General features: G+C 46.1%; 1 protein-coding gene and 1 long non-coding RNA gene across 3 annotated transcripts in view; both read left to right on the top strand.

The window, feature by feature from the left end:
- Positions 1-39,530: 39,530 nt before the first annotated feature.
- SOX14 (SRY-box transcription factor 14) lies at positions 39,531-41,298 on the top strand. The gene has a single exon (XM_045030728.1). It carries the CDS (start codon positions 39,909-39,911, stop codon positions 40,629-40,631), a length of 723 nt encoding a protein of 240 aa, XP_044886663.1. The 5' UTR covers positions 39,531-39,908; the 3' UTR covers positions 40,632-41,298.
- A 26,267-nt stretch (positions 41,299-67,565) lies between these two features.
- LOC123377852 overlaps positions 67,566-72,089 on the top strand; it is a 10,731-nt gene continuing 6,207 nt past the window's right edge. Inside the window, exons 1-3 of one of the 2 annotated variants that reach the window (XR_006582360.1) lie at positions 67,566-67,608; positions 68,210-68,388; positions 70,441-70,594. This is a non-coding gene — a long non-coding RNA (uncharacterized LOC123377852). Of the gene's footprint in view, positions 67,609-68,060; positions 68,389-70,440; positions 70,595-72,089 lie in introns of those variants that run through there. The other variant, XR_006582359.1, reaches the window with a different exon arrangement.

Raw genomic sequence — 72,089 nt, 5'->3', positions numbered from 1 at the left:
TCTACTTCCTGTGTGTCATCATAGTCCATCTTAAAGAAGAGACATTTATTAAATGCAACAATCACAAAGGTTAGACAGAAACAAACAAGCTTCCACGCAGCTTCCTGCCTTGAATGCTATACAGCACACAGATAAAGTTAGTGACTCAATAATGCTAGTCAACTTATCATTACAGTGTATATTCATTCATATATAATGATGACTTTAGTGACAAATAACTTTTTTTGCTCTTTGCTCTGGTTATCTCTGCAGAGCCAACACGGTGGAGTTTGAGTGAGCTCCATCTCTTGCATCATCAAGAGAATTGTTTAACAAAATCCCAGTTCCTGTACAAGGAAAGCAAGGGACTTGCATTTGAGTCATTGAGGCAATGCGACCATTCAGGTATAATGGCAGAACCTTTCATTGATGATGATGAATGTGCTGGAAAGAATCCAGCTGTGACTCGCAGGCCTTGCCTACGCCAACAGTTTCCAGGAAATCTCCACCACCGCACAACCACTGTGCAGCTCTGCAGGTAGGAGTCCTGGCAGGTGTGCTCAGACAGACAAGGCTCAGACATGTCTAGCCCTGCTCAGAGCAGGGTGAAAAAGCCTGAGTCCTACTGTAATAACTGGGCCTACAGATTTACCCTCATTGTGAGCTCGCCCGTAAGGAGTGAGTGAAAATTCATAAACCATCCCAAGGGCCTACAGCGATAAACGTTGATGGGCAAAGGGTCAAAAGGGAGAGACAAAGTCCACACAGTGCAGCCTCCTGCTATAACTCAAGGACTATGGTACAATCATGCCTGGCAAATAAGAAATGTTTGGGATCAGAATTTGATGGAGCCAAACTCAGGTGTTGAAAATTAGGCCTAATTGATGGGAAACTGATAGGGGCCTGGGCTATTGCCTCATCACTCTCTCTTGGGGGCCTTACAAGAAAAGACTTTGGGGGAAAATAAGGAGGGGGAAGGGAAGGAACAATGGCTGACAGATAGAAGGGGAAGGAGCCAGCTTCTCCCTCATGGCTGCCACCCCCGTCATCTCCTCGGACCCCAGGATCTACTGAAATGCTATTGGCCTCCATCATCCTGATCCTGAGAGATGTCTTGACCAGGCTGGGCTAGAGAGAGGTACTTGGATGCCACCACCCCCTTCACAGGCGTCGGCAAAATCCTGAAAATCCTCTGGGATATGAGACTTTGTCTACCCTCCCCACCCCGTATATCCTTTCCTTCCGCACCTTATTCCAAACTCTGTCCTCTCTTGCTCCCTTTTCCTTCTGCCTAATAACAGTCTAGCTTAGCCAGACAAGGCTGCCTACTTTGCAACACTGCTGTGAGCCTGGGACCAGGACGAGACAGCTAAACACAATGCCCTAAAGAGCCTGATGCTGTTATGAGTTTTTCAGGTCTCGGAGTGGCTAATAAAACCAAGCACCGTGCCTGTTTTTCCAGCAGTGAGGTTGCAAGTGACCATCAACCCCAGAGGCACAGATTGCATTGTCTGGCTTTGCCATTCTTTTCTCTCCCTTCTTGTGTTTCTTTTCTTCGGTCACCTAGGAAACAGGACTGGACTTTACCAACAACACCTTAACTAACTTTTCCTCCTTTCCCCACAATGGACAGTTACCACAATTGAAGAGACTGTCAAAGAAGAGGGTTTTCCTTTTAAAGGGACATGCTGGCCACTGCTTCCCACAGCACCCATTGGCCAGGAATGGCAAACTGCAGCCACTGGGAGCTGCGGACGTCCATGCAAATGTAAACAAACTGTCTGGCTGCCCGTCAGTGGATTACCCTGATGGGCCATGTGCGGCCCGTGGGCCTTGGGATGCCAACCACTGTTCTAAAGACTCTCTACATATAAATCATAGAATCATAGAAGATTAGGGTTGGAAGAAACCTCAGGAAGTCATCTAGCCGAACAGTCCTCAAAGCAGGACCAACACCAACTAAATCATCCCAGCCAAGGCCTTCTCAATCCGGGCCTTAAAAACCTCTAAGGATGGAGATTCCACTAGCTCCCTAGGTAACCCATGCCAGTGCTTCACCACCCTCCTAGTGAAATAGTTTTTCCTAATATCCAACCTAAACCTCCTCCACTGCAACTTGAGACCATTGCTCCTTGTTCTGTCATCTGCCACCACTGAGAACAGACACACTCCATCCTCTTTGGAACCCCCCTTCAGGTAGTTGAAGGCTGCTATCCCCCCGACTCTTCTCTTCAGCAGACTAAATAACCCCAGTTCCCTCGGCCTCTCCTTGTAAGTTATGTGCCCCAGCTCCCTAAACATTTTTGTCGCCCTCCACTGGATTCTCTCTAATTTGCCCACATCCTTTGTGTAGTGAACAGTAAACTGGATGCAATACTCAAGATGTGGCCTTATCAGTACCGAATAGAGGGGAATAATCACTTCCCTCGATCTGCTGGCAATTCTCCTACTAATTCAGCCCAATATACCATTAGCCTTCTTGGCAACAAGTGCACACTGCTGACTCATATCCAGCTTCTTGTCCACTGTAATCCCCAGGTCTTTTTCTGCAGAACTGCCTCTTAGCCAGTTGGTCCCCCAGCCTGTAGCAGTGCATGGGATTCTTCCATCCTAAGTGCAGGACTCTGCACTTGTCCTTGTTGAACCTCATCAGATTTCTTTTGGCCCAATCCTCTAATTTTTCTAGGTCATTCTGGACACTATCCCTACGCTCCAGTGTATCTACCTCTCCCCCCAGCTTAGTGTCATCTGCAAACTTGCTAAGGGTGCAATTCATCCCATTATCCAGATCATTAATGAAGATGTTGAACAAAACCAGCCTCAGGACTGACCCCTGTGGCACTCCGCTTGATACCAGCTGCCAGCTAGACATCAAGCCGTTGATCACTACCCATTGAGCCCGATGATCTAACCAGCTTTCTATCCACCTTATAGTCCATTGATCCAATCCATACTTTTTTTTACTTGCTGGCAAGAATACTGTGGGAGACCATATCTAAAGCTTTGCTAAAGTCAAGATATATCATGTCCACCGCTTTCCTCACCAACAAAGAACCAGTTATCTCATCATAGAAGGCAATCAGGTTGGTCAGGCATGACTTGCCCTTGGTGAATCCATGTTGACTGTTCCTGATCACCTTCTTCTCCTCCAAGTGCTTCAGAATGGATTCCTTGAGGACCTGCTGTAAGGAGAAAGAGAACCTGGGAGGTTGTTAAAACGACAGCCTTATTTAATACTTTACATTTCCAATGCTTTAACTGTTTTTCCACTTTTTATGTACCTTTAATAAAAGGATGTTTAATTGTGTGTTTGCCAAGGGACTAAGCAGGCTGGGGTCTCTGTGTATTAGGGTGACCAGATGCCCCAATTTTATAGGGGGAGTCCTGATATTTGTGTTTTTTTTCTTATATAGGTGCCTATTACCCTCCACCGCGTCCCCATTTTTCACACTTGCTGTCCAGTCACCCTACTGTCTACTAAACCCTGAACCTTGTTTAAAACTGTAATATTGGATGGTTTCAGGGTCATGGTAACACCTTTGATTTTTTGGGACTCTATTCAATATAAATTAATACAACAGTGCTAGGATATATACAAGGCTTAGGCATTATTACCATTGTGTTGTCTAAGCCTGCTTGGAGCAGGATGAACCTGCCCCCAAGTCCAGTCTACACTAGCTCCCCCATGGTTGCTGTCTCTGGTGGGCTGAGGCAGTGAGAGAATAGCAGGGAGTGTTAAGGAAAAGCCAAGTGTAGACACAGTTGCACGTTATTGACTGTGAGGTTAATTAACCATTGGAACAGCTATCTAGAGATGTGGTGCCTTCTTAAATCAAGAGATGCTGTAGCTCAGCCAGAAGTGATGGGCTTGAGGCACGGATCACTGGATGATGTCCTCTGGCCTGTTGTAACGCGGGTCGGCCGCGGTTTCTCCCTCAGCGGGGCGGTGGGGTGTCCCACGGCCTCGTTACGAATAGCCTGAAGCTCAGTCCTCGGTCAGGGCGGGGCGACAGGCCCGGAGTCAATATGCTCAGGGCCTCAGGTATGGCTGAGCAGCAACAGTTTTAAGCCCAGCCCTTAGGTCAGGGCGGGGCAGCAAACACAGAGTCAATAGGCTCAGGCCCTCAGGCAGGGGCTGAGCAGCAACAGTTTTAGTAAGCCCAAGAAGCCCAGGCTCCTGGTCCTGAGCATCGGGGCGAGGGGGAGACTGCCACCCATGAGTGGGGTGGCAGGGGGGACGCCGGCCCACCCACTCCTCTGCGTCCCAGCCCGGGGCCCTAACAGCGGCAGACAGCCTGCTGCTATGTCAGTGGGGATCCTGGCCACAACACACTGACATTGGCTCTGGCAGTGCTGCAGCCAGACTGGGGTTGGCTACCCTCGGGCTACTTCCACTCTACCCCTTGTCGAGAACCTGCGTCGTTGTGGTGTCACCAGCGGTCTCAACCACCATCGGCTCCTCGGGGTAAGTGTTCGAGGGTAGGCCTAGCGGGTCCTCGGGGTAGCTGGCGAGAGGCAGGCTCGGCTCCTCCTCAGGGTAGCCGGCACGGGGTGGTCCCGGCCAGTCCTCCTCCAGGTAGCGAGCGCGGGGCAGGCTCGGCCAGTCCTCCTCCAGGTAGCGAGCGCGGGGCAGGCTCGGCTGAGCAGGTGTGCGCCCCGGCGGGCCGCGGCCACAGATGTCTGGTCCCTGCTGTGGCTGGGCCCCTACTGAGTTCTGCAGGCCAGCTTTTATACTTCCGGGTCTGCACCTTGACCTCTGAGGGGCGGGCGCAGGACCCAGTGGCTCCGCCCACAGCGGAATTGGGGGAGGTTTGTCCCTCAGCAGGGCGGTGGGGTGTCCCACGGCCTTGCTACACCTGTGCTATGCAGAAGGTCTGATGAGATGGTCACAGTGGTCCCTGCTGGCCTTAGCATTAATGGATCCATGAATCCCAGGCTGAGTTTGCAGAGCTGGCACCTTAAAAAGCCGTTGGCTTACCTGTGAACTGAGCACGTTTGAGCTGGAATCACCAAGACAACAAACAGGGGAGAGCAGAATGAGAACATTTCTCTGTCACATTTCAGAGCATACCTGCGCTTTAAATGCAGCCTGGGTGATGCTGACAACATGCATGGCAGCCGTTCAGCAGGTTCACAATTATTCTGTGGTCACCCAGAAGCAGCGTCTTACTGGCGGGGGCTTAATCGTTGCACTGGGGCCTGCCTGTACACTCATTAAAGACACACACAAACTATCCACTGTTGGTGAGGGGAGCAGGCTCAGACCCTTAGAAGAAATGGGAAGCAGGGGCAGCCACTGGCAGGCATGGGTGTGCATGTTCTAAGAACACAGTGTCCTTCTCAGCAGGCAGCTAAGTGGCTCAGGGTGTAGGGTGGGCACAGTGTCTGAGATGCCATGGAGGAACAGCAGCCCAAGTCCTGGAGGTAAAGGTGGCTTCCAGTGGTCCTTATGGCCCTGAGATCCTGAGGGTTGCCTCTCGGCAGGGATCACCCCTTCCTGCCACTTGGCACACGCTGTGCTGGTTGCTGGGGAACTTCTCCCTGGGCCCCTTGTGGGCTGTTTATGGATCCTGCATGCTGCTGCAGCAGTGCATAGGGGTGGGAACTGGGGCCAGAATCCTCACCCTTGAGTTCAGTCTGCAGAGCCTGTTCTCCTCTGTTCACTTCATTACAAGGCACTACAAGTGTCACACACCGTGCTCGCCAGGCGCCTTTATCTGCACCACTGCAGGATCAGACCCACAGAGAGGAACCCTGAGACTGAAGGAGACAGAAGGAAGAGATTTAGGAAGAAGCTGGGGAAAGATGTTTTAAATAAGATGAAGACATTTATCCATAGGGAGGAGGAGAAAAACAAAGCCAAGTAACAGATGTATATAATTATTATTACATATACTACTTTCAAGAATTGACTCCTGTGTACCACTGCCTTCTGCTGGATGGAATAAGAACTGCTCACCTGTGTGTCACAGGCTCTAAGAGCTAACAGCGATTCTCTCTTAACTGAAATGATAGAGGCCTGAGGTTTAGGAGCTGAGGTCTCTCCATGCTGTCACTGTGAAGTTCCCCACAGTCATGGTGTGCGGCAGAGTGACAACCATGAAGTCCTACACTGATTTGTTACAATACCAAATAAGCAAAAGAATACTTAAAGGGAAAAATAAGAAGCTAAAGAGAGACTCAGAATCAGGAGAGGGAAAAAAAAGTCTTAGGGAGATGAAAGAAGGTTGGCGTTAGAGGAAAATAAATAAGAAGATAAAATAAAACATGAACAATACAAAGTATTAAAGAGTCTCTAAAAATATGAGGAAAACAGACTTAAATGCTGCAAGAAATAAACAGAGGCCCAAAGATGAAAGTATAGTAGAGAGGACCCAAGAGACATGATAAGTTTTTCTTTAATATTATCGAAAGTTTACTGTTTAAAGGCCAGATTTGGCAGCCCACACTCATGGTGAGTCGCACTTACTCAGGTGAGGAGTCAGCATGAGTAAGGGTTGCAGAATCTGGTGCTAAATTTGTACATGATAAAAGACTCTGTAGGATTGTAGCAAGAGTCTCAGCTCTAAGGTTATGTCAGGACTTGCCTATGTAGAACTGAATGATTTATAATCCTTAGTTCTTTCACTCTAGCTGCCCAGCAAGTGCCCTCTGGGTCCTTCCAACAGGCGCCCAGTGCAGATTGTGAATGGTACAGAGCTGTCCTGCCCAGAAGACAGAGAAATTGCTACAGTGTTTCCCTCTTTGTCAAGACGCTAACACCTCCTTCCATTCAGATACAGCCCTTGGAAAGGAATCGATGCTGACAGGGCAGTGATACTGGGGATGGAGAATCAGTCCCCATTGTTGCAGTCAGAGCTAGAGTAGAAGCTGGGCTCAGATAAAAGACAGAGCCATCCTATTTTCCAATGAGTTAAACATTTATTTTGAGACATGGAAATGATCCCAAAATTACGCTGATTTTTTTTGGTTACAGCTAGTAGCTCCTACAGAGATCAGGGCCCTGTTGTGCTAGGCACTGTCTGTGCACAGAACGACGACAGTCCTTGAAGAGCATACAGACTAAAGAGGAAAGGCAGGAACAGGGCTGGAGGAAGGACACATTATGATCCCCACTTTCCAAGGGGGGAATTGAGGCCCAGAGATTAAATTACTTTAATCAGATCACATGGGGAGTCCTAGGCAGAGTTCCAGCCCAGTGCCTCAACCACAGCATCATTCTTCCTCTCACTCCAGCGTTCTCTCTATGGGCATCTCTCTTGGGCAATTCTGTAGCTCACCTTTCCTCCTGACCCCTCTACCGTAGATGTCCTGTGCCCTCGATTAGCAGTGTCCCTGCTAAGCCCAGCCTCCTACCTGCTATACTGTCACCTGAGGGTGTATGTGGCCCTCTGACCCCAGGTATGGCAAAGGGTAAAACACAACACAGCATGGACTGCTGGATGCCAGCTTGTTAGGCCTCTGGGGTACTGCTCTGGGTATGGGAGGCTGTGTATTCCTGGTCATGCGGCAAGATCTGCATGAGCCTGTGTTAGTCCCTGCCCTAGTCAGGACCATCAGACTGACATTTGGGCTAGCTTCTGGCCTTTATCCTGAGTGTTTCCTGTTGAAAATCCCAACCACTAGATGCTCTCTTATGGTGTCTTATGTCCTGAGGCCACAGTCCCCATGCTGTGCTTGTTCATGTAAGGCCCTTCTAGGGTCTTCTTTCCAATGCCTTCTCCAACCTTCCACTCCGTTACAGCTCTGCCGGGGCATAAGACCACCCCCGGTGTGTATTACGTTCTGTTCTGAGATGTCATGCTCCGCATATCTTATAGGAATAATACCCACCATCCCTCCTTCCGTGGCAAAGGCAAATGATGTATTAATATTTCCGGAGTCCCTCCCCGACGCATCAGTCCCGGAGTAGGCCTCCACTCTCCATTAAACTTCAGCGTGGGTCAGAAGCCAGTCGGAAGCACTCCCTCCACTAACACCACTCCAGGGGCTTACCCACTGAAAAAGCCTCGGGGAGTTTGACTTCCTGTTTCCTCTGATCCACGCTCGTTCAAAACGAGCCGGTCAGACACCTCCTCACATGACGGTGCTAAAGGGTCACAGAAAGAATTGCTTTCTGCTAACACTGAACAAGGGACTTGGTTAGAATAAGGAAACAGCATCACTATTACTAATGAGTCTCCCTCTCCGTTTCCTTCACTGCAGCATTTCCCCCGAGAACCTTCCCCAGCCCCTGCTGCCTGTTTTCCCTGTTAGAGATTTAAAGAAACAGTCCACAGACCCTCACACCATTCCCCTGCCATGGCGGGGGTTATGCGGTTCTCTGATGAAGGGGCTGGCTTTCCCCATGCAGAGATAACATGTTTAGCCCCATCATGGGGGTGAGGAGAGGAAGGAGCAGGAGCCCTGAGCAGCGCAATGGTGCTTGACTGCCTTTCAGTCTTGCAGGCCCAAAGGCAACCAAGCACTAATCACTCAATTCCCTGTCTTAACATAGGGAAATCCATGGCTTGGCAGCTCCAGTGTCCCTGGCAGCCCTCCAAAACTCACGGACAATTCAGGAGTTCCTGGCTTCTCTGCTGTAGTGGAGAGGGCTGTCGAAAAGGGTAGGTCAGATAGCGGTCACTATTTAAACCAGTCTTCACACTGCAACACCAGAGAGTAGGGGGGAGGGATAGCTCAGTGGTTTGAGCATTGGTCTGTTAAACTCAGGGATGTGAGTTCAATCTTTGAGGTGGGCATTATAGGGAACGGGGCAAAAAACTGCCTGGGGATTGGTCCTGCTTTAAGCAGGGGGTTGGACTAGATGACCTCCTGAGGTCCCTTCCAACTCTGATATAATATGATACTGCTACTTGGACTAGGGAAATGACTGCAGAAGCTTAGGTGAGCAGTGACTGTTGGTGAATGGGGACCATGTCTGGTAGGTACCAGAAGAACAAAGACAACATTCTTTACTGAGAGTTGGCTGCAGGGTCTAGCACAACTGGAGTAATTCTCCAGCTTTCATCAGCCCTGGGTAACAAGCTCACTGTTTATGAATGTCCTGATTCATCAAACTGAAGCCACGCCTGCTCTGGAGAAGACATACCTAGCTAATGGTGATATCAGAGGCATTTTAGAGGCCACATCAGTCATGCAAAAAGAGAAGAAACTTACTATGGAAATGAACACAAACCTCTTAGTTTGAGGGGGACCAGCTCTCTTTTGTTTCTAGCTGGACTGGACTCACCTCCCTTCCCCTGAAAGGTCAAAATAGGCAGAAAACTTCTGGTGCCGCAAGCAAGACTGGATTAGCAAGTCCTATATCAGGGGGTCAGAGAGGGGCAAGCTTTTAGCAGGATTTCCACTATCAGAATGAAAGCTTTGGGATTTCTCTTCACTTCAAAGAAAAGATGCCAATAGAAGCACATCTTCTCCTTGTCACACTGGTAGGCAGAGTCAGTATTAGCATCATTGACATGTAAGCGGAGGAAGCCAGAGGCTCATCACAGAGCTTCTGCGCCGTTAGAACCTTATAGGGAAATTTTCAAAGCACTGCACAAAGATTTAGCCACCCAACTCCCATTGACTTAAATATTAGCAAAGCTGCTAGATCCCCATGCACCACTTTGAATTTTTTTTCCCCTTAGAAAGCAGAAAGAGACAGCTTCTGTTTTAAACTTAAAGGGAGAATCAGAAGGGACTTTTATGTAGGAATCAGACAAGCCCACAGCACAGCTACTGCTCTGGGCAACCTTCCGACCTATGCTTAGCTGGTTCCCAGCAGCCCATACTACACTGCAACACTTACCATGTAGTATCTCCTGCAAATGGGGAGTAAAGTTCATCCCAGTCCAGAGAGCCAGCACACCTGTGAGCCATGTAAAATCCCACTTACTCCTATTTTGGGATCTTAAATGAGGCTTATCTGGTGCACGGGCTGCTGCCCAGGGTGGGTTGCACCCTTAATACACATGCTGTGTATCCTTTTGTAAAAGGGCCGCTCAGTGCAACAAAAACAAACTCTGTCCTCATGGGCCAGCAGGATGGGAACTTGCTGCTTTATTCAGTTGCAATGTAACACAGATAGGGCATTGGGAGGGGTAATCCCAATAGCAAACCAGAAGAGGTGGAGCATGGCTCCATCCCATAATACTTTGGATAGCCCAGTTAACCCCATGATGACCACTTTTCTACACATCCTTCCTTCCAGCTTGCTCATGAAGATTTTAAATAAGCTCCGACCAAATATGAGTCACTATGGGAATACACTAGATACTGCCCTCTGTGTTGATACTTCACTGGTTATCACAGCCCTTTTGTCTACGGTCCTTCAACCAATCTTCAGTCTATGTGACAATGCTCAGATCCCAGCCAATTTGGCCTGAAGGCCAGATTCTCAGCTGGTGTAAACTGGCATAGCTCCTGTCACTTCACAAGCTGATTCACAGCTGCTGATAATTTGGATCTAAGTTTTTAAGTATGATGTTGTAAGATAATGTGTCAAATGCTTTGTAACAATAATAATACCTAGCTCTTACATAGTGCTTCTCATAGGCGATCTTAAAGCACTTTACAAAGGAGGTTAGTTTCATTATCCCCATTTCAGAGATGGAGAAACTGAAGCACGGGCAGGTGAAGAAATTTGCTCAAGGTCACCAAGCAAGCAAGTGGCAGAGGCAGGTATAGAATGGAAGTCTCCTGAGTCCCAGTCCAGTGCTCGATCCACTAGGCCTCACTGCCTCCCCTTCAGTAAAGTCCAAATAGCTTATTCCATTCCTTTCTTATATTAATGTTTAATGTCAATTAAAAAATGCCATCAAGCTTACCTGGTATTAGTTGCCCTGTATTAATCTGTGCTGTCCGGTGCAGTGCTTTCATCAGAGCCAGCTCCAGACCCCAGCGCGCCAAGCGCACGCATGGGGCGGCATTTTAACTGGAGGGCGGCAGGCGGGTCCGGCGGACCTTCCGCAGTCATGCCTGCGGGAGGTCCAATGGAGCTGCGGGACGACCGGACCTCCTGCAGGCATGACTGCGGAAGATCCACCGTAGGCGCGGGACCAGCGGCACGTCTTGCGGGAGGTCCCGCGGAGGCGCGGGACTGGTGCCCGGCAGCGCGGCGCGCCGCCCTGCTTGGGGCGGCGGAATTCGTAGAGCCGCCCCTGGCTTTCATTATCCCCGGAGCACATCCATTGCACTGGAGGAAGTGTGCAGCGTAAAGGGGAACAGGTAGCAGAGCTGTGTAGAAAAAGGCACCTGGAAAATGTGGCTGAGTTTTCATGGTTATGCAAAGTTGAGTGTAGTACACATAAACACAGCATCAGTCCTTCCCCAATCAGGATCAGCAGGAGCTGCACGTTTAAAGCTTTATTTATTTTTTAAAGTACATCTCTAGCCCAATTCATTGTAAAGAAAACCTTCCGAATCTAACACAAGTGCAAACCAATGCTGTGCTTGGGATGCTGCAGAGTTTTGCCCCAATCTAGCAAAGACTTAAAACAAAGGTAGCCCCATGCAACTGCTCATGCACTTAATGTTCAGCCTGTTTTTAAGTGTTTGTGGGATCAGGAAGAGCCAAACCTGCCAGTAAGACCCCTGGGCCAGCATGCGGCTAGCTGCAGAATCAGAGACATGCACTGGTGCAAAAATCAGAAAAAACATCTAGATACATTTATCTGGCCCTTATTACCAGAGTATCTGTGCACCTCACAACACTCCTGCATGGGACAACAGTGCTGTTGTCCACATTATGTGGATAGGGAAAGGAAGCACAGAGAGACGAAGCCCACTTGCTCACAAGAAATCAGTAGCAGGGAATCAAACCTGGGTCTTCTAAATCTGCAGCTAATACCCTAACCAGTGGACCAACCCTCCTTTTTTTTTAAGTCTATTGCAAAGCATTCTCTGTTTCATTATGGTTTGTAAAACCCAGTTTTTCTTTTCTGAACTTTCTGCAGAACTGGTTTTGAAACCAGTCTTCAAAACAGGAGTCTTGCTAAACCTGATTATTATCATTATTTTTATTTTGGAATAGGAAAATTTCAAGTTAAAGGAAGGTTCCAATTTTGAAAGAAAACAGCATTCACTTCTTGAAATTCTCTTCTTGAGAAAAAAATGTCATGCCATACAACTAAGCCAGACAAAAGTTGCAAAATGTGAAAAATGGGAACCCATAATGTTTTTGCAGAGCAACCAGAAGGCTGAATTCTTGCCTCGAAAGCTGCTGCCCAGAATGTCTTGAAAAAATTGGAAAAAAAATATCACAAAATCACAATCACATTTTCACAAGAAATTCTCTCTTAAAAAATTAAAAGAAATCCATCTTTGGGTTTTAAAACACATTCAGATAATTTTGACCAGCTCTACTGCAGACAAAGAGCCTGCAATAATGATATCTTAGGACCCTGTCCTTGGGGTGAGCAAGACTCTCTATTTCCTGTTTACACAGACCCTTAGGCCTGGTCTACACTATGAGTTTATCTCGAATTTAGCAGCATTAAACCGAATTAACCCTGCACCTGTCCACAAAACGAAGCCCTTTACTTCGATATAAAGAGCTCTTAATATCGATATCTGTACTCCTCCTCGATGAAGGGAGTAGCGCTGAAATCGGTATTGCCATTTCGAATTAGGGTTAGTGTGGCCGCAATTCGACGGTATTGGCCTCCAGGAGCTATCCCACAGTGCACCATTGTGACCGCTCTGGACAGCAATCTGAACTCGGGTGCACTGGCCAGGTAGACAGGAAAAGCCCCGCGAACTTTTGAATTTTATTTCCTGTTTGCCCAGCGTGGAGAGCTGATCAGCACAGGTGACCATGCAGTCCCAGAATCAAAAAAGAGCTCCAGCATGGGCTGTATGGGAGATACTGAATCTGATCTCTGTATGGGGAGATGAATCTGTTCTATCAGAACTCCATTCCAAAAGACAAAATGCCAAAACATTTGAAAAAATCTCCAAGGCCATGATGGACAGAGGCCACAACAGAGACTCAACACAGTGCTGCGTGAAATTTAAGGAGCTGAGACAAGCGTACCAGAAAGCCAAAGAATCAAATGAACACTCACGGAGGGAGGGGCGACTGACGACTGTAGCTATCCCACAGTTCCCGCACTCTCCGAAAACCATTTGAATTCTGGGCTGAGCTCCCAAAGCCTGAAGGGTCAAAAACATTGTCGCGGGTGGTTCAGGGTATATGTCGTCAGCCGCCTCCCCCCACTCCCTCCCTCTGTGAAAGCAAAGGGGAAAAAAATCATTTCTCGCCTTTTTTCAATGTCACTGTATGTCTACTGGATGCTGTTGGCAGATGCGGTGCTGCAGCGCTACACCGCAGCATCCCCTTGCCTTGCCTTGCCTTGCCTTGCGGATGGCAGACAGTACAGTAGGACTGGTATCCGTCATCGTTATCCTGTGGGTGCTCCTGGCTGGCCTTGGTGAGGTCAGCCGGGGGTGTCTGGGCAAAAATGGGAATGACTCCAGGTCATTCTCTTCTTTAAGTTTTGTCTAATGGAGATTCAGTCCTGCCTGGAATATCATGGCAGCTGGAGGCTTCTGCCTCAGGCTGCTCTCCCAGTCAGCAGCACCGTGCAGTCGCGCCTACCCCTTGCTGCCAGGGCTCACAATCAGATACTTAGACCTCTACATTTTGCTGCAAATAAAAAAATTAAGCTGCCATTTAGAACTGTCCCCCAACATACATATCCTGGGACATTTTGTATTTTACCCAGTGTCAACCAAAGGCCCACATACAAATGGAGATTCAGTCCTGCCTGTGCTTCTATCCTAGTGCTTATCACAGATTCCCATTTTCAGCTATAGGCTGAGCAAGTGCAGAATGGTGGTTCACTCTACTTCGCTGTAAGCCAACCGCCCTTCCCTCCCCCCTTTGATCTCTGCTTCCAGAGGCAATAAAGTCAGTGTTGTTTCTTATTCATGCATTCTTTATTACTTCATCACACAAATGGGGGGATAACTGCCACGGTAGCCCAGAAGGGGTGGGGGAAGAGGGAAGCAACGGGTGGGGTTGTTGCAGGGGCACCCCCTAGAATGGCATGCAGCTCATCATTTCAGCGGGATGTCTGGGGCTCTGACCCGGAGTGGCCGTTTGCCTCTCTGGTTCTTTAGTAGGCTTGCCTGTTATTCTAGGCAGGACTGACTCTCCATTAGACAAAACTTAAAGAAGAGAATGACCTGGGGAGTCATTCCCATTTTTGTCCAGGCACCCCCGACCAACCTCACTGAGGCCGGCCAGGAGCACCCATGACAGTAGCAGATGGTACAGTATGACTGGTAACCATCTTTCAACTTGCAAAGCAGCAGACGGTACAGTAGGGCTGGTAATTGTCTTTGCTAACTTGCAAAAGGCAAGGGGATGCTGCTGTGTAGCACTGCAGTACCGCGTCTGTCAGCAGCATCCAGTAGACATATGGTGACAGTGAAAAAAGGCTGAACGGGCTCCATGGTTGCCGTGCTATGGCGTCTACCCGGGCAATCCAGGGGAAAGGGCGTGAAATGATTGTCTGCTGTTGCTTTCATGGAGGGAGGATTGACTGACAACATTTACCCAGAATCACCCGCGACACTGTTTTTGCCCCATCATGCATTGGGATCTCAACCCAGAATTCTAGTGGGTGAGGGAGACTGCGGGAACTATGGGATAGCTATGGGATAGCTACCCACAGTGAAACACTCCGGAAGTCGACGCTAGCCTTGGTACATGGACACACACCGCCGAATTAATGTGCTTAGTGTGTCCGTGTGCACTCGACTTTATACAATCTGTTTCCAAAAATCGGTTTCTGTAAAATCGGAATAATCCCGTAGTGTAGACATACCCTTACTTCCCTGCTATATTCCCCCTAATGGCCACTCTGAGTATCGGTGCAAAACATTCAGAACTAACATAACAGGGTCTGCCCAGTTGAATTTAACTGCAGGATCGGGGCCTAAGAGAACTGTGAACTCCTCTGTTCATCTCTATGGGGTATTCTCACTCCCAGCAGTGAGTGGCTCTTACACAGCCACAGAGGGCTGGGGACATACAAGGAGGTTTATACACCTTTCAGGCCCCATACCCTGGCAGGGACAGTCCCAAACCCCATCCCTGCACTTGGGAGAGTGCTGGCACTGCTCTCTCTATGTGCCTACAGGGTCCCTTAGACTGTACATCCTTGACACCCTTTGGCCAGAACCTTGGAATTCAGGCAATGAAATGAGCCAAATCCAGCCACAAATCGCACCAACAGCTGCATGCTCATGCAGTTAGTGCCAGTGCCTTGGTGGGAGAGGAGGAAAGTTTCTTGTGCAAACCGGGATGAGGAAAGATTTTGAATGCCCTAAAATTCTCCTGGCTGCTCTCATGTACCCTAAAATATTCCATCCCCACCCTGTCTCTGTGAGAGATTTGAAGCCCCCGTGGTTAGTCCTGGCATGCCTCCTATTTTTAAATTTTAGGCCATCCAATCAAGGATCAGAAACAATACTGTCTGACATAGGTGACCAAGCACACAACTGATACATTATGAGTCATCAAACTGCTCGATTCATGGAGAACACATAGGCTGTAATTTCTTCAGACAAGTAATTAAGTAAACAGTTAGGAACAATGACTAAATCCTGTTCTGTTTGAGAAAAGAAGAACTGGCTCAATTCTTTTGATGAGCAATGCTATGGCAGGACTCACCAGATGGCACTGTTACACATAGTCTTATAAGTTCTTTTTCCTTTTGTGTGAGCAAGTTTTTAGTCTTTGAAGAAATGCTGTGTTGTTGATGTTGTTAGCTTTGTCGTGCATTCGTCTTTTGAGAGGAGCTGTGGCAGATAGCAGGAAATTTGTTCTGTTATTTATTCTTCATGTTTGGAGGCAATTATTAGAATTGAGTAGATCCCTGGGAACTGGGCATTGGTGTGCAGGCTAAGATTTGGAAGAAGGGATTGCCTGGATGCTGTTTGTGACTGCCTCAGTTCCAGGACTAGCACATGTGTGTAAATAAAACAAGTTACGCTTAGAATATACCTAGACTCTGCATCACCGATTTCTCCTCCACTGGGAATCTGACCTGCAAGGCCTTGAAATTTTGCTACCACTCAGCGTAGTGGCAACATTGGTGTTCAAAGTGGGACACTGACGTCAGAAGAAAGGGCAACATTATTTATCATGTGATATGTAATTCAATTTGCTCTGGAGAGAGTTACTAAATTGTTAATTGACATATTTATGTTGTTTGGACTTGAATTCTTAAGGATTTCTGAAGCATTATTCTTAATAATTATACAGAAAGGAGAATAAGCTGTACTGATCTAAAGCACCTTTATACTGGTATAGCTACAGCTACACTAGATGTTGTACTGGTATAACTATATTGACCTAGTTATACCAGTACAAAAACTGCAAACACCAGACCTCAGTAACAGTACAGGGAAAGAAACACAAGAAGTGAATGTGTGGAAGGAAGGGGTTTGTTTCTATATAGACAGCAGTGACCAGCTTGCTCAGTTTGGATTTTGACAATGAAATACCCTGTTTTTTTCCCAAGTTCATTGAGTTCCTGAGGCCATGGGAAGTGTTTTCCTGATTTCCTGTCTGTGATGTCAGGATATCCTGAGGTGATGGGCAAATTTAAGTCATGCAGCCCTGCATTCTTCTATAAATGATGTTGCAGCCTGGTTGCTAACTCATACAGTGGCGGCTGGGAGCGAGGGCTGGATGTTTCTTTGAATATAATACTCTTTGAACTGCAGTATGATCCATCCGCAAGAGCCTACTTATGCAAGTAGTCCTTCCTCCGGCAAGTGGCCTGACTGAAATCCAGGGGACTGTTTGCATGCATAAGGATTAGTTCCGGAAACAGCTAGGCCATGGAACAGCCCTGCAGCTTTAATATGGGCTTCATTCTTGCCCTGTGAATTTGCAACTGTCGTTGATTAAATCCCTTTTCACAGGAGAATGTGAGGGGAGTTTTGTTTGTCTTCTCAGGCCAAGACCTTGCACCGCCCTGTGGTTTTTCAGTCTCAGGTTGCTCATTGAGGCAGAATAATGACACTGATTAGGAGTGTTTATACAGCACTGACTGTTATTGTCTTGCCAATAATGGGATGCTTTCCCCATCTACAGCAATCTGAAGTAAGCACATAGCTCAGACATCTCAGCCACTGCTCTTCCTCCTTCTCTCCGCCCATTGTCCCCTCAGTGCTGCCCAGGCCTAGTCTTGTAAATTGTTATTCAAAGGTAATAAGCTTTCTTTCCCTCTCTGCCCAACTGGAGCATTGTCTATGTGGCATTCTAATAACCTCTGGCTGTTTGTTTGAGCTGTAATCGCTTAAACATGCAAATAGCGCACTTTGAAAAAACGAAGGCTTGACTGGTTCGCTAGGCCTCAAGCTTGCCTTGTGTAGGACTCAGGCCACCAGTGCAACAGAGGGAAGCTAAAATGGTATGTCACTCTCTCTCTAGGTGCAGTTCTTTTGAGGTGTGGGAGGATGTTTTGCCTTGATATTTTGACTGACTCTTAAGAGATAGATAGTTGAAGCCAGTCAAGTGCCGCAGAAAGCTCACTCACAAAGATTGCAGTGAATTCCAAAAGGTTCTTCAGTTTGATCATTTTATTCATAGTTTGAGACATGCACATAAACAGCTCTGTGTCCACACCCTTGTTTGGGAGATGGCTGTTTTTCGTTCCAATACACACATTCCCACGCGAACTAAGGTACAGCTGGGTGATCAAGTGCATTTATTATACACTACTCCTTATTCCTTTTTTGTTATCATCATGTTTGGACAGTTTGTCCATCCCCAGTCAGGGTGAGGAAGCAATACCATGTGACCTGAACCACCAGTCGCATGCCACTAACAAATAACAACACCTTAGTGGCTGAAATGTGTTTGCATAATCTACTTGGTGCTTACTTCTTATGAATCATAAATACACTCATAGAAATCAGGATCGATTTGCAAATGATTCATAAATCCAGCACACAAACAAACAACAGGTTAATGTCATCTGATAATGTATCTGCAAGGAATAATTTGAGCAGCCCCACATAAAGCAAAACCTGTTTTAAATGACAAGGATGCTTCCACTGTTTATCCCCAGGGTGAAATTTGCAGGTGCTGTGGGTAGGGTGTGCACCATAGTGGGCCCTCCTTACTGAATTGCTCCCAGTGGAAACTTTCCTGTCTGTGTTTGGAACAAGATATAAAATGCATATTTCACTCAGGCCTTTCATTAATTGTAGGTTCTGGAATCTCCTGCCACTTCTCCTGCTAGTTAAATTGTGCTCCCCAAGCCCCTTTCTGGAGGGTTAGCTGGTGTTGCACAGGGGGGAGGAAAGGGTTACTGAGTTGACACTCTCTTTTGGGCTGGGTGGGCGGAAATGTTGTTTGATTTCATCTCCAAACCTTGTGAAGTATGAGCAGGGGCGGCTCTAGCAATTTCACCACCCCAAGCACGGCGGCATGCCGCGGGGGGCGCTCTGGCGGTTGCCGGTCTCGCGGCTCCATTGGACCTCCTGCAGACGTGCCTGTGGAGAGTCTGCTGGTCCCGCGGCTCCGGTGGAGCACCCACACGCATGCCTGCGGGAGGTCCACTGGAGCCGTGGGACCAGCGGACCCTCCGCAGGCACGCCTGTGGGAGGTCCACCAGAGCCGCCTGCCGCCCTCCCGGCGACCGGCGGAGCGCCCTGCACAGCATGCCACCCCAAGCACGTGCTTGGCGTGCTGGGGCCTGGAGCCGGCCCTGAGTATGAGCAGCTGCTGAGAGACGGGCACCTTGTAAATCAAGGCAATAAATAAATAATGACTATCTGGTGCACCATTTGTTCTAAGCATTTGTATACACAGCCATTGGATCCACAATGGTGCACTTGAATAAGTATGCAGATGCTATGTATTCAGCGTGGGGAATGCCATGACCCTCATCCCTGGGGCATAGAGGGCACTAAACACAATGGCAGGACTGTGTCGACCCACCAGCCAAACCTCCTTCTTCCTCAGTTTGGAGAGGGAGCATACAGAGGTGGAAGAGACCATGGTAGCCCTGAGGTTGCAGGAGTAGCTGTGGAATGGCTCCTGAGGTGCTCCACAGCCTGTGAGGGGGAACTCGGTACCGCCAGCCCTTGCAGAGGAAGCCAGCTTGAAGCCCATTTATTTGGGCTTTACATGGGAGTTGAAGATTTGGTCCTAAAAGGGAACAGCCTTCTAGATACAGGTAAGTGCCATGTTAGACCAAGGCTGTTGTTGGTTCTTGAAGATTACGAGTAAATAACTTGGTTTGGCCTCATGCTTCACCCGCGAGTCATTGGGCTATCTAATATGAGCTGCGGGCTGATCCATAGCCCATATTTCTCAGGCTTTGTGATGCCACATTGTATTATTTGTATTTCCATTGCACCTGGGAACCCAGTCAGGGACCAGAACCCCATTGTGCCAGGTGCTATACAGACCCAGAACAGAGACAATCCCTGCCCCCATGAGTTCCCAATCTGAGTAACTGTCAGGCTTTCTCTTTTGCAGATGCTGAACTCTGGGGCATTTTATTATTTTAATGTTAAAATTCAGAGTGATTTTTTTTTACATCAAATATCTTTGTATTTGTTTCCAGAAAGAAGCGACTGGTATTTGTACTAGCCCTGACTATTGATAAAGGGCCCTCCACAATCATTTCTGAGCCCAGTGAACAAAACTTATTTAAAATATAGTAACTTCCTCACTCCATGATCATATCATCTGCCCCATTCCCCAAACGAGTTAGTGAGACTTCCCCTAACATTGAATGCTAGGAGACTGGCTTCCCAGGGAAAAGAGGCCAGCACCACCTGTAGTAGGACAGCCAGACCAGAAATGGGTATTGTGTTACATGGCCTGATAAGGGGGATATTCAAGTTTTGGGGGATCCCAGGCCCTAGAGAATTCCATAGTCAAGGAGCTACCTGTGAGATCCCCCTTTCCCTTGGCTCTGCAAGCTCAGCTGGAGACAAATAGCCAGAGTCTTTTCAGGACCTGATCACTGAGATAATTGGGCCTTTGACCATTTAGAGCATTTTAGGTCATTATTGGGACCTTGAGTTGTACCAGAAGCAAATTAAGAGCCAATGCACAACCCAAAGCATAGATGGAACATGCTGGTGATGTCTTCCCAAAGCGTGCTGGAAACTTTCAGGTGCCCCTCAGGGCTAGCTCTATGAAAAGCATCCCACAGCCTGGATGGTGACCGACAGATGGATCATTGACACGGGTGTTAGTATAGAGGCCTGTCTGGTAGCCTGAGATAGAATTTTGGATTTGATTTTTGATACTCTTATATCCTTACTAATAAGTGTAAACAAACACTGTGTGTTTGTTTCCCACAACCAGATGGGGCTTACAGCACAATGAGAAAAGATAAGGGATAGAGCTAAAGTGTACAGGGTATGGTGGGAGTGTAATATACAAGCATACACTGCAAGGCTGCCTGGCTCTTCTTTCAAGCCAAGGTCAAGCAACCAGCTGGGAGGGGTGAGGGGGTTGGGGGGAGAGGCATAAGAAACACTAAAAGCCAAAGAAATGCCTGACCCTGACTGAAACACAACCTCACTCCCTACCCCTCCCATGGGATACAAAAGAGGTGGTACTGATGCCCCCAGACTCACAACCCTCCAAAATGGAACATGAGCATAAATTGTAAGAGTGGGACCAGGGACGTGTACTACAGGTATATTTGGGCCTGCTAAGAAGGAGGAGGTGGGAACGAGGAAATAGTAAAGGCTCTGTTAGACAAAAGGGCCAGATATATGCTTAAGCCAAATATATGCTCAGGCATTTGTCATTTTCCCCGCTTGTTTTTCCAGTTGCTACCCCCGTTTAAAGTTACATGGACACACGATATATATAATGTATACCTAAAAAGGGAATGAGTTAAACAGATGTGCCTACCCATGGGAGAGGATGTATGTGAGGGAAAGGGGGAGGCGAATAGATGGCCCCTAATTTCTACCAGACACAAATTTAAAGAATGCATAGGTTAGCAGAATTAAAGAATGCATAGGTTAGCAGAATTCGACACGCTACATTGTTTGTTCATAGGTATAAAAGAACATGTCTTATGCTTGTATAGGGTGTTCCTTCTCAGGCACGAGCCGAGAAAGACACCCACTCAGCTGATTGAATAAAGAATCTGGTTGCCGTCCCCCTGTCTCTCCGTGCCTCCTTGGAGTAATTGGAAAGGCTCCAGGGGGAACGAGCCTATTTTGGCTAACAGCTCTGCGGCATCAGAGCTATGGATATGCTTGCTTGAAACTAACCCCAATAACATTACATTGTCTGCACTTCAGATTTCTAGTCTTCTTGCTTTCTGTCTGCGTGACAAGAACAAGGGGAGGGGTGAAGGGAAAGCCCCTAACAAAGGGGTCCACCTCTGAGAGGGATGGATACAACCTCTTGACCAGCTGGAGAAAGGAAACGGTGTTCTTGGAGTCTCTTGCTCTCTGGAAGTGCAGAAGTGTTGGATCCATGTTGTTGGTTTCTAGCATAGCCGCATCTGGAGGTGAGTTTTACTCTTTGTGATCGTTCCAAAGAGTACTAATTCAGTGCAGCAGTCAGAAGGGCTGAATGTTCCATGTGACCCCAGGTGCTCATGTGGGATCCTGTACCCCAGCGATTAGATGTTTGAGGTGGGCCTGAGATGTTATTTGTGAGACCTGGTCCCTCAGGTTCTTTGCTATCCTGCAAGAGCTGGTACTAGGTTCTGTGGTTTCTTCCTTCTATAAAAGAGCCTGCAAGGGCTGAAGACCAGATCTTAAGACTCAGGCAACCAGTGCAGATTGTTAAGCTCTAGCTTGATATACCCATGGTGAGATACTGCTCTTACCATGCTGTCCAGTCTTCAGAGCCTAGATGGTTTTAAGGTAGAGCCTAGTTAACGAGTTTGTGATTTGGTTAAATATGTTTAGGTGCCTCAGAGAGACATGACAGGTGAGGTCATATCTTTTATTGGACCAACATCTGTTGGTGAAAGGGGCAAGTTTTCAAGCTCCATAGAGCTCTTCCTCAGGTCTGGGGAAGGAAGCCGAGTGTCTGAGCTAAATGTTTGTTGGGACAGATTGTTAAGCAGAAGGGGTATAGCATACTGGGGGCAGTCACTTGAAGTGAAGTGGGCAATCAGGGGGTAGACTATTATGCATAAAGGGTTTGATTTAGCTACCTTGTTAGTTTATTTGGGTCTTTTACCTGTATTAAGCCAGCCCGGTCTGACAGAGTTAGTGGGATAAAATGATTAACAATTATTTGATGAGTCTTTTATGGACTGTACCTAGAAAGGAGATGGGTCTGTCTGAGGTACATTGGATTAAATGTTATCTTCTTTTGACAATGTGGTGGTGGTGGCTGCTGCTTGTTAGCTTGGAGGAAGGCATCAGGAAGGTTAGAATAGGAGTGTTTCACTGCAAGGGGTTATGGACACACAGCTCTAGTTAGGTGTAAGGTCAGCCATCCTGGCAGGGCCGCCCAGAGGGGGGGGCAAAGGGGGCAATTTGCCCCGGGCCCCGGGCTCCGCAGGGCCCCCCCCAAGAGAACAGCTGAGGCTCCCGCCTCCGTCCCGCTCCTGGAGCCCTAGCACATCAAGCGGCGTCCTCAGACAGCGCCGCAGCGTGTCTCCGCCGGGGCCCCTGAGCCCCGCCCCGCTCAGAGCCACGTGGGGAGGGAGTGGGGCTGGGAGCTCCGGGCTGAGCTCAGCTGCCTCCGCTCGGCGTGGAGCTCGCAGCCCCGCCCCCTCACCACGCGGCTCTGAGCGGGACGGAGCTCAGGGGACCCGGCGGACACACGCTGCGGCTGTCGGGCGAGGCGCTGACACTCCGGGTGAGGAGGGAGCCAGGGGTAAGAGGCTGGGGCCCGGGGGGGCGGGGGTTGGCTAAGGGGCAGGGAGTCCTGGGGACAGTCAGGGCACAGGGAGGGGGCAGAGATTGGGGGAGCGGTCAGGGGGCAGGGAATGGGGGGGTTTGGATTGTGGGTGTTCTGGGGGGGTGGATAGGGTCAGGGCCGCCCAGAGGGGGCGGGGCAAGAGGGCGCAGGAGCGTCTTCGCTCCCGGTTTTCGCCGGCGGGGGGGTCCTTCTGCTCCGGGGCGGAAGGACCCCCCAGTGGCGAATTACTGCCGAAGCGGGACCCGCCGCCGACGTGCAGCCCGGTCTTCGGCGGTAATTCGGCGGCGGGGGGCCCTTCCGTTCCGGGACCCGCCGCCGAAGTGCCCCGAAGACCCACGGCGGGGACCCCCCCTGCCACCGAAGACCGGGCTGCACTTCGGCGGCGGGTCCCGCTTCGGCGGCAATTCGGCGGCGGGGGGGCACCCGCCACAGGTCTTTGGGGCACTTCAGCGGCGGGTCCCGGAATGGAAGGGACCCCCGCCGCCGAAGACCCCGGGCCCCCGGAATCCTCTGGGCGGCCCTGCATCCTGGAATTTGGCCAGACCACTGAAATTAACACCTCTACTCTTGTGAAGAGTTCTGTGGGACCTGTAATGACCAGAAGTAGTTAGATTCACTATGGTTCACCTGAAAGACTAGATCCCAGGGATTTACATTCTTTGGGACAAATTACATGCTATATAGTTTAATTAGGTGGGTGGAATAAATGAAGCATTTGAAGGTTGATAGTAGCCTTGGTATTTATATTGACATCAGTCCTCACGCAGGTCTTATGGCCAGCTTACAGCATCAGCAGAAGTTCCACTATGGACTGGAAGAAGCATGTGAGTTTCACAACTCCCCTGTGAGATGTGGATGTATTGTTTTCCCCTGAGATGCAGAGAGGCCAAGTGATTTGCCTAAGGACACAGGCGATGTGTAACACAGGCAGGAATGAGTTGAAGTTCTCCTGACTTGGAAAGCTCTGCTCTAATCCCAAGACTGTTCTTCCTCCCTCTGGCAAAGCACTTCAGTGCACACTTGATTTTAAAGCATGTGAGCTGTTCAGTTCAAATCCATGGGACTACTCCTGTGCTTAAAGTTGAACATGTGCCGAATTGGGGCTATGATTCTGTGCATTTGTGGTGGCAGATCTTTCGCAAAGAACACATTTTAACCCAAACAGAGCAGTTTTAGCAACACATCTAACTTAATTGTATGCTCATGTCTGAAACAGGCAGATCTTAAATAAATTTAGTGAACATACATTTAAACATCCTTCACTAGAATAACAAAAAGTCTTGAAACTCCTTAGTTGTGCAGCTTCTGTAGCTACATAGGCTTTTAAATGCCATTCATCTCATTCAGATCTCCAAATGCAAACTCAAGCACTCAGGGACAACACATTAGATTTGCAAAAATGTGGAGCCGATAAACCAGTGACTAGGTTACACAGATCGATACACAGAGCTTTTTCCTCCGGGCCACAAAAATCTTGAACAGAACTATATTTTTCATGTTGCTTAACTGCTTCTGAATGCTATCTGTGAGAAAATACATCAGGATATATACTGTGTTTACAGAGTGTTGCAAAAGATGTTGGCCAGGTATTTATTTATCTGGACTTTCAGTGTTTTACAATGTACCAATCATAACTAGGATATTAAAGCTAGTAGCAGGTATTCTATATGTTGGACCTCCTGATAATATTTGGGGTTGACTGGATTAGAGGAAGGGTAGCCCAGTGTTTAGGGTAGTGGCCTGATATGCTAGAGATGGGGTGCCAGTTCCCTGCTCTACCACGACTCCCTATCTGACCTTGGAGTCTGTTTCTGGGCCTCAGTTCACTATGTGTAAACAGGGGTAATAGCACTTCCCTTCCTGACAAGGGTGTTGGAATGATGAATATGTTAAAGGTTGTGGGGTACTCAGACCTCACAGAAATAGGACGTGTGTGTTGGGGGGAAGAGCATGTAAGTAAATAAGGTAGCTAGTTTGGCCTCTGTGCTTTCAGCCTTAGATGATTTATCCTTCACTTTCTCTTGCTCATGGTGACTAAGATTTCCCAGTCATGAAAGAGCTAAAAAGTCCACTCGATACCAGGCATCCAGGGCGAAGTGAACATGCTTACCTACAGTACAAACTAATCAGCCCTCATCTCCCTTACATAGGCTGCTGCTGCTCCCACATCGGGGACAGGAACTGTGAGTGGCCACTCACTGGAGTGAATTCTTCATTCGGTGGGGCAGTGGGGGGTGATCTACAACCAGGAGAAGAATCAGGGGGTTCAGCCATCAGAACCAACTGAACCCCCAACACCAGCACAGGCCATGGGGAATTTGCGGAGTGCAGGGCTATCTGGATTGATGCTCTTTGCTTCTGCACTGGCTTCTGCTTTCATCTCCTGCCAGGGACCCACCTGATGGCCCTGTATTTCCCATAAGGCTTTGCACAGCATGGTAGGGGAAAGTCATTTAGATAATGCAACTATAATCTGTAACCAAAGTCCAAGGCATTAGCAGGGTTACAAAACACAGTTGAGGTTCAAACTCAAACCATATACAATCCATATCATGAGGCAACCATGTTGTGTTTACATCACAGTGCCCTTCAGTCATTTGTATGCTTAGGACTAGCCTAGCATAACTGATATGGACATAGGTGGCAAGTTATATGGGCCCATGGTGCCCGTGCTCCACCAATACTCAGGAACGTAGGCCCAGTTCCACCAATGTTTGGGCTTATATTTTCAGAGCTGTCCCGTCCATAAGATAGACCAGGGCAACCGCCCCAGGCCCCGTGCTTTGCAGGCCCCATGCTTCAGGGGGATGTGGGGTCCAGGGTTGCCTGGGGAGTTAGCGGGGTGCCTGTCACCAGCAGCAGTAAGCAACCCGGCCTCAGCCCACCCCACCCTGCTCCACCTCTTCACACCCCTGCTTCACCCCGCCCCCACTCCACCCCTTCCCCAAACCCCTGCCCTGCCTCTTCCTGCCCCTGCCCTGTCCCTGCCCCGCCTCTTTCCACCCCTGCTCTGCACTCATTCCACCCTTTCTCCCAAGCCCCCACCCGGCCTCTTTCTGACTTCCAGCACCTCCCCCGAGTGACGTTGGGAGCCAGTGGCGTGGTGCAGGGTGGGGCGGGCTGGGTCACTCATTGCTTCTGGTGCCAGGCCCACCGCTAACCCCATCCTGGACCACGCATCCCTCTGAAGCGTGGGGCCCCCCAAAGCACGGGGCCTGGGGCAGTTTCCCCGGTCTGTCCTACGGATGGGATGGCTCTGCTTGGATCCATTCTGGGCACCACCAAAAATTATACAAACTTGGTGCCCATTGATATGGAATATATCGTCTGTCCACCCATTCATGTCTTTTCTGAATGTTTTCTAAAGCTGTTTGGAGTCATTGTAATGCCCTGGGCATATTGCAATTGAAACAATTCCAGGAGCAAACATGTTTGAACATGGTTGTTGCTTGCATCATTCAAAGCATTTTTCCCTTGTCTGGCAAGGACTGAGAACGCTGCTTGATTTTATTTTCCTAGGAAGCACATTATAACTCTATTATAAAAGCATACTGTGGACTATCTCAACTAGCACTCTTATTAGGGTCGAGGGGGGAATCATGGTTTGGGAAACTGCTTTAGTCTCATTCTACCAACAGTCGCACTTAAATGCAGATATTGCAAGCAGAGACTCAACTGTAGTGTGGACAGGAATTGACGAAGGAGAGTAATATGTGCTTCATTTCTTACAACAGAGGCACCAGGTCCCTTAATACAGGTGTCCCCTAGTAGTAACAGAAATCTATGGGCTAGCCGAGTTTAGTTTTACTGTGTAGATAGGGGCTTACATGGACAGATGTTCATTTTACCTACAGAGTGTGTCTATGAACTGAAAAAGAGCTTGAGCATGGGAATGATTCCCTTTCTCATTAACAAAGACTACCAGAAATGGCCGTTTTAAAAGACTAAAACAACTGGTGTTTTACTCATTACAATCTTTGATTGAAAAGGAAGAGCTGTGGGTATGCATGGAGTACTGCGTTTGGGATTGAAAAAAGGATCGTGCATTTATATAAACAGTGAGATCATACGGCAACACAGTGATGAGGTTTAAAAAATAAACACAACAAAAATCAAGTTTTGGAAGGGCTGTAGACTCAATGTCAATGCTATGAAATTAAGTTAATTTTATAGAAGTCGATCTTTGGAAAGTGATTTTATACAGTCGAACATGTATGTCCCCACTAAGCGCAGTATGTCGGCGGAGTGTGTCCTCAATACCATGGCTAGCATCAACTCACAGAGTGGTGCACCGTGGGTAGCTATCCCACAGTCCCCACTGCCCATTGGAATTCTGGGTTAAGCTCCCAATACCTGATGGGGCAAAAACATTGTCGTGGGTGGTTTTGGGTTCATGTCAGTCTCCCCTCCCTCCATCCTTGAAAGCAACAGCAAACAATCATTTTGCACCTTTTTACCAATGCAGATGCCAAAGCATGGCAAGCATGAAGCCTGCGCAGCTCACCGCTGCTGTTGTGAGCATTGTAAACACCTCGCGCATTATCCTGCAGTATGTGCAGAGCCTGAATAGGAGCCGCCAGCATGAGGATGATTGTGAGGAGGACATGGACACAGATGTTCCTGAAAGCATGGGTTCTGGCAACTGGGACATCATGGTAGCAGTGGGGCAGGTTGATATAGTGGAACGCTGATTCTGGCCCAGCAAACAAGCACAGACTGGTGGGACCGCATAGTGTTGCAGGTCTGGGATGATTCCCAGTGGCTGCGAAATTTTCGCATGCATAAGGCCACTTTCATGGAACTTTGTGAGTTGCTTTCCCCTGCCCTGAAGCACAGGAATATCAAGATGAGACCTGCCCTGACAGTTGAGAAGCGAGTGGCAATAGCCCTGTGGAAGCTTGCAATGCCTGACTGCAGGAATCAATTTGGAGTGGGCAAATCTACTGAGAGGGCTGCTGTGATACAAGTAGCCAAGGCAATCAGTGACCTTCTGCTAACAAGGGTAGTGACTCTGGGAAATGTGCAGGTCATAGTGGATGGCTTTGCTGCAATGGGGTTCCCTAACTGTGGTGGGGCAATAGATGGAACCCATATCCCTATCTTGGCACTGGACCACCTTGCCAACCAGTACATAAACCGTAAGGGGTACTTCTCAATGGTGCTGCAAGCACTGGTGGATCACAAGGGACATTTCACCGACATCAACATGGGATGGTTGGGAAAGGTGCATGACGCTCACATCTTTAGGAACTCCAGACTATTCGAACAGCTGCAAGAAGGGACTTTCTTCCCAGTCCAGAAAATTACCATTGTGGATGTTGAAATGCCAATAGTTATCCTTGGGGACCCAGCCTACCCCTTGCTCCCATGGCTTATGAAGCCGTACACAGGCAGCCTGGACAGTACTACAGAGCAGTTCAACTATAGGCTGAGCAAGTGCACAATGGTGGTAGAATGTGGCTTTGGAAGTTTAAAAGCTCGCTGGTGCTGTTTGCTGACTAGGTTAGACCTGAGCACAACCAATATTCCCATTGTTATTGCTGCTTGCTGTGTGCTTCATAATATCTGTAAGAGTAAGGGTGGAAGGTTGAGGCAAATTGCCCAGCAGCCAATTTTGAACAGCCAGACACCAGGGCAATTAGAAGAGCACAGCTAAGTGCACTGCACATCAGAGAGGCTTTGAAAAACAGTTTCATGACTGGCCAGGCTACAGTGTGATAGTTGTGTGTGTTTCTCCTTGATGCAAACCCGCCCCCTTTGTTGAATGTACTTCCCTGTAAGCCAATCTCCCTCCCCGCTTCAACCACAGCTGGAAAAGGAAATAAAGTCCCTATTGTTTTGAATCCATTCATTCTTTATTAATTAAAAAAAAGTGAGATCACTGACAAGGTAGCCCAGGTAGGGTGGGGGAGGAACAAAGGACAAGGTCACATTGCTTCTTGTAGCCACACTACAAATCAAAGCTGTTTGAATGACAGCCTTCTGTTGCTTGGGCCATCCCCTGGAGTTGAGTGGTTGGGTGCCCAGAGCCTGCCCCCGCCACGTTCTTGGGCATCTGGGTGAGGATGATATGGAACTTGGCGAGGACGGCAGGTGGTTATACAATGGACGCAGTGGCAGTGTGTGCTCTTGTTGCCTTTCCTGCAGCTCCACCAGACACCTGATCATGTCCATTTGCTCCCCATTAGCCTCAGCATCTCCTCCTGCATGTTCTAATTGCGCTCACTATATGCTTTCCTGGCCTCTGCCACCGAATGCCTCCATGCATTCAGCTGTGCCCTATCAGTATGGGAGGACTGCATGAGCTCGGAAAACATGTCATTGAGAGTGCGTTTTTTTTCTCCTTCTAAACTGTGATAACCTCAGGGAGAGACTCGATATGGGGAGCGTAGAAACATTTGCACCTGCAGGGGGAAAAAAAAGGGAGAGTAAAATTTAAGAAGATACATTTCTGAGAACAAAAGGGAGACTCTTTCACAGTGAATCAAGCAATTCACAGCAGACAGCACTCATGCTTTAGGTACAAGGTTGCATTTTGCCTTTTATATTGAGAGCCTGCCGGTATGGTGACACATCACACACGGCTGGGCAACAGAATTCCGTTTCCAGGCAGCTGTGGTAAGCCATAGGATACGCGGGGTTGGGTTCTTCCACGTTCATAACATGTGGGAATGGTTTCAAACTGCAGCGCCCTCCTTTCCCATAGCTACCAATGCCAGTTGTGTTTGCCATTTAAAAGGAGGGGCTGTGGTTTCGGGGTGGATGTGCAGCACATACCTCCTTCCACCCCGCCACGTGGCTATTCTCCAGAATGATCCCTTTTAGCCAAGCGCAAACAGCCCAGCATGAACAGGGTCCTTTTACTCTTCCCTTACGAAAATTTCCCTATTTCAACCAGGTGACCATGAATGATATCACCCTCCTGAGGCTGACACAGAAAGATAAAGACTGAATGTTGAATGAATGCGACCAAAACCCAGGACCATTCGCTGCCATGCTTTGTGATGCAATGATTCCAGACTACTTGCTACTGGCTTGGTGTGGTAAAGTGTCCTACCATGGAGGACGAAATAAGGCAGCCCTCCCCAGAAACCTTCCGCAAAGGCTTTCAGAGTAGCTCCAGGAGAGCTTCATGGAGATGTCCCTGGAGGATTCCCGCTCCATCCCCAGACATGTTAACAGACTTTTCCAGTAACTGTACTGGCTGCGAATGCAACCCAATTGTTCAGGGCAAATCAAACATTAAACACAATTGCTTTTAACCCCTGTAGAGTAGTTACAAATGTGCACTCACTAGAGGTGCCTTCTCTGGCTTCAGGGTTGGGGATCCCGCCTTGGGAAGGTATTGGCTCTGGAGTGATGAAAAAGTCCTGACTGCCGGGGAGAACGGATTCTCCTCTTGCCTGCTGCAAATTCTCTTCCTTCTCCACAAAATCCTCATCCATGTTGCGTGAGACTCCCCCCTTGCAGGTGTCCATGGACAGTGGTGGGTCACTGGTAGGTTTTCCCCCTAGAATGGCATGCACTTGATCATAGAAGTGGCATGTATAGGGCTGTAGCAGGGTGACGACTCACCCCTGTGGTGCCTCCTGCTGGTTGTCCAGGGAATTAGCGCGCCAGCCTCCGGAGCGCCCTAGGCAGGCTGGTGTGTCATTTGCCACTGGCCCTGGTGCCCCTTCTATTGGGGTTCTGCCCCCTGCAGTACCCCGTAGTCTCATTGGGTCTTCCCTCCCCAGGGACCCCCAACCCCCTCTCCCCACCTCAGCTCAGTCTTGGGCTACTGCCAGTCACCATCTAGCCTCCGCTCACTGGGGCGGACTGCAGTATAATTGCCACTCTTGTTGGCAAGGAGGGTTTGGACCTGCTGCCTCTGCCTACCTTAGGCTGCCCCTCTGCAACCCCAGTACCTTCTCAGCCTTTAACAAGGCCTGCAGCCTAGGGGTTTTCCAGGCCAGAGCTCCCCAGCTCCTCTGGCCTTTCCCCTGCTCCACTTTAGGTACCCTGCTCAGCTCCCAGCAGCCAGGCCCATCCCTCTCAATATCCAGAGAGAGTCTCTGTGTGTTCAGCTTCTGGCCTCAGCCCTCTTATAAGGCTGGGTGGCCCACTAATGGCCCACTAATGTAGCTGCTTTTGGTTAGGTGGCCCACTAATTAGGTGCTTTTCTAATCAGCCTAGCTGCCTCCGCTGCAGCCCTCTCCAGGGCTGCTTTTACCCTTCCAGGGCTGGAGCAGGGTGATCACCCCGCTATAGGGCTCTGACCTGGAGCAATGGTTTGCCTCTTTTGTCTTGTAGTAGGCTTACCTGAGCTCCTTAACTTTCACACAGCACTGCTGTCAGTGCTGTGTCCCTGGTGTAGCCTCTCTCCACTATGCCCTGTGCGATTTTGGCATATATATCAGCATTTCTTCTGCTGGATCGGAGTGCTGCCTGCACAGATTCTTCTCCCCATACAGAAATCAGATCCAGTGTCTCCTGTTCACTCCATGCTGGAGCTCGTTTGCAATTCTGGGACTGCATGGTCACCTCTGCTGCTGAGCTCGCCATGCTGACCAAACAGGAAATGAAATTCAAAAGTTCCTGGGGCTTTTCCTGTGTACCTGGCTAGTGCATCAGAGTTAAAAGTGCTGTCCAGAGTTGTCACATTGGAGCATAGGCGCCAACTCCGTGGGTGCTCCCGGGCTGGGGCAACCACGGGGAAAAATTGGTGGGTGCTCAGCACCCACTGGCAGCTCCCCACCCCCCCACCCCAGCTCACCTCCACCTCCGCTCCGCCTCCACCGCCTCCCTGAGCGCACTGCCGGGTCCTGCTTCTACCCCTAGCTCCCAGTGCTTGCTGCTGTGAAACAACTGATTCGTGCAGCAAACCTGGGAGTGAGGGGGGAGGAAGGGGAATGCAGCACTTTTGGGGGAGAAGGCAGGGCTGGGGCGGGGATTTGGGGAGGGGACCAATAGGAGCAGGGAGGGGGTGGCGATGGGGCAGGGCTGGGGCTGGGGCCAAGAAATGATCATCCACCGGCACCCAATGGGCCAGGGAGGGGGCAGAGTTGGGGCAGGGCTGGGGGTGGGGGCACGAGCACCCACCAGCGCCAACAAAAGTTGGCACCTGTGCATTGGAGCACTCTGGGATAGCTACCAGAGGCCAATACCATCGATTTGCATAACACTATGTCTGCACTACCCCAAACTGGACCGAAGAAGGTTGATTTTAGTGCTACTCCCCTCATCGGGGAGGAGTACAGCAGTCAATTTTAAGATGGAACAGGATTGGTTGTGTAGCCACATTGTTTATAAAATCGACCTAATGCCGCTAAATTCAACCTAACCGCATAGTGTAGACTAGCCCTTAGACTCTAAGGCCAGAAGGGACAATCGTGATAATTTAGTCTGACCTCCTGCACATTGCCAGCCACAGAACCTCACCCACCCACTCCTGCAATAGACCCGTAACCTCTGGCTAAGTTACTGACATCCTCACATCATGGTTTAAGTTACAGAGAATCCACCATTTACACTAGTTTAAACCTGCAAGTGACCCATGGCCCATGCTGCAGACGAAAGCAAAAAACAAAAAACAAAACCCAGGGTCTCTGCCAATCTGACCAGGGGAAAATTCCTTCCCGACCCCAAAAATGGTGATAACTTGCACTATGAGCATGTGGGCAAGACCCAGCAGCCAGACACTGGGAAAGAATTCTGTAGTAACTCAGAGCCCTCCCCATCTAGTGCCCCACCACCGGCCGTTAGAGATAGTTGCTGCTAGCAGTCGCAAATCAGCTACATGCCATCATAGTCAGTCCCTGTCATAGGTTTATTCCCCACTTTGAACTTTAGCGTTCACAAGATGGGGACCTGCATGGACTCCTCTAAACTAAAATCCTAATTTAGATCTGGTAAAGCTGCCACCAACCAAAAATATAGTGTTTTGGTACACTTTACATTCCTCCCAAACCTTCCCTGGGAACACAGATCCAAGCTCCTTGAATCTTAACACAAAGGGAAATAATCCATTCCCCCCTCCCCTCTCCAAGTCCTTAGGAGAGATACCTGGATTCAAATTCCTTGAATCAAACAAAGAGGGATTCACTTTTCCCCCTCCCTTTCCCCTGAAAATCCAAACAAGGGAAGAAATCAATCAAGGTCTAAAAAGAAAAGATTTTATTAAAAGAAAGAAAGAAAGTACATTATCTCTGTAATACCAGGATGGAAAAAATTACAGGGTCTAACTTATAAAAATTGGAGAGACTTCCCCTCCCTCCTCCTCAGAATAATCAAAGTAACAGCAACAGAAATAAAGACATTTCTCCAGCAAACACACAATTGCAAATACAGAAATTAAATTATAAGACTAATTCGCCTTTCTAATATTCACTACACTGAATAGAAGAAAATACTTCAGGAAACTTTGGAGAACTTGAAGAATATGTCTGGCCTCTCTTAGATCCAAAAAGAGAATGAATTCAAACAAAGAACACAGACAAAGGCTTCCCTCCAGAGAGATTTGAAATTATCTTGTCCCTTGATTGGTCCTCTGGTCAGGTGTTCATCAGGTTACTGAGCTTGTTAACCCTTTACAGGTAAAAGAGACTTTAACCCTTAACTATCTGTTTATGACAGTCCCATCATGCCATCCCCTCCGTAAACTTATCAAACTCAGTCTTGAAGCCAGTTAGGTTTTTACCCCCACTGCTTCCCTTGGAAGGCTGTTCAAACTCTCCAACTCAGGGCATGAGCCACCTCTAACTAATCTTTCTCCGGAAGCAGATGACCTCAGAGCTGCCCACTGCAGGGGGTTTTGCACCATTCTGAGAAGCAGCTGGTAGGGCCCATTGTCAGAGATAGGATACAGAACTAGAAGGATCTCAGGTCTGCTCCAGTCTGGCAATGCCTATATTCTTCTGTCACATAGTTGCAGTATAGTTTCTTGCTCCATTAAATCTATATTGACATACTTCTATTTAAAACTAACTTTTGTTAGTGTATTTGCATATATTAGAGAGAGAAGGTGGGTGAGCTTTTATTGGACCAGCTTCTGTTGGTGAAAGGGAGAGGCTTTCGAGCTTACACACGTTCCAGGCTTCGTGTTTTCTTTCCTCTCTATGTGTGTAGGTATATATATGTTTTTCTTTGTATAGCAATCTAGCTATACAGTTGAGCAAGGAAGTATAGTGCAACTCTATATGTGTGTGTGTACTATACACCACTGTTCAGTGTGTATTACATTCCCCACAATATGTATTTATTATATGTGTATGTATATAGTTTTTTGTATCTGTGTGTGTGTGTATATATATATATATATATATATATATATATATCCAAATGGAAAAAAATGTATCACCCAATACTCAGTCTATTACACTGAGTTGATCACATATATTTTAAGATCATTGCCTCCAGTGGAAATCTAGCAAGGTAGTTCTGACATAGGGAAGGAAAGCTGAATGCATGCAGAGCATCAGAAAAAAATCATCGTTTTAAATAGCTGTGAAAAGCACCAAGGGGCTGAGTGTCTATTGAAAATCTGCACACTATTTTAACACCATTCAATTAAAATCCTTGGGTTTTAGTGCATAAAATGTAATAATATATAAATATAGCTATGAATGTAGATAGATATAGATCCACTAAATTCCAGCATATCTATATTATTTCCAGCATTTAGTCTACAACCTAAAATGAGATCTAAGGAGAACTATATTTTTAAAATCCATTTTCTTCAGGAACTATAAATTTCCAGCAACTAAAAGTTTGGAAGAGGGACGTCTTCAAGTTCAACACCTGCCCTGCTGGCTCGCTAGACATCAGTATCTGAGAGAAAACAGAGAGACCCAGTTCATTCAAAATGGTCTTGAATGCATATTCTGCGCTCTTCGTCAGTTACTTTTGTGAATTACAATAGTGTCACCCTGATTGTAATTCCTATGAAGAAAATGTGTTTGTTTGTTTGTTTAAATTACAGTTCTAGTTATGACTGACGTTAGGTTGCAGGCTAAATGTTCTGATCTAGTTTAAAATTATTCCAAATGAGCTATCTCCGAGAAGAGAATTGTAATGCTTCCGTATCATTTTACGCTTATCTTTCTATATTAGCAAGGTGTCATTCAGGAATAATAATTACACTGTTAGTTTTCGTGTCTCAACAACCTGGCAAAGGGAAACGGATTTCAGAGGAATCGGGTATCCTTGTCCTTGGAGGCATTCATAACTAGTAGCATAGTAGGGAAACTAAGTTTTTAAAAGCCGGGGGACATTTTTGTTTGTTTGTTTGTTTTTTTGCAACAGGTATCCTTCCAGAGCAGATCACATACATAAGAAATAGGAGTTTTTAACGGTTGGGGTGGATGTATTGGCAATTCAGATTAACTCTCTCTTTTTAAATGGAGGCATTTACAATGTAACAACAAAAACAGCGGGAAGTGGTGGGAAAGTCATATATATATCTATACACACACACACACACTATACTACAACTATGTGACAGAAGAGCATATATATATATAGGGTGTATTAATGCAGAAGTGTCAACCAATCAAAGTACAGCAGGGTATTTTCTATCATCAATATTCCAAACAAACATGAACTGATTCGCAAGACACTTCAGTAGCAGACAGGGCTTGCAAATCACACCTCATTTCCAAACGATTTGTCTTGCTATCTGCCCGCTTGAAAAGGGGGCCAAGTTTCTGTTGTTTCATCTTCACGGGCAATGACAAATGATCTGTATAGATCTACAGATATCTGGAGAATCGGAACATAAGCCATGAAAACAAAGGAGGGGTTTGGATTGTCACTTTTTGTTTGATGGAGGAGTGGCACTGGTATGGAAAGCTGGGAGCTCTAATACAAGGACACATTTCCTCAGCCAGGATTAACATTATCTTTCCTTCCCTCTCACATCTGTCCCCAGCAATGAGACTGTCCCTTTAGCAAGGAATTGCCGCAGCAGCGGCTTCCTGGGGAAGAGAGGCAGGGAAATATTTCCTTCCCGCGGAGAGGCAAAAGGGGTCCCGGAATGGTGTATTTTGCCTGGCGCACCGGGCTGCGGGGAGAACTCCCGCAAACTAGCCGGCCAGCGCACCTGTAGAGTCATTCGCAAGTCCTCAGCTAGCCCTGATCGCCTTCTCCCGCAGGGAGGGTCCCACGGAAAGCCCCCCAGCCGCTGACATGCCTACCAGGAATTGTGCCTCCCCGCAGGAAGGGACAAGGGGGGATAGGCCAGTAAACAAAGAGGATCCCCTGGCTGTCCCCGCGTCCCTTCCCGGGGCGGGGGGTTCGCCTCCTGGGGCTGCCTATGCCAAGCCAGGCGCGCTGAACTCCTAGACTTTACCTGGTGGGTGACACACCAGTATCCGCGCAGCGTTTGTCGGGGCTCCCCCGCCCCCTTGCTGGTGGGAGTGGGCAGTGAGCTCTGCCCTGTGCGCCTCCCCAGCTTGGCCTGCAGAGCCCAGCCCGAGAGAGACGCTCGTGGGAGCAGCCCCGCCGGCTGCCCTAGCCAGTGCTGGCCTGGATGTATCTGGAACCCGCGGCAGGAAACCCCTGGGAACCAGGGTGGCCACGTTGCTGAAAAGCCATTGACCAGCCGTGTCCAGGGGAGCCCGTCCCAGCCCCCGCCTGCTGCTGTCGCGATCCGGGCCGGTGGCACCGAATTAAATGGAGCTGCGGAGCCCGGACGCTAAAGCTGCCAGCGAACTATCCTGGGGCGTTGCTCTGTCCCCGTCTGTGTCCCCTCGACGGGCGTTTTTCCAGACGCGGGGGGAGCGAGGCAGGCACCTGATTCCCCCCCACCCCCCCAGTCACTTCTCCAGCAACTCGCGTGGGATTCTGCAAGGGACAGGAGAGGAGAAGGGGTGGCAATGCGAGCAGGCGATACCCTCCTTCCCACCCTCGTGCAGTGCAACCCGCGGAGTTGGCAGGACCAGTTGCTTCCTTGAGGCCCGTCTCAGTTCCTTGATTGGAAACCGGGGCTTCAAGGAAAAGCAAAGAAATGTGCTGCCCCTCCCCACCTTTCCGTCTTTGCACAAGGTGTCGGCTGGGAGAGGAGGTTCGGTGCCTGTTGTTACTGGCTGAGGCAGAGCACAACCTACCGGGTGAAGGGCTCCATGCATTTGGTGACACGAAGCGTCTCTGAGCATTTCTCCGCAGCAGCTCAGTGCGTTATCACGAGAGGAAAACAGGTTTTTCACACACACGCGCGCGCGCACGCACACACCTAATCCACCCAGAACCCCAGTCAAAGCAGCAAACATTAGCGGTGCTATTAACTGGTCCATCCTTGGGGCGGGGGGATGGTGAGGGGCCTGAATCCACTATATTTAGCTACAGTCCTTATGCTGATTAACACGAAAACGACTCTCTCAGTGCCTGAGATTAGTCGGCTGGATGACTGCGTATTTGTGCAGGATGAAAAGCAGAAGAGTTAAGGGCTTAAATTCAGAAACTTCAGGAATCACTCAGCGCCAGAGATTGGATATATATATATATATATATAAAAGCGGGAGGGGGGAAGGTTGCAAAAGAAAAAAAGGATAAGATATGGGCCATTTCCTTCTGAATCACAACCTACGGGATTCCCCTTGGCTGACGGGGTGTGTGTGTGGGGTGGGGGGGCAATTAAAAGTAGAAATACCAATACATACTCCTGCGTGCATTCAAAATACTCCTTTTTTAATATGCATGAACTAGCTGCTCAGATGTCGCCTCTAAATATACACTGGGGAGCAAATGTTGAGTGCCCCAGGCTAGGGGGGAATGTATTGTACTGTAAAATTAGTGGTGTGTTACAAATGTGTCCCAGCTACTGCCTATTCCGTTCCAAATACGTGTTAATTTGCAGCGTGGCTTTGTAGCAAAAATAAAATAAAATAAAATAAAAAATCTCTGAGTCCTGAGAAATACACAACGCGTTTCTGTGTATAACGAAAAGTCTGTTCAGATCTTGCTAAATGCACAAGTACAGTCTAAGTAGCAGGTGACGCCTCGGGCGCCGGGCAAACCCGTACAGGTGAATGGACTTTAAATCATTCCCCGCAACCCTTTAGCATTGACATTGAATTAAACTAATTTATTGGAGACTCCAAGTGTGGGAAAAGCAGAAACCAGGGAACAGGGCTATAATTTCAGTGAAAACCGGGAGGGGACCCCCTAAAGACTCCGATCTTCGCAGCTATTTCCAATCCATATACGTGTATCGGCAGATGGATTTGCGTTGTTATAATTTGTACTGGGGGCTGTTGTGGAAATAAAGGCTAAAGACTTTGCAGCTAAGTTATAGATTGACGTGTTTCCATGTCCTCTGCTTTAAGGAGGTGAGAGGTTTTTTGGTGAGTTTCACTGAACGTAGATTAGCCAGTCTGGAAGCGTCGATTAAAAGAAAGAGAAAGATAATATAGCAAATATTTAGAGCTGTCAGATCGGTAGAGTTCTCCCCTCCAGATTCTATTTTAAATAGATTATTAAAGCTGAACGCTGCATATAGGAACAACTGAAGGTGCTTAAGCGTTATTTTAGACGAGTCCTTTAAACCTGGCAGGTGCAGTTGCCAATAACCCTTTAACAAACCCAGTCTCTACAGGGACTCGGGACAATTGTTTCCATTTAATAAATATTCCCCCCAAGGGCATTTCACATTAGGCAGGCAATTATTCAAAGAAAACAGGCATGCAGCGTGATTCCTAGGGTTATTTAGTGTTCCTTACCCGAAGAATTATAACCTATTTAAAAAAAAACGCAAACCACCAGAGAATAGAAACAGACCATTCTCCAAGCAGCACAAAAGCAAGGTACCAAGTGTTATTACCCCAGACACCGGGCCAATCCCGGCGCCAATCCATCTAATTCATCCAACTAGTGGGCTTCATTTTTCCAATTTCAAATAAATGTGGAGGCGAAAGAAAGAAAGAAAGAAAGAAAGAAAGAAAGAAAGAAAGAAAGAAAGAAAGAAAGAAAGAAAGAAAGAAAGAAAGAAAGGCCTTGTTAAACTGCCGGTGTAAAGTTAACTATTATCCCCATAATCAAACACTAGTTTATCTTTTATATCAACCCCCTTTTGCCATTTGTCTTACTTCCTCTAATGAATATTGAACAGGTACACACAGGGCTGACACATGATGTATAAAGGTACAGTGTGTATAGGTAGGGGGGGCTAGATTGGCATACTTTGCCGTTAGACATAGAATGTGAGTGCATAGATGTACCTGTATTTTGCAAGTATTTTATAACAACCATAATAATATATACTGTATTTAGATGGTGGTTTGAATTTTTCGAAAGAAATGCTGCTAGCTGCGCCCTGGGATTGTGTTTGTCCCCGAGGTTGGCGAGGAAGGGGAAATGCTGCCTTGCATTGGACTTGTGGTGCCTGATTTACCAACTCACAAGCGGCTATTTTTTGTTTCTTGTGTGGCTGGTACAATACGTCCCATTTCTCCCCAACAGCCCGGAACTCTAGCGAGGAGGCGCGCGGAGTTTCATTTGGTGCTATTAGCGCAACGTCTAACAAAAGCATTCCCTTTAATCCCGTGTATTTAGTGCCTGCCCCCCTTTCTCTTCACTCTCAGACTGTCTCTTTTTAAGGTATTCTTCTCTCCAAGCTGATTGGGCGCTCAGGTTAGGGAGTGAACGCCCTGCGATTATGTCAGATTGCGTGCAGTCCGGAGCAGGCTAGCCTTTGAACTTCACCGCTTTTGGCTCCTGGTCCTCGGCTGTTCCTCATTCCCAGCCAGGTGCTTTGCAGGGCTAGACACCTTCGGCAGCAGCATCTCATCACAAAAGCAAGCCCTCCCTCTCTCTCTCCCGCACACAAACACTTGAGAGACTGATCACTCCGACCCGAGACACTCCTGGATTTCTTTTTTCACTTCTTTTCTCCTTCTTGTCTTCTTACCCCCCTCCTCCTCCGTTGACACCTCTCCCCCCGTAACTGCCTGTGGATTTGCCGGAGAACTGGTATGATCAGCTGAGAGTTTTGGGGTTCTTTTTGGGTGGCAAGGCAGGCGAGTCGGCTAGGTGAGCCCAGCACCGCTGTGACTCCTCAGAGCGACCCCCACCCCACAGCACCATGTCCAAGCCGACCGATCACATCAAGAGACCCATGAACGCCTTCATGGTGTGGTCCCGGGGCCAGAGGCGGAAGATGGCCCAGGAGAACCCTAAAATGCACAACTCGGAGATTAGCAAGCGGCTGGGCGCGGAGTGGAAGCTGCTGTCGGAGGCTGAGAAACGACCCTATATCGACGAGGCCAAAAGGCTCCGGGCGCAGCACATGAAGGAGCATCCTGACTACAAGTACAGACCCCGGCGCAAGCCCAAGAACCTGCTCAAGAAGGACAGGTATGTCTTCCCTTTGCCTTACCTGGGCGACACGGACCCGCTAAAGGCGGCCGGGCTGCCCGTGGGAGCCACGGACGCTCTGCTGAGCTCCCCGGAGAAGGCTAGGGCTTTCCTGCCTCCCACCTCCGCACCCTACTCCTTACTTGACCCCAGCCAGTTCAGCTCCAGCGCTATCCAGAAGATGACCGAGGTGCCCCACACCTTAGCCACCAGCACCCTGCCCTACGCCTCCACCTTGGGATACCAGAGCGGGGCGTTCGGCAGCTTGAGCTGCCCCAGCCAGCACACCCATACTCACCCTTCGCCAACTAACCCTGGGTATGTGGTGCCCTGTAACTGTACAGCTTGGTCGGCTTCCAGTTTGCAACCTCCAGTTGCCTACATATTATTCCCAGGCATGACCAAGACTGGAATAGACCCCTATTCTTCAGCACATGCGACTGCCATGTAACACACCCACATACCCGCAAGCGAGACTTGGTTTGCAGTCAGAACTTGAATTCACTCATGGGCATGTACATAGAAACTGCAGAAGCAAAAGGCCACCTGCATGGGAGAATGATGCCAGTGTATCTGATGGCACCTGGGGAAAGACAGAGACTTCTCTTGGAACGCAGAGACTCGCTAGTCAAATTAAACAAAGATTTCTCCCTCAGCCTGGGGAAACTGGAATTGGAGGCTCAGCTAGGTGCAGAAACCTCTAAGAACTGTAAATGTGTTAAATCTTGACCTGCCCTTTTGGACTAAAGGCTAGGCGGTTTTGAGTTTTATTTATTATATTAATGTATATGAGTTCTATATTACCTGCTGTTATTTGGACTTGAATTTCTGAAGTCCTGGTATTTATTAATATTATTATTATTATTTCCTTTTGCACATTAAAAGACAAGATTAGCTGTGTTATATTATATATATATATATATTTTGCCATCAAGCACTAATAGGTAAAAATTGCTTTTCATGTCAAAAAGGCTCTTACAAGTTACAGAAAAGGGAAACGTTTCTCTTTCCAACATGATATGATAGTGTTTGCTTAATTTAAAACAGATAGTCTTTCAATTTGTGTGATCCAGTGCAACTAGACCGAAGTTCATTTTAGACAGAGCGTCAGGTATGAAGTCAGGCAGTAGAATTGTAAAAATAACTAAATAAACAAATAAGAATAAGACTTTAAAAAAAGATGGTAATTTCAATATGTTTCAACCATGTCTTTGAAAAATGTATCCAGAAGGATTTTACCTCGTTAACCTGTTCATTTGTTGAACAAAGACATTTTGAATAAAGACAATCTGTCATTAAACAAGCAAACCATGTGGTGTGAATAAAATCCCAATTTTGACAAGCTTCCTCCTAAAAGCACGAAAGCAAAGCTTAAAAGACTGAGTTGCATAGGACTAGCTCAGATGCTTCCGGCCAGGAAAGCATCTTGGGGCCCGATCCCGGGGGAAAAAAACTTAGGTGAGTAACGCTACACGGATGAGGGGCCCTACGTGAATTCAGTGGGACTACTCACTTGAGTAATATTACTCACCTGCGTTTTGGCAGGATCGGGGCATTTATAGATTATACGGGATACATAATTATTAATCTCATCTCCACTGTTAACTACAAAGCCTTTTGCTGCGGTTTCACTTTGACTGGTTTATACCCACACAGATTTTAATAACCACTTCCTATGTTCAATGATTTGCTAAAAGTGAAACAAATGGACTCAGTAATGCACTGGAGAGGACGGCGTGTGCCTCATCTGCTTTCAGGAGAGGTTGGAGTATCTGATCTATTGGAGATATCAGTCCATAGCCAAGTCTAACTTAGCTGCCTTATCAGGACTTTCCCCAAGGTTTAAAAACCAGGCTCCTTGGCATTTCCTCTGGTTTCCTGGCTACAGGAGAAAAGAATAGACATTGACAATAGACAGAACCAGGGCCAACAATGTCGCTATTTCGGATCCGCGGCGCTGCGTATTTTTAATAGCCTCCTTCAGGAGAAAGTTTTTGCGGACAAAACCCATGTCGGGAAGGGGCCTGGCCTGCACAGGTAGCTCTGAGCAGCTCGGAGTTATGCTTTGATGCGAGTCACTTGCTTCGCCAAACGGCCCGTCCCCTTTAAACGTGTCAACATCTTTTTTTTTTTGGTCTGTCTCCCTTTCCCTCTCTCGGCGAGCGTGTGCGGCATCCGCCTTCGTAAGCGGCCAGTCCCTTTTCTCCCCCAGCAGCGTTCAATGTAACTTTTACCACCCAATCTAAGCAGCCTGCCGAAGCCGAAAACAGCGGATTAGCATATTGTCCTGAGCAATTAGCAGTGTTTGGGGGGCTATTCATCAGGTCCCCTTTGTTAGGGAGGGATTTTCATTTTGGAAAAAAAAAAGTCGCGGTTGTCCATCTGGTTTGAGCTGAATGGCAAAGCGATCCGTGTTGTAGATGCTTTTCTCATGAAGTGCTCTTTTGAGACCGGAGTTAGAATTAAATGGCATAACACAATTAACATACATGGGGCCTCAATGGAAGGGTAAGCATATAAATAATAGATAGATAAATAAATGGGAGATCGGGCGGAGGTAGACAAAAGACCAGAGGAGAAAGAGTTTGAAAGGGAAGGTTAGAATGGCTGGACCACGCTTGTTTAGCATGACAAAGCACGCTTACAAAGCAGGACCATCAGGGAACTGGCTTGACTAGGGCTGCAATCACGGGCACGGTGCTTTGGGACACTCAGGGAAAGCCCCAGTGAAAGGAGCCCGGCGTGGCTCTGAGAAGGAGAGGCAGGAGCTGGGAGCCTGGTGGGTTCCTTCGCTGATTTAACCCCAGCTGACAGTTGCTGTCAGGCTCTGTGATAACACTCATAGCTCAGTGTCCTTTAACATCTACCCAGATTAGTTTTACAGTGGTCTGAGGCAGAGCTGGGCCCAAGCTGCTGCTGCCTTCTCCCCACCAGACTTTGGAGAAGAAAGGGGAGGCGCGGGGGAGAGGGGGGCAGAACTGAGCAAACCAGCGTATTTTTGCAGAGCCCCTCTGCCCCGCAGCAGATAGGTATGGAGGCTTTAGCCACTGGTGACTTTCATAGGCATTGACTCCTTTCCTGGTAAACTGGATTAGGCTGGGCAGGGCAAATCTGTCGAGGGTCAAGAACTTGTCCACTTTTCCCACCCTAACGTGTTGGGAAGTGAAGCTCTGTGGGGAGGTTTTAAAGGGCAGGATACTGGGGTAAGTCCCCTCCCCCAACAGAAATGAGCCTGAGCAAAATAACACCTCCCTGTTGGGTTGATACATCAAACCGCGTATAAAAGCTACAGAGGTGAACGCTTTAAGATCGGTCTTTCCTCTCTTGTTCTCTCTCACCGATTTCCATATCTCTCTTCCCCTCGCCAGCACATTTCCCCGCCCTTGACTCAGCCAAATTATCCCTTCAACTGGCTTCTCCGTCTGCAGGTGTGCAGCTATTTTACTCGTGGAGATAAACATATTAAATAATCGTTCTGACACCGAAATGAACCGATTACTGACTTTGATGTCAAAAGGAGACCAAGAAAAGATATTCCCTAGAGGGGGAAAATGCTTCTCCTTGTCAAACCTGTTCTCCCCCAACTGTCTGCCTCTTGCAATAAAATCATTACACAGAGAGGCTGCAGGGGTGTTAGACGCCACGCCTTCAGCCCGCTCCAAAAGAATATTGGGAGGAGATGGGACGACTCAAGGTCTATGCTGGATCTCAACCTCTTCTTTGGGTGGGGAGTACTCTGCACAGCCCGCACGGAGTACAGCCAAAAAGCATACCAGGGCGGGCTAGCAAGGAGCGAGCTGCAAAGTTGTTTCATTTTAAAATCTACCTGCAAATGAAAGAGAGATCAGGTGAATGAGGGACTTTGTCAGGCAGTAGCCGTTGCATTGAGCTTTAAACACTTGTCACTGTTTCGATTGCTTTCCTGCTGCCTTGAAATTAACAAGTAACCTAGTGCAGAAGGATGAGGGGACTCATCCGGTTGATTTCTTTTGTTTGTTTTCGTGGAGTAACTTATTTTAAGCAATTCTCTCTGCTGCCATACACCGTCTTTCCTGCTGTACAGCGAATTACACAAACGCGTTAAAATGATTTCTTTGCCAGTTTTTTTTTAAAGCCCAATAATAAACTTCCCCGAAGAGTCGTTTGATTTTGTTCAGGGTTCTGGTCGCAGAGAGAGAGAGAAAGCGAGAACCAGGTAGCTAGTCAAAATAATTTTCTTCTCCCTTACCCGCCCAAAAGAAATCAGAAGGAAAAAAAAGTAGCTATCCCTAATTTGGTTACAAGTATAAATGCTTAATTGTTTAAGAACTTTGCTCTGTGTGTGCCAGAGAGGTAGGATATACAGAGAAGCATTACATGGTGTTAAAAACTTTATTTTAAAGGACACATTAAGCCATAAGAAGTCTCTGAGAGATATTACTTATTTCTGCTTATTAGTGATAATAGCAGAGTAAATTTGCTATTGAGTGTATCAAAGCCATTCAAAGAGACTTTGAAACATCAAAAAGATTGCAATTCTGATTTTCCGGTTTTATTCCAGCCCCGACCTCCTGGCTACAGTCCTTGATTGCACTGTTTAAAAGCTGGTGATCAGAAATATACCTTCATCCTGTGTTCTAAATACCTCATGAATTCAAGAAACAAAAACAACCCCCTCCTCCCCCCACACCTCTTAGATAATTAAACAGCGAAAATCCATAGCGGCCATCAATGGAAGGCTGAGCATTTTGAGCTGTCCGTTCTACATATGTAACTCTTATCTAGATTGTACATACGCATGTGCTTTGCCGTTGCAATAACTTCAAAGGTATGATGTAAAGTTGTGCAGGTGAGAACGTGTCTTCACATTACAAATCAAATAAACAACGCAAGCCCTCAGCTTTCTCTGAATGGGATGTGATCTTTAAGATCCAGGCATAGAAGGGAGGTGAATGTAACATTTTAGAAAATCCCACAAGTTTTTTCCACACCTAAAATAAGCGAGGTCTTTTTACACCTTGCTAAATGCCTGCAATCGAAGCTGCAATCTCTCCTCTTTATCTTTGCTCCCCCTTTCAACCACAAGTGGGTTACTTTTTAAAATGGGGTGGGGGTGGAAGTGAGGGACATGATGGGTAAGGAAAGAATCAGCACAAAAATGCACTTTCATTTTTAAAGCGAATGAAATTGACGCAACCACCCACCCCAACACACACACACACACACACACACACACACACACACACACACACACACACACACACACACACACACACACACACACACACGACTTTAGAATTGTGGAATGAGCCTGGAAAAAATATGAATCTGTATCATCCAGATGGGAAGCAAGGCCGTCAAGGTGAGAAAGGGACAATGGGTGGGGAAACTGAACAGCAAAAGAAAAAGATCAAAAGTGTGGAAAGCGACAGTCTGTGCTTTTAAACAAAGAGCCGGTGGAAGGGTATTACACAAGGACGTGGAGGAATAGGGATATTAGAAAAAGGGGGCGCAACGGAAAGCGAGTGGGGGCGAAAAGGTGCGAAACCTAGAGACACTTTGGGCGCAACCCAGTGAAGCTACAGGAGAGGGAAGAATGATAAAAATTGTGACTGGGGAGTTAAAGCAAACAAAGGGAGCGGAGGGGAAAAGCGCAAAGAGGCTGGCCAGGGAGACAAGAGTTCTCTAGTCTGCAAATGGCACCTGAAGTTAAAATTGTTCTCCAGACATGTCGCTACTTTTCAATTCGGAGCGAGAGAAGGAGTCCCTGATGGTGCTTTGGATGCGTTTGTAATTTATCTCGCCCCCCCTTCGTTCTTTAATTTTACCTCCTGCCTTTCTTCCATTCTTTCACACGCCGGGGTTGTTTTATAGGAACATCAAAGGGAAAAGCCAGCCCTTTTTTTATTAGGGCAAATAACAAAATACTTCATTATTCCTGAACACGCCACATTTGAATAGCTAAACAAGAAATAACGTGCAGGGTCTGTAAAGATCACATTCCAACAACCAAATATTTGTACATGAAGCGCCCAGAAATTAAATGCAGGTTGATGCCAAATTAAGGAGAGAAACAGGGGGAAAGAGCCTCTTTGAGTGTGTGAGAGAAAGGGGGAGGGGGGAGATGAGTAGCTGGTAATTATTGAAATATAAGATGAGATTAATTCAAAGGAAACAAACTATGAAAACAATTGGAGCTGAGTGAAAAGCAAACCCCGATTAGAATTTGCTTGTGGTTGTTGTCTGTGTGTGTTTCCCCCCCCCCCAACCCATTGTCACAGTGCAAGGCAATGGGATTTGCACACTTGAGGTGTAATAGCATTACTGCATTAATTAAAATTTTCATTTCACGTCCAGATTGTTTACTTATCTGCTAGAAACATATGTTGAGCGAAGTTAAGATTCTGGATTCCGCACTGTTGCCCAAGGTGCAATTCAATATGGGGCGTGTGTGTGAAAGGACGGCTTCAGATTTTTTTTTATTACATCCTCCAGCCTTATCTTGGTGCCGTAAATTATAAGGATACTCCATTGAACTGAATATGAAGATTATATTTTGAACATAGCTTCCCAAAGCATACACAGCCCCGCTTTGAAACGAAACAATCCGCCCTGCGCCAGAGTGGATTCACTGCAAAGCCTTCCTGCCCTAGACGCTCCCATTTTATGCCCCCCAGTGCCCAGTTTAGCGCCTTGCCCCTCCTGGACAGAAGGAGTTTGAAGAAACAACTGCATCAGGGAGAGCACTGTGAGAGAAACACTTCCCCCCCCGCCCCCCGCAACAGCACAGATCTCCCCCGTTATCACTGCTTCGGGAACAACCCGTGTGTGCCTCCAGATCATACACACATAACAATCAGTTCCACGCACGTGTGTATGTTGCTGTTACCTCTATAAAGTCATTTGCACATTATGTATATAATAGGTCGTTTATTTCCCCCAAAGCCCTTATTGTAAAGGGGTCCCTCAGCCTTCAATCAGACTAGGCAAAGTAAAAACATAAATTTGAAGAAAAAATTGGAGATTTCCCTACAAAACAGAGCAAAGCTGGCTACATTTCCACACCTTATTTTCTATCCTTAAAACCAGGAGCCCTCTCCTTTTCAGAAACATACACACACACACACACACAAAGGAGCTGTGCATGAATATGAACGGACTAGCTCCCTAGTCAAGTGTTTCTTAGTCTATTTTATTTCAGCAGAACAAACCGAGAGCAGCTCCAGAAGTGAATCCAATCTCTCTTATCTCACCCAGGCTCCTTTCAGGCTGAGATCAGAGAAGGGAGGGAAAAAAGAAGAGAGGGTAATTGTTCTTTATTTATTTTTTAATTTAATACGACAGACACCGCTTTCAGGTCATTTATATGCCTAATTTAGTGATAAAAGTCAATAAGCGAGGATCACAGTACTGTCCCCTCCTAGTAAATATTTCAGAGTAACGAGGGAAACCACAATTACAAAAAAAAAAATACACTGGGCTCTTCAAAGCTTCTTTCTGCCTCATCGTAATTGTAATACGTGTGTCTTTATAATGTAATTAGTTGGATTTTTGTTTGGCGATGATAGTCAAACAAATAGGCCTCTTTCCGGCGGTAACATTTTTATCTCGCCCCATGTGCATCTTTAATGTACACAAACACGGAAAAATACTTTTCAACATGTCATTTTCATGAGCATAGCCAGTCCCTTGGAAGAACCATTGTGGGTTTTGTAGCCCAGACATGCCACTGAGGTTAAGCAAGAGGGAGACAAAAGCAAAAGTTTAAATAAACACATTTCTTTCCATTCAGGGTTATTTTTTTGTCTTTTTTGGGGGTGGTGGTGTTGGTTTTTGGGAGGAGGGGAGGGTTTTTGTTTTTCTAATTTTTTAAGAGGACCTCTATGAAAATGGTAAGGTGTCATCTTCTCTAGGTCTATCTGTAATTGAATCTAGGTCACTATTCTAAAGCAAGAAAAGTCTGCTTCCCACTTTTCTACATCAGCCTGGAATTTGGGGGAAGGAAGGGGGGGGGGTCTTGCAATTTCATTTAAAATGTAATGGTGGATGAACTGATAAGCAAATAGGGAAAAAGGCTCTGCTTAAAAGAAAAAAAATGGCATGGTTTTAATATGCTTCCAGATGGGGGGAAAATGATTTACATGGGAGTTTATTTCCTCTTTGCTGATATGAAAGAATTACAGATACAAAACCCACTGATCTATAGAATAAAAAAAGAAAAGAAATGTTATTTTCCTGTAAAGGTATCAGTTCATTTATATTCATTTAACCATCCATCCATCAATTCACTTTCTCACTCCTTGCACATACTCCCTGGCTCTGTTAAACCTTCCCCACCAATATACTTTTCTAGAATATACAATGAAGTTTCCTTTAAAAAAAAGAAGAAAGAGAGATTGAGTTGAAGTAGGTAAAGAGAAGAAGGTTTTCCCCTTGTGTATTTTGCATTATGAATTTTCAGTATTTTAAATACACATGTTTTTGCTTCAATTTGGAGAGATTTTGTACACACACACTCTGTATATTATATATATATACACACACACTATATATATATGTATATAATATATATATGTATGAGATACACAAATATAAAAACATACATATATTATATGTATAAACACAACATACATATATGCTGTATACATCTATAGAGTATTCATATATATAATGTACATATATAGTGTGTATATACACATCATCTCTCTCTCTCTATAGACACAATGTTTCAAAATTGAAGTAAGTGTGTGTGTGTATATATATATACAATTTTAGATGTATTTTATAATATGCGTGCGTGTGTGTGTATAGGCAGAGATGTTAAAGAAATTAGATGGTCCCGTCTTGTCTTAAAATTTATGGAAGATTTTATATAGCTATACATTAATTTTAAGTAATTTTCAATTTTCCACTCAAGGAAGGTCATATATATATATATATATATATATATATATATATTCTCTCTCTCTCTCTCTCTCTCTCTCTCTCTCTATATATATATATATATATTCACTCAATGAAGGACATGGAACTGAGCTACAATTTCCTTTTTGTAAATAGTAAATAGTTACAGCAATGAATGAATCTTTCCTATTGGCAGCATTGCATTCTATTAAAGCAAATCCACTATATGCAAGCTCTTGCTTATCCCTACCGCCTGTGTGTATTAGGCAGTGCTATACATTGCTGGAAATGGGTAGCTCTCCACCATGGTCTGGATTTGACAGCCCTTATTCAGTTGCATAGTTACAGTTGTCAGTGGGATTACTCACCTAAGAAAAAGGTTGCAGCATCAGGCTTCCTGTTAGCTTATGTAAGTAATTTTCTGGAGGGCTTTCCAGAGTTTGAAAATGGGATGGGGTGAAACAATATAAATTTCTAACCCAAATATTGTTGTAAAAGCCATTTTAAAAGTTGCCTTTTCATTGTACAAAATCATATTTATTTATTTTGATTTTTACTACTTTCTGTTTAAAGAGTCCCATTCAGTGCTCTGGGCATCTTTGACAATCTTTTAAAAATGCATATATAACTAAACAGCTCCATCAATTAATCTCAGATCAAACAACCCAGCAATAAGATAGATATCAGCAACTCAGTGGAGACCTTTCACTTGTAGATCCAGTATAAAAAGATCAAAGATTGAAGTTACCAGAGTCCACATTGTAAGTGAGACCTCTAGATGTTAAATCTGTTTTGTGTTTCGAACCCGTACCTGAATAAACACATCAGAATATCACATAACATAATTCATAATAATATTACCATGAAGAACTCTTTAAAAAATAGGCAGTTGGAAGAAGGTTCCTAAAGGTGATCCTTTACAATGGTTTCCTTAAAATGCAAGCACTAGTGGAAGCAAGACAGGTTTAGTTTCAATGTCTTAATGCACTGGATGTTACAGTTCAGACCATGTAATATGTTTCCTTTATCTTGGCTTTCATTTTCAATTTGGAATAAACTTTCTTAAGGATCTTATTGCCAGTGAGATTCTAAAATGAGAAAATTAACACAAAGGCCCAATCCAGCTCCCATTTAAATCTATGGGAATTTTGTCATAGACTTCTATGAGAGATGAGTTAAGACCAAAGGAACTGGGAAAAAAAACCAAAAACATATTGGTCTGGAGTTTGAATACTGTCACATGATGTTTAATTTTTAAATCATTTTAAAACATCACTTTTGAGCAAATATCAATGAAAAACAGTTTTATATAGTTAAACATTTAAGTCATTTTGGAGGTGCTTCTTAATTTTTCTTTTTATCCCTGGTTCTGTGAAAAATCCATTGAAACCGAGCCTGCTCTCTCTTGAGCTGTTTGCTTGGAGGTGTCTTTGGACTTCCCTGTCTTGGTATGGAAAGAATAGATCGCACAGGACCACATCACCTACTAGATTTGGTAAGTAAATTGTTCTTTCAACCCCTTTTCTTCTGCAAGGTCACATGCTGCTGTGTCCATTTAAGACACCGTGGAGCCATATGATAAATTCTATAGCTATGGGATAAATTACAGTGTTCGTGTTCTCTTGACGGCACTCTGCCCACTGATTCATCCTAAGTGTGACTTCTTCTTTTATCCTAATTCCTCCTCCTCAACCTGTCAGGGTCCATTGTGGGGTGCAATATGGGGCAAAGGCTTGACATGGGGGACAGAAAACAATTATTCATTAAGGAAACTTGAAAAACTGTGGGATTCCTTCCTTTCTACACCCCAGTCTCACGACCATATCTTGCGGGCATAAATCATTTTCAGTGCAAAAAGTGAGGAGCTGTTATATTTGTGTGGAACATAATTAACTTTGGGACTGAAATGAGCAATGTCCCTTGAAATGAGGGACAATGGACCAAATCTCTGGCCAGCTTCAAGCAGCCACATTTAAAATGAAATTAGCCTGCCAGAGAAACATCTTGTGTTTTGTCTTCCAAAGGTGGGCTGTCCCCTCCAAAATTAAACTGGTTCCAACTCTGGACAGGCAATATTCTCTTCTGGACCAGGAACAGGTTTGAGTCCCACATTTTGTGACCCATGAGGGAGTTTTATTCTATTGGAAATCCAGGAGGAATCATCTTTTCCAAGGGTATAAGGACCTCAGTAGATTGTCAGATATCAAACCACAACATTGTGGCGTTGTTATGTATGGGAAAACTATTTTAGGTAAGCTTAATAGGTTCTCTGAAACATATTAGCTACAATTTTCCTGGTACAGCTGGACAGCTGCTACTATGGGAACCTGTCCTGAGAGTTGGAGAAATATGCAAGACAACCAACATCAGGCCTGCTCTAGTTGGAAACAATGGCAAAACTGCTGTTGACGTCAGTGAGAGCAGGATCGGGCCCATTAATAATCAACTCAAATAGTTTGCCTGTAAAATATACAGCATGTACAGAATGTGTAATGATGCATTGTTATATAAAGGTTTTATTGGCACCCATTAGGATGACTGCATAATTTGCTCGTGGATTTTCCACCAATGAGTAATATGGACATCCTGCTAATAAAACCTTTAACACTACACAACGCCGTCACATGAGCTCCCTCTATCCAGAGATATGTGCACACATACACAGTCCAAGGCTGGGGTTTTGAAAGAATACATCTTTGTGTGTGCAAACTGAGCACAGAGAGGAGATGGGCATGCATTTGATTGGAAGACGTGCAGATGACGCACATCAAGGCAAAGTGCATGTGCAAAACAGATCACACAGGCTGGGATTTGTAAAGGAGCCCAAGGGGCAGGGCATCTAACTCTATTACGCTCTGTCGCATATCTCAGCTGTAGGAGCAGCCTCACAGGAGCTGCATGGGCAGGTGCTGTAAATTAAAATCAGCAGCAGCTGGGATGGGCCAAACTCTTGTTGCTGTTGAGCTGCAAAGAGTAGGTTGAGCGGCACTTGCACAGCGAGCCATGAAAACTGCAATGACCTGGAAACAAACCACATCCCCAGTATTAGTGCTGCGATGTAAGATCCAAAAAGAAGAGCCCCCCCCCGTTAAAAATCTCTATTAACAACAAAGTGTAGAATCCTGAGAAACATTGGGGAGAAATCCATAATGAGTCCAAACCAAGCCAGCAATCATGAACTATAGAAAACACAAGGAAACAAGCAAACAAATCTGCCGCATGTAATGGAAAGGGTACTCCTCTTCTCCCTTGGACTCTTCTAGGGAGACTCTGAGGCTGGTGGAGAATATGCCCTTCCTAGAAGATCACAGGGCAGATGAAGAGTATGGGGGAAAGTGAAGTGTTTTCACCAACTGATGTGGAGGTCAATGACATCTAAAGGTCCACAGTCCAGGAGAAACTGACAAGTTATTTCTTCTTATCAGATGGTATTCATTCCCCCGAAAGGCTGGGCCACTAGTATGGAGAAGGTCAGGTTTTACCTTACTGGTTTAGAGCACTCTTAGGCTATGTCTACACTACCACCGGATCAATGCTCCAGAGATAGATACACCGCTGCTCCTGAACAAGAGGCAGGTTGCTGTCTGGCAGAGCCAGCCAAGGTGCAGAGGAGCTGACTGTGATGGAAGAAACCAATCATGTGAGGAGAGAAGACAGAAGCTTGTGGCCTCCACAAACCTGAAAAATGTGTTCCACATGGAATTACTGAGACGGATAGCTGAGGTGTTCATTTGCCCTGTAGTTCCTTTCTCTTCAGAGATCTCCTGTGGCTCTTCATAGCATAGATTCTAAAGACAGTGTCTCACCTCCTATATGGGCAACTCAACTAATTTCAAAATGGAATGGGGGCTGGGTGTTTGTACCCCTTTTGGTTCCTTTCTGATATATAAAGGAGGACTGGACCTTTATTTATGTATCTGCTCATGCTTTAATCTCAGAAATATCTGGGTTATCATGTCTGGTCTTTCCTGATTTTGATGGAGGGATTGCTGGATGCATATTGGGTCCAGCTCACATCATTTCCCCAAGTTTTGAAATTCTGACTTTTTTGGGGGGGGGGATTGTTTTTGCAGTGTGTGTGTGTGTGTGTGTGTGTGTGTGTGTGTGTGTGTGTGTGTGTGTGTGAGTGAGTGAGTGAGAGAGAGAGAGAGAGCTTATAGAGCTAGTTTAAATTTTTGAAGTTTGAAATCTTGATGAATTTTTTTCACAAAACCTTGTGGCATTTTTTATGCAGCTCTAATATTAGGCTCATCTCCACATGATAAATAAAGAAGAAAGGGTGCTGAACCTTTATCTGAGACTTTCTTTCTCCCACATGTTGATTGAACATTGGCGTTAAATAGACATTAAGAGTAGGGGAGAGGGAACCCACTCACTCAGAGCCTGAATAAAACATCCTTTCCCCTTGGAGGTGCTCAGTTGTCCATCTCTTGTGATGTTATAATTTCACTAGTTCTGCATTGGTCCATACAATTCCATGGAAGAGAAGAACTGAATTTCTAATTGAAAAAACTCAAAGAAAAAATGCCTCCTCCTCAGCTTTTCAGGACTTCTTCATGAAGAAGCAAAAAATAAGTCCACAAAATCTTCTTTCTCCTGGTCATGTTCTCTTTGTCTCTCTTTCTCCTCCAGTTCCCATTGTCTTTGTCTCTCCTCATGTTCCCTCTGTTTCTCACGACCCTCCAGCTCTCTCAGTTTTAGCTCTCTCTCCCATTCCAGCCACTTCCGCTCCACGGATGTCGAGCGTCGCCGGGACGATCCCCTGCTGGGGGGTGAGCTTCCCCGGGAGGATCCCCTGCTGGCCGGGGGGGGGGGGGTCACGGTGCCTTCGGTAGTCGCTGGGCTCCTCCTCCCCCTCCCCCTAGGCATAGGAATGGGGGGGTCTCGAGAAGCCCTCAGCCACCGGCTGACCACTCCCAGCAGGGACAGACACTGGTGCCTGTGCTGCATCTGCCGGGCTGCTTCCCTCAGAGACAGGGATCAGTTCATTCAAGCGATCTCTGTCCTCCAGCTGGGCAATCAGCTGGTCTTTGGTGAGCCTCCCTCTGCGCAGCCCCCTCTGCTTGCACAGCTCCACCAGGTCGCACTTACGCCGCTTGGCATACATCTTTCTGCTGGCCACTCGCAGGCCAGGGTGCTCGCCGCTCCCCACGGTTTCCAGGGGGACCCCTAGTGTGCCAGTCCTTGAGGTCACCACCTCTCTGCCAGGGTCGAGCTGCAGACTCCTCCGCCCCTGGGACCGCTCGCTGCAATCCCCCTGGGGGACCCAGTTACTGCAAAGTCCTTCTCACTGGTCATACACTTCCAGGGGTTAATCACCCCTACAATCGTCCCTTCATTTTACTGCTCCCCAGTCACTTACTGCAGGACGCGCCGTCCACGGGGTGCAGTAGATCCCACCTCTGCCACCAGTTGTCACGGAGTGTGGGGGAGTCCGGCCCTGCACCCCTCTTCCTGGGACTCACAGGGACTCTCAGCCAGCCAGTAAAACAGAAGGTTTATTGGACAACAGGAACACAGGCTACAGCAGAGCTTGTGGGCAGAGCCAGGACCCTTCAATCTGGTCCTTCTGGGGGTGCAGGGAGCTTAGTTCCCAGCTTGGGATTCCCTGCACTGCACCCCCAGCCCCAAACCGAAACTGACCCCACCCTCTCCAGCTGGCTCTCTGCCTTTGTCTAGCTTCCGGGGCAAAGGAGTTGACCTCCCCTCCCCCCTGCCTAGCTCAGGTTACAGGCTCAGATACTGTCCCTCACCTAAAGTCCTCCCCGGCTCTCCCATCCCCCACACAGGCAGTCCCCACTCCATCACAGTGTGTGCACAAATGATTAACATCTGCAAAAAGCTGGGACTCAGCAATCTGCAAGCACCAGTCACCCACCAAAAATTCAAGTACCTTTATAGCTTAGACCACAGGGAACCACTGGTACAGACAAATAATAGCTTAAGTAGCTACTGCACACTTAAATAAATACAGATACTTTTCTTCACATGGAAACATACACGTTTTTAATTAAAATATATACACATTTTTTTAAAAAAGAAATCTTTGCAATTATTTTGCAACGGTGGCACCTTGCCCAAAAGGAGAGCACAGAGAAGCATTAAAAGGAAAATTTAGCGTGGCTGATGTGTGGGGAACAAGGAGATTTAGAGATTCATGGATTCCAATGCCAGAAGGGACCATTTTGATTGTCAACTCCGACCTCCTGTAGAACTTCCCCACAGTAATTCCTAGATCAGAGCTTTTAGAAAAATGTCCAATCTTGATTTAAAAGCTGCCAGGGATGGAAAATCCACCATGACCTTTGGTAAATTGTTCCAATGGTTAATTACCCTCCCTATTAAACATTTACGCCCAATCTGAATTTGTCTAGCTTCACCTTCCAGCCTTTGGGTTGTGTTAGACCTTTCTCTGCTAGATTGGAGAGCCCATTATTAAATATTTGTTCCCCATGTAGGTTCTTACAGACTGTGGTCAAGTCAGCTCTTGACCTTTTCTTTGCTAAGCTAAATAGACTGAGCTCCTTATATCTATCACTATAAAACAGGTTTTCTAAATCTTAAATTATTCTCGTGGCTCTTCTCTGAACCATTTCCAATTTTTCAACATCCTTCTTCAATTGTGGACCCTAGAACTGGACAGAGTATTCCAAAACCATGAGTGGTAGAAGAATACTCTTTAAAAAAAATGAATGCTAAGATTCTCATATCTTCACATGGCTGGTGCTTTAAACAAAATACCAAGTATTCTGAGGGTATGTCTACACTACAGAGATATATCTATGGTGCTGCAGCTGTGCTGCTGTAGTGTAGATGCTTCCTACATCGATGGAAGGAATTTTGTAACTAATCTACCCCTCCAAGAGGCAGTAGCTAGGCTGAGAGAAGAATTCTTCCATCCACCTACCCAAGTCTACACTGAGGGTTAGTGTAGGTATTAAGGGCATAAAGTTTTTTGCAGCCCTGGGTGACATAGTTTGGTTCAATCTAATTTTTAAGCATAGCCCAAGGCTGAGAGTTGGCAACAGAGTGAGCAGGAGGGAGGAGTTTTCAAGAAGGTGGGCAGAGCACTGATAGAGGATTGCTCGGGTGGAGTATACAGTAGAGAGCATGCTGTAACTTCTCTCTGAGATGAAGGATCCTTTGTCGGCCTTTCCTGAATCTATAAAAAGCTTGGTTTTGTTGTTCCTCAGGACAGGCTGGAGTTCCAAGTATGCGTGTGTCTTATTTTAATCCGAGTGGTTTTGCCAGCCCTAACTGATAAAATTCCTTTCACCCACATGTATATATAGAAGTACAGACAGATGAAGGATGGATAGATAGAAAGAAAGATGATATAATGTATCTGTATGCTTTTTAGTGGGGATTTAATATACAATAGGTTGCATTCAGTTCTCAGACTCCTATGGCCACTCTTGGTTTCTATTTTTCGTTGTTGTTTTCACATTTGTCAAGTTTAGATGAAGGGATAATGAAGTAAGTGGATGTTAATTACAAATTAATCATCCCAGCCCTGATAACATAACATGGATGTCTGTTCACTTACCCTCTTAACCCAGAAGCGTTAGTACACTTTCCATCTTTGTAGCATCAACTGTCAGGAAATATAATAAAATATAAAACCTTGAGAAGGTGAAAATGATGATTGAAATTCCTGGAAATAGTTTGAGTCTTAACTGTAAGAAAAATTTTTTAGTAATTTTTTTGAAATATAAACATTGTAGGAACAATTATTAATCAAAATCAGATTTGGTTTGGCTCTAGTCACCTACTTAAAGAAAATATATGATTTTTCTGAATTTGGTAGTTTTTGGTGGCTGTTCAATGAAGAATGAAAGTAGTTTTGAACATATTGGGCTTTTTGCAAACTCTGCTCTTTTGTTTTGGAATTTGACATTTGATCTGCATGGCCGGTCCTCGAGTTCTCTTTTGGATATTTCATATTTGGAATTAGCTCTGTGTGGTTGGTCACCTATGTCACATGTAGAGTTTCCTAACTTTATAAACCAAAGCAGTGCCTGAAGAAATCACTCAATCTCTTGTGAGAGGCTGGAGGGCACTTTAGACAAAGATAAATAGCAGAAGCTAAACAGGTATGAGAAATTGTAGAGCATTTAAAATCCTTTGCTGTCTTCTCTTAAAAAACAGCATTATATCTGACTATGTATACAAACTCAGATTTGGTACTTTCTTTTGTACTCTGCAGAATATCATGCAGTTTCTTATTGTTATTAATTATTATTTTTATTATTATTATAGTGCCGAAGAGCCTCAGTCGCAGCAGCTCATCAACAATTGCTTCCACTCCATCTAGATCACCAAAGATCTGAACATGTTACTTTGATGAACCTCAGGTGCTGAAGCAATCCCGAAGGGAAGTTGCTTACACATACATCTACCAGAAGGTGCAGAGTTCTGAACTTTTTATATTGAGTTGGACCTGCCAAAACCCTTTGCTTGTCCCCCTGACTCATGTATCTTGAAGTTTAAACATGGCCTTTTCTCACGGGCAGTGCTAACATTTGACACTCATTCAAATCTTTCAGATCTATGTAAATCCTTATCTTGTTTTGTTTCACTGTGGTGACCATTCTGTTCACTCTGTCAACTGGTGTCCATGTTCAGGAATAACATCTGATTTTGCCATGCAGTAAAGTTCCACTTTTACTACTCAGTGCATGTGGATCTTTACGTGGTGCATATATTTATGGCAGAACTCTGTGATCTATATCATTGGATACATTCTCTCTCTAATACATCCCAGTCTGTTAAGCATGCCATAAAATTCTTTATTTATATCTTTTGTATACTATTCTGTAGACAATTTATACACCCTTTGATCATTTGCATTTGCCATTTGGATTTTGACCTATGCAAATATGGGAATTTATCTTCTACTGTTTCATATTCAACTGAGTGATATTTGTCTTTATACAGCCCTGCCAGTGTATCTTTGCCACATGGTCTCATTTTGTGCTCACTATAGGAAAAAAGCTAAGTTTTCAACTTTAACATCAGGTGGTCACTAATCACTTTGTATACAAGTGCTGTGATTACTTGGCACCCAGCTCCAATATCTATTTTGAAAATCAGTTTTGTTCTATTCCCAATGTCAGAAACCAATCTGCTGTGAAAGCTTGGTGCCCCATCTATTCCCACCTAACCTCACGATGGACAATGTTAACAGCAGCTGACAGACCCAATAATATCAGCATGGAGACGTGATCTTCATCCACTGTCAGGAGGAGATCATCTGCCAATGCAACAGAGCATTCTGTGTCATACCTATCTCAGTTCCCAGACTGACAAAGCTCTTAGAGACCTGAGGCCACCAGATAGCCACCTTCATCACAACTTTAACCAGAAAAAGCAGATGAGATACAGAGCGATAATTGGACAGATTGTCAGTGTCTCCTGGAGAGAGGGCAGATTGACAGATTCTCTTAAGGTAGCATGGGCACAGTCTTTGCTCAAGACATTACTGCTTGATGGTACAATCTCCACCAATAAAGTGCTCGGTTCTTCTCAGATATATTGGGAGCTCTTTACTCAGCATTAAAGGTGTCCACTGAAAGACAAAGTTAGAACTTACTTGAATGATTGATAATGTTCTGTTGGTCCCTTTGAGGAATACCCGATTGCTGTAATAGTCTGCAAATACTTCACAAATCTCAACACTATTATTTATTTTGAATGAAAGGAGTAATATGCAGCAGTCCTTTAAATTTTCAGTCCCACAATTTGTCACGTTTATTGTCCTTCTTATAACACTTTTTGTTTCCATGCCCTTTTTCAGTAGTCTCTCTCATTGGGACACTATGTTTTCCTCTTGTATCCTTTAAATCGGCTTCGGTACCCAATGACTGGAAGTTAGCTAACGTAACGCCAATATTTAAAAAGGGCTCTAGGGGTGATCCCGGCAATTACAGACCCGTAAGTCTAACGTCGGTACTGGGCAAATTTGTTGAAACAATAGTTAAGAATAAAATTGTCAGACACATAGAAAAACATAAACTGTTGAGCAATAGTCAACATGGTTTCTGTAAAGGAAAATCGTGTCTTACTAATCTATTAGAGTTCTTTGAAGGGGTCAACAAACATGTGGACTAGTGTACTTAGATTTCCAGAAAGCCTTTGACAAGGTCCCTCACCAAAGGCTCTTACGTAAATTAAGCTGTCATGGGATAAAAGGGAAGGTCCTTTCATGGATTGAGAACTGGTTAAAGGACAGGGAACAAAGGGTAGGAATTAATGGTAAATTCTCAGAATGGAGAGGGGTAACTAGTGGTGTTCCCCAAGGGTCAGTCCTCGGACCAATCCTATTCAATTTATTCATAAATGATCTGGAGAAAGGGGTAAACAGTGAGGTGGCTAAGTTTGCAGATGATACTAAACTGCTCAAGATAGTTAAGACCAAAGCAGATTGTGAAGAACTTCAAAAAGATCTCACAAAACGAAGTGATTGGGCAACAAAATGGCAAATGAAATTTAATGTGGATAAATGTAAAGTAATGCACATTGGAAAAAATAACCCCAACTATACATACAACATGATGGGGGCTAATTTAGCTACAACGAGTCAGGAAAAAGATCTTGGAGTCATCGTGGATAGTTCTCTGAAGATGTCCACGCAGTGTGCAGAGGCGGTCAAAAAAGCAAACAGGATGTTAGGAATCATTAAAAAGGGGATAGAAAATAAGACTGAGAATATATTATTGCCCTTATATAAATCCATGGTACGCCCACATCTCGAATACTGTGTACAGATGTGGTTTCCTCACGTCAAAAAAGATATTCTAGCACTAGAAAAGGTTCAGAAAAGGGCAACTAAAATGATTAGGGGTTTGGAGAGGGTCCCATACGAGGAAAGATTAAAGAGGCTAGGACTCTTCAGCTTGGAAAAGAGACGACTAAGGGGGGCTAGGATAGAGGTATATAAAATCATGAGTGATGTTGAGAAAGTGGATAAGGAAAAGTTATTTACTTATTCCCATAATACAAGAACTAGGGGTCACCAAATGAAATTAATAGGCAGCAGGTTTAAAACAAATAAAAGGAAGTTCTTCTTCACACAGCGCACAGTCAACTTGTGGAACTCCTTACCTGAGGAGGTTGTGAAGGCTAGGACTATAACAATGTTTAAAAGGGGACTGGATAAATTCATGGTGGCTAAGTCCATAAATGGCTATTAGCTAGGATGGGTAAGAATGGTGTCCCTAGCCTCTGTTCATCAGAGGATGGAGATGGATGGCAGGAGAGAGATCACTTGATCATTGCCTGTTAGGTTCAGTCCCTCTGGGGCACCTGGCGTTGGCCACTGTCGGTAGACAGATACTGGGCTAGATGGACCTTTGGTCTGACCCGGTACTGCCATTCTTATGTTCTTATGATCAATTGTTTAAGGACCTTTTTTGACTCAGATGATTTATGAATATTTTCCAAGCTTTGATTTTCTTTAATTTATTCTGGGTCCTTCCTATTTTCAAATGAGAGTCTCTGACCTTATCTTCCAATGCTATCACAGTACATTTCCTTTCCTGTTAGCTCTGCCATTTGCTTGGAAGTATTGAGCAACGTCCTTCTGAAGAGCTTTGACTTGGTATCTCGTTCAAGCAGTTACAGCTCCATGTCTGCATTTCTGATCCCTTCTTCTACAGGTGCATGGTCAGACCAGGTAATATCCCATATGTTTGCAGATTTTACCCTTTGCATTAGTGAGCTACACACACACAACTCATTTTAATGAATTCCATACAAGTCTTGATGTTTCCCTACTTTTCATTTCTACATATTCCCTCCCTCACTGTCTCTCCCCACCCCAGCCAGTTTCAACAGTAAGTTTTGTTGCCAGTGTAAGAGGTAACAATGCAAGTCCCCAACGGGCTGGATTTTGTTTCTCACCTGTCACATTCTGTACACACTCAGTAAGTCAATGACCTTCACTCATTTTACAGTTCACCTTATGTTACTATTGATTTCTAACTCCCACCCTTAAAGGGAGATCTAATGAGGCAGAGGCAATTTCACTCTCCCCATTCCACTCCCTTAATGAATAGGCATTTCCTCCATCCTGCATCCAATAGTGCCCCTGAACTCACATCCTCTGTGCAGGGATCTTGCTAGTTCTACTAAGTGTGAGCATCCATTGCTTTCTAACTATCAGGTACTTACAGGGAGAACGGTGGGGAGAGGAGGAAAGACAGGCCCCCAGCATGCATTGGGACTCCTCTAACCAAACACATTCTGTTATGTGACCAGTGCTTTCGCATCTCCAGATCAGCAATTCATGGTTGTTGTAATGCAGTTTTCTAACAGTCATGTTGTCGCTTTCCCCTTAATAACTGAATTTAGTACCACATCCTCAGCTGGTGTCCATCAAGTCAAGTCAGTGGAGCCATGTTGGTTGGCACCAGCTGAGGATCTGGCCCAGGATATGGGTTCCTTACAAGGTGAGAGCTACCAAGCTGTTTGTTTTTCATTAGTTCCCTTTTGCTCTGTGTCTGCTCTCGGGGCTATGAATCCTCCTTCATATTTTCAGTTTACTTCTAAAAAACTTTTCTTTTTCTTGTCTTGAAGCAGCCACCCACATTTGGGATTTGCTGCTTGCCCAGATCTGATTCCTGCTCTTCTGCATTTACTTCTTGATCTTCTTCAACTGCCCCCTTTTCTCAGACCAAACATACAAGGAGCTATTGTATGAACCAGTAGAGGAGCTGAAAGGGAAAGCTCCATCTGTAATGCCATTGCCTGTCCTTTTTCCTGAGCTCCCCAGTTGTTTAGGTCATTTCTCTGTGCAGAATTAAGACAGAGAGAGAGCAGAATATCTGTATGTTCTGACATTCTGGCAGCCCTTTAATTCTCATATTATGTCTCTATTCTCTGTGGGCATGTCCCAAAGTCCTGAAGTCAATGGAAAGACTCCTGTTGATTTCAGGGATCTTTGGATCAGACCCTATATCTTCTAGATTATTTTATGGCTGTCTCTTATTCTCATCTACTTTGTTCTCACTTGCAGTCTGACAACCTTGATCTGAATTTTCAAGTGCTCCTGTTTCTACCATTTGAAAATAAGAAGCCACTGAATTGGGAGAGGAAATATCTACTTGGATACTGGGCCTTAAAGCCTTGAAATCTAGCAGCAGTTCCTTGACGCCAGCATTAGTCGCTAATACGTTCTGATCTTTCACTGCATCATGCTGCTTGGAAGCCATCTTGTTTTCTGTTCCAGTTTGAGTGGGACACCCTGCAGGGAAAGATTGTTGTTTTTCTTGGAGAAATCAGTTTTTATTCTGGAGACTTTTATGAGTTTACCACAAGCTTGTAGAAGACCATGTAGGGAACCATGCATCTGTTCCTGTAAAGCTAAGGCTTACAACAGGATGAAGCTCAGCCTGAGGAGAACCTTTGCAGACCTCACTGAAGTGCAGGTTATGCAGGAGTAGAAGCTCACCCCTAGTGCCATCATGAACAAGGCCAATGCAACCCATTAGGCAACCTAGGCGGTCGCCTAGGGTGCTAACATTTGGGGGGCGGTGACCATGGCGGCTGGATCTTTGGCCGCCCCGGTCGTCGGTGGTATTTTGGGAGCAGGACCTTCTGCCGCCTCTGTTGGGGGCACCATTTTGGGGGCGGGACCTTCCGCTGCCTAGGACGCCAAAAAAGCTGACGGCGCTTCTGATCTTGAACCTCTGAAGTGAGATGAATGGGGAGCCACACAAGCAAGCTCAGGGCAGCCATGTGGCAAACTTTCCCATCCCCAGGTGTGGTTGAGGGCACACATCGCTCTGAGGGTCCTGGGAGGTATGGGGGAGCAGTCAATGAAGGCCGTAGAGATAGACAATACAAACACTCAGTAAATACAATAACTATATGAGGTGGCATGTTATTGTTTATGCTGGTGGTAGCTGGGTTTCCCAGCTCTAATCATGACTCAGAGATCATGGAGCATCAGGACTGTCATCAAAGACAGTTCTGATGCTTCCATATGAGTAGAGATTAAAAAAGACTGGGACTGTTCAGTTTAGAGAAGAGACAACTAAGGAGGGACATGATAGAGGTCTATAAAATCTTGAACGGGGTGGATAAAGTGAATGAGGAAGCATTATTTACTCTTTCATATAACACAAGAACCAGGTGTCACCCAATGAAATTAATAGGCAGCAGGTTTAAAACAAACATAAGGAAGTACTAATTTACACAACACACAGTTAATCCGTTGCCAGGGGATGTTGTGAAGGTCAAAAGAACAACTGGGTTCAAAAATGAATTAGATAAGTTCATGGAGGATATGTCCATCAAGACACAAGATGGTCAGGGGCACAAACTCATGCTCTGGGTGTCCTTAAATCTCTGACTACCAGAAGCTGAGACTGGATGACAGGGGATGGGTCACTTAGTAAATTGGCTTGCCCTGTTCATTCCCTCTGAAGCATCTGGCACTGGCAATGGTTGGAAGACAGGATACTGGACTAAATGGATCATTGGTCTGACCCAATATGGCCATTCTTATGTTCTTAAGTAGGGAGGAAATGTTAAGGCTGTTTCTTGAGTAGATATCATCTCACTCTCTCGCCAACACACATCCTGATGCCCACATACAATCATGCCCACTTATTAATTTGTCAAAAGGCACAATCACTCATCAGAAACAAGTCGCTGTTTTCCCCCCCAAGAGACAAAGATATCAACTTTGAACCTGGCTGATGATCCCCCAGCCCTCCAACATGCTTATAGGGAAAAAAATCATAGATTCATGGTGTTTAAGGCCAGAAGGGATGACTGTGATCATAGAATCATAGAAGATTAGGGTTGGAAGAGACCTCAGGAGGTCATCTAGTCCAACACCCTGCTCAAAGGAGGACCAACCTCAACTAAATTATCCTAACCAGGTCTTTGTCAAGCCGGGCCTTAAAAACCTCTAAGAATGGAGATTCCACCATCTCCCTAAGTAACCCATTCCAATGCTTCAATACCCTCCTAGTGACATAGTTTTTCCTAATATCCAACCTAGACCTCCCCCACAGCAACTTGAGACAATTGCTCCTTGTTCTGTCATCTGCCAACACTGAGAACAGCCTCACTCCATCCTCTTTGGAACCCTCCTTCAGGTAGTTGAAGGCTGCTATCAAATCCCCCATCACTCTTCTCTTCTGCAGACTAAATAAGCCCAGTTTCCTCAGCCTCTCCTCATAAGTCATGTGCCCTAGCCCCTTGATAATTTTACTTGCCCTCTGCTGGACTCTCTCCAATTTGTCCACAACCTTTCTGTAGTGGGGGGCCCAAAACAGGATGCAATACTCCTTATGTGGCCTCACCAGTACCGAATAGAGGGGAATAATCAGTTCCCTTGATCTGCTGGCAATGCTCCTACTAATGCAGACCAATATGCTGTTAGCCTTCTTGGCAATACACTGCTGATTCATATTAAGCTTCTCATCCACTGTAATCCCCAGGTCCTTTTCTGCAGAACAGCTGCTTAGCCAGTCGGTCCCCAGCTTGTAGTGGTTCATGGGATTCTTCCGTCCTAAAAGCAGCACTCTGCACTTGTCCTTGTTGAACCTCATCAGATTTCTTTTGGCCCAATCCTTCAGTTTGTCTAGGTCACTATGGACACTACCGCCACTCTCTAGCATATCTACCTCTCTCCCCAGCTTAGTGTCATCCGCAAACCTGCTGAGGGTGCAATCCATCCCATCATCCAGATCATTAATAAAGACGATGAACAAAACCGGCCCCAGGACCAACCCCTGGGGCACTCTGCTTGATACCGGCTGCCAACTAGACATCAAGCCATTGATCACTACCAATTGAGCCTGACAATCTAGCCAGCTTTCTATCCACCTTATAGTCCATTCATCCAATTCATACTTTTTTTAACTTGCTGGCAAGAATACTGTGGGAGACCATATCAAAAGCTTTGCTGCAGTCAAGATATATCACGGATCTCCTGTATATATATATATATGTTGAATCTCCTGTAAATATATATAATTTAGTTTAATCTCCTGTAAACACAGGTCAGAGAACTGCCCTGAATTAATTCCAGTTTGAACTAGATCTTTTAGAAAAATATCCAATCTTGATTTAAAAATTGCCAATGATGGAGAATCCACCACAGCCCTTGGTAAGTTGTTCCAATGGTTAATTGCCCTCACTGTTAAAAATGTATGCCTTTTTTCTAGTCTGAATTTATCTAGCTTCAATTTCCAGCCACTGCATCTTGTTATACCTTTCTCTGACAGACTGAAGAGCCCATTATCCAATTTCTGTTCCTCATGTAGATACTTCTGGACTGTGGATCAATCCATCTCTTAACCTTCTCTTTGTTAAGCTAAATAGAATTGAACTCCTTGAATCTATCACAATCAGGCAGATACTCCTCATTTCTACTCCTTTAATCATTCTTGTGGTTCTTCTGTGAACCTTCTTCAATTTATCAACACCTTTCTGGAATTGTTGATACTAGAACTGGACACAGTATTCCAACAGCAGTCACACCAGAGCTAAATACAGAGGTAATATAACCTCTCTACTCCTATTTGAGATTCCCCCATTTGTATAGGCAAGGATCATGTTAGCCCTTATGCCACAGCATCACAGAGGGTGCACACATTCAACTGATTATCCACCATGACTCCTAAATCTTTTTTCAGAGTCACTGCTTTCCAGGATAGAGTTCCCCATCCTGTAGGTGTGGCCTGCATTCTTTGTTCCTAGATGCAATTTAGATTTAACCATACTGAAATATATATTCATAGATGCTAAGTCCAGAAGGGACTGTCTAGTGTAGTGATCATCTAGTCTGACCTCCTGTATAACACAGGGCATAGAACTTCTGCAAAATAATTCCTAGAACAGATCTTTTAGTAAAACACCCAGTCTGGATTGATTAGTTGCTTATACCCAGCTTATCAAGTGATCCAGATCCCTCTGTATCAGTGGCCTGTCCTCTTAATTATTTACCACGCCCCCAATATTTGTGTCTTTTGCAAACTTTATCATTAATTATTTTATTTTTTCCTTCCAGTTCATTGATCAAAGTGTTAAATAGCATAGGGCCAAGAACCAGTCCCTGTGGGGCACCAATAGAACTATACCTACTCAGTGATGATTTGCTATTTACAATTACATTTTGAGTTCTATCAGTTAGCCAGTTTTTAATCCATTTAATGTATGACATATTAATTTTATTTCACCCTAGTTTTTTAATCAAAATGTCATGTGATATCAAGTCAAAAACATTACTGAAATCTAAGTTGTGATGGGGCAAGGCCAGATGGCTATAGTAAAATAGTAAGGAACAGGTATGTTAGCCCCAGGCTAACCAAATCCCTAGTACCATGTGTAACTTTAGCATCCTTGTGGCCAAATTGGAGTCTGCTCTGCAGGCAGCTCTGGCCAAGAGACAGCGCGCGCAGGAATGCAGTAGGAGAAATTCCTTCCACCCCAGGGGCACCTGTTCCAAACCCCCCCAGAGTGAACACACACCCCCACAGGAAAAGTACAATGGATATAATAAAGGGAAGTATTTATTTACAGAGGGATGAGAGGAGCAATACAACAAGGGGAAATATAAGGGGAGCAGTAAAACGGCTGCATCCAAACCAAGGCCCCATAGGCCCAGTGGTAGCACAGTCTGACAGGACAGACACTGAGCAATGTGTCTGCGCACAGAGTTCAGGAGGCCTGAGCAAAGTTCCAGTCCAGCGGTGAGTTTTGAGTGCTCCTGGTCATCTTCGGCGCCAGTAAACTCTCCCCAGCAAACCCCTCCGGTGCCCTCTTCTGCTGCTCTCTGCAAAGCCACACAGAGCGACCACCTCCCCACTTAACTAGCTACAGCCTCCCTCCTTGTTCCCAGTGCAGAGTCACAAGCCCCAGTACTCACAGCCCCATGCAGCTCTGGGCAGCCGTGATACTGGGTCCAGCTCTGGCCTGTCCTTCTCGGGCGATTCCCCCCTGGCACAGGGCTCCTCCTGGCTCCTGTCCTGGGCTGTCCCCGATCGGGCCTGTCCTCCTCAGGCTCCAGGCAGGTTCCCCTGCTTCCTTCTCCAGCGCCAGCTGTGCTGCCTCTGCCTCTCCTCCTCCCCCTCCCCCTCCCCCTCCCTGGAGCTCCAGACCCGCCCACTGGAGTTTCCCTCCTTTTTTTTTACTCTCCCCCTCCCTCCTGGGAAAAAGATTTAAAGAGGCCATGCTCTCTAAACCCCAAAGGGGTTACACTTGGTAACCAAATGGCAGTTGCTCCAGGTTAATCAAGACACCTGGGGCCAATTAAGATCTTTTTAGAAGGCAGTGGAGATAGCTACATTGATTGGGCCACCTGAAGCCAATCAAGGGCTGGCTGGAACTAGTTAAAAGCCTCCCAGTTAGTCAGTGAGATTTGCGTGTGAGGAGCTGGGAGCAAGAGGCGCAAGGAGCTGAGTGAGTGAGTGAGTGAGTGAGTGAGTGCGTGCGTGCGTGCTGCTGCTGCTGCTGCTGCTGCTGCTGCTGCTGCTGCTGGAGGATTGAGGAGTACAAGCATTATCAGACACCAAGAGGAAGGTCCTGTGGTGAGGATAAAGAAGGTGTTTGGAGGAGGCCATGGGGAAGTAGCCCAGGGAGTTGTAGCTGTCATGCAGCTGTTCCAGGAGGCACTATAGACAGCTGCGATCCACAGGGCCCTGGGCTGGAACCCGGAGTAGAGGGCGGGCCTGGGTTCCCCCCAAACCTCCCAACTCCTGATCAGACACAGGAGGAGTTGACCCAGACTGTGGGTTCCACCAGAGGGGAAGATCACTGAGGTGAGCAAATCTGCCAATAAGTGCAGGACCCACCAAGGTAGAGAAGGAACTTTGTCACAAAGTATATTACATCTACACTATTTCCTTTATCAATCAAACTTGTGATCTGATTAAAAAAAATATATTAGATTAGTCTGACAAGGTTTATTTTCCATACACCCATATTGATAGGTATTAATTATATTTCCCTCCTTTAAATCTTTATTAATCAGTACAAACAGGGCTGTAAAATATATCAAATGGGTTATAAAGAGAGCATTTGGAATCTTAGCAATTAGATTCAGGTGCCTGCACCAAACTGGTGGGACACTGCCATATGGCCCAGAAGAGAGCAACAGGACACTCCTAGTAAGTTTGTGTGCCCCGCCAGCATTGCCACCAGATGTAGCTTTGCCAATATCAGCATTACCACTGGATGGGGCTAACAATGTATGGAGGAGCCTGAGGGGTATCAGGAGGACAGTGCTGGCAGAACGTGTAATAATGACCACAGCCCAGGACTTGATCTCAGGACTACAAAAGACAGCATGATTGCCACCAGTTTTGCAGGTAAACTGTTAATTCAAAAAGACAAGCACAATAATAAGAGACGAGCAATGGCTCTGGTGAAATACTGTGCAGGGTATGCAATGTGAAAGGCATGGTAAGTATTATTTATGTGATAATACCTAGAGGTCTCAGACAAGAATGGGGCCCCATTGGGCTAGCTACTGTACGAACACAGACCATCCTTGCCCCCCCAAAGCTTATGACACACAGGGTGGGAGAAAAGCAGGGTTATTCTCTCAGATTTACAGATGGAGAACTGAGATTCAGTCAGTGGCCCACACTCTGTGGCAGGGGTGGAGATCAGCGCTTGCGAGACCCAGCCCATGTCTCAACCACAAGGCCATGCTTCTCTGAAAAGGATGGCTCAAGACTCTGGCACAGAATAGTGTCCATAGCAGAGAGGGAAAAGATGCCCATTTACAGTGTGCTTATTGGGTGGGATGGGGGTAAGGGATGGAGAGTCATCCCTCTGTTACCCTTAGGCTGCCTGCCATTGCCCTTGAGCCTGACTGGCTTTTGTGGTAAGTTCAGGGTGGGTACTGTTGGCAGGCTTAGGGGCATGCTGTGGGTAGGCCCAGTAGAATCAATGGACAGATTCTCTGGGGTTATGCAGACGTTGTCACAAACAGTCTATGAGGTGGCTTGATGCTGCTCAGCAGGAATGAAGGGCTGTGGAGACTCCAGGATGCTGCAGGCAGAGGCTTAGCAGCTGATGTGCATTCCCCACAAAGGGTGCTGAGGACTCTGCCTGCATCCTTTGTATAGAAGCCATGGATGTTACGAAAGGCCTTATTCCTTGGAATGCATTAAGCATACCATGCTGTGCAATTGACCTTATGTGGGTCTGTGTTGAGTTTTCTGAAGCAATGACAGTTGCCCATGTTGTACCATCCATCTTTAGACTCTTTCATGTCTGCAGAACCTCTTTTCAGAAGCTCAGGAGATAAGACTCTTCTCCCATTGGGTGTCCCGGGGAGGTGTAGCTTTTTGGCTGGTTGGGAGGTTCTGTGGCTCCAGAGTTGACTGAACGTAAAGAAAGAAACAGGTAGAACTCACTTCTGCTGTGTCCAAACTGTCACCAAGGGATAGCTCAGTGGTTTGAGCATTGGTCTGCTAAACCTAGGGTTGTGAGTTCAATCCTTGAGGAGGCCATTTAGGGATCTGAAGCACAAAAAAAACCCTGGGAGGGACAGTACTTGATCCTGCTAGTGAAAGCAGGGAATTGGACTTGATGACCTTTCAAGGTCCCTTCCAGCTCTATGAGATAGGCGTATCTCCCAATTATTATTTATTTAGGTCATCTGTTGAGAAGGAGAGCCTGACTGATCCATCTCCTGTTACCCATAGCCTAAGTGTAACACTGACAGACAGAGTTCATGAGCACTTATCCAACACTGCAACCGTTTCTCCAGGAAGGGGATGGAGGGGTCAGCAATGGGCCACTATAGGTGGCTGCCTCTTCTCTCGTCTTTTCTGCTATCTCCCCTCATTGAGGACATAACTTTTTATGGATAAGAATGATAATATGGAGGAGTTTGGGCAGTTCAATATTTTACTCGCTTAATTGGTATCCAGAACCTTGTCGTCTTTAGATAGCATTTCTACCACACGCAATTCAGGATTTCCTCCCTCCCCATGATCTAAACTTCAAAGCTAAGATTTGCAAGAGCTACTTGCATCCGATGAAGTGGGTATTCACCCACGAAAGCTCATGCTGCAAAACGTCTGTTAGTCTATAAGGTGCCACAGGATTCTTTGCTGCTTTTATAGATCCAGACTAACACGGCTACCCCTCTGATACAAGAGCTACTTAATTTCTTAGGAGCCTACATCCCATTGACTTTCAATAAGGCTGAGGCTTCTGAGTCACTTAGGCACTTTGGAAAATTGTAGCCCAGGTCCAAGTCTTCTCTTGGGAAATTCATACTATTTCTCATTGGAGTCAGCAGTAAGGAAGCACCAAGGTGTAATTTAATCCTATTTTTTTCCATATACCAATTGTTACATTAATAGGTGGCTGAGAACAATTCTGACAATTTCTCTGCTGTTTAGACAGGCACATCAGAATAATGTGACTCAGTGTTTACCCACTTTTCGTCTGGATATTCCTGGAACTGCACCACTCACAGAGAGAGCTGTGCTGCAATTTGGGGCTGCAAAACCTCCCTCTACATATGGCTGCACAGGGTTTGCTGGATGATCCCAGGTAACTTTTCACTTAGGTGAATTTCACATGGAAGGGTGTAGTACTTAAAGGACTTGGTAGTGTGGAAAAAAAAGGACATTTTGGGTAAAACTGTTCATATTCATGGCTGGGAAGATGTCCTCCTTGCAAGCCAGTTGGCTACATTTTTTGATCTGACCTTTCTGAAGTGATTAGCATCTAAAGGATATTGCATGAAGAAATGATTTATACTCCCAAAGAGTTGGCATAATTCATGGCCCATTTAAAATTAATCCTGTAGATTTTCCAGCACTGTATGAGTGAGCCCCTCTACCATTGCCTTCAACTTGGAATAATTGAGTTTAAAACCAGAGTCCTCTTCAAAGTCTTTTCTTTGCTGCATGAGATGGAGTGTTGAGGGCCTGGAATTTGTTAACATCAATAGCACATCATCTGCATGAAGTGCCACTTTATGCTCTGCACAACTGGCCTATACCACATATGTGCACTTGGAATATCTATTTCACTAAGCAGATAGCTCTGTTATTGTGGATGCTGAACTATGGAATGCTTCAGTCCAACGCACACCATTCGTTTCTCAACTCAGCTCCCAATGGGACTTTCTGCAGCTGTCCCCACTTGATACCGTGAAATAGATCTCCACAGCTATGGAAAGCAGTGTACTCAGTACTGCCCTAGATCTAGATGAATGGCTACGCCCTGCCCCACGAAAACTTCTGCTATTACCTGATGATTGACATCATGCTAGCATGAAATCTGTTGGCTCTTTACTCACACTGCCAATACAGGATCTCAGGGCCTGATTGTCTTTTACACTAAAACCCTTTTGTTATTAATAACAACAATGTCACCACTTAGCTCTTACAGAACACTGTTCATTGGCAGATCTCAAAGGAGGTCAGTTTGCATATGGCACAGAGAGGGGAAGTCATTTGCCCAACAGGCCAGGAATAGAACAGAGGTCCCTCAAGGCCCCAGTCTAGCATTCAAACCATTATACTACACTGCTTTCTACAAGGCCTTTAGCCTGGGTCCAAAAGTACTGTGCACTCCCGCGTTGAGGCCCCTTCACATTGCCAGAGAGGGATAATGGAGATTTTCTGTAAATGAGAATCAGTCCCTAGGTCTTTGCACATAGTTTGACATGTACATTAAGTAAGGAGTTGGCACCATTGGATCTTTGTTTTTAAGGTTGTGCCCAGTAAGTGCACTTACAAAAGGACTGTTTCTATGGCTCGTTGTTTCTGCCCACCTATTGATGCTAGAGCAGTAGCAGAAAGAAGCAGTAGTATGGCTCTTGTCTGCCATTCTTTTTGCTACTATTCCTTTTTTGTGCACTAGATAGCAGCCCTATCTCTGCATCATGCATGGACTCGCACTCTTGTACAAGCACATTCTGGGTGTCCTGCTTTTCAAAACACACAAAGGCTGGCTGCTCAGCCCCAGCACATCCCCTGGGCTGTACTGAAATGGTTAAAGAATCAGTGAATTCTGAGAGGTATCCTGCTTTTAATTT

Source organism: Mauremys mutica, chromosome 9, assembly GCF_020497125.1.
Source record: "Mauremys mutica isolate MM-2020 ecotype Southern chromosome 9, ASM2049712v1, whole genome shotgun sequence".
Taxonomy (NCBI): Eukaryota; Metazoa; Chordata; order Testudines; family Geoemydidae; genus Mauremys; species Mauremys mutica.
Note: the sequence above shows the minus strand (reverse complement) of the source record. Positions and strands in the feature narration are given on the sequence as shown.

Excerpts from the sequence above, each read along its gene's own strand:
- SOX14 (XM_045030728.1), top strand. The coding sequence starts at position 39,909 with ATGTCCAAGCCGACCGATCACATCAAGAGACCCATGAACGCCTTCATG.